Source organism: Engystomops pustulosus, chromosome 1 (assembly GCF_040894005.1).
Source record: "Engystomops pustulosus chromosome 1, aEngPut4.maternal, whole genome shotgun sequence".
Taxonomy (NCBI): Eukaryota; Metazoa; Chordata; class Amphibia; order Anura; family Leptodactylidae; genus Engystomops; species Engystomops pustulosus.
Genome location: NC_092411.1, coordinates 248,766,674 through 248,833,514, shown reverse-complemented (window position 1 = coordinate 248,833,514; position 66,841 = coordinate 248,766,674). Strand labels below are relative to the sequence as shown.

At 41.4% G+C, this 66,841-nt stretch overlaps 2 protein-coding genes and 3 non-coding genes across 5 annotated transcripts; 4 read left to right on the top strand and 1 right to left on the bottom strand.

The window, feature by feature from the left end:
* The first annotated feature begins 27,765 nt into the window (after positions 1–27,765).
* Positions 27,766–39,053, top strand: SAP30 (Sin3A associated protein 30). The gene is made up of 4 exons (XM_072123827.1): positions 27,766–28,145; positions 32,899–33,024; positions 34,227–34,325; positions 36,993–39,053. The coding sequence occupies exons 1-4, from the start codon at positions 27,918–27,920 to the stop codon at positions 37,113–37,115; spliced, it is 576 nt and encodes a 191-aa protein (XP_071979928.1). The 5' UTR covers positions 27,766–27,917; the 3' UTR covers positions 37,116–39,053.
* Positions 39,054–42,758: 3,705 nt separating this feature from the next.
* TRNAY-GUA (transfer RNA tyrosine (anticodon GUA)) lies at positions 42,759–42,830 on the top strand. Its single transcript has one exon. It is a non-coding gene; the product is annotated as a tRNA-Tyr (tRNA).
* Positions 42,831–48,077: 5,247 nt separating this feature from the next.
* Positions 48,078–48,149, top strand: TRNAC-GCA (transfer RNA cysteine (anticodon GCA)). The gene has a single exon. It is a non-coding gene; the product is annotated as a tRNA-Cys (tRNA).
* Positions 48,150–52,027: 3,878 nt separating this feature from the next.
* On the top strand, positions 52,028–52,099 carry TRNAC-GCA (transfer RNA cysteine (anticodon GCA)). Its single transcript has one exon. It is a non-coding gene; the product is annotated as a tRNA-Cys (tRNA).
* Positions 52,100–55,869: 3,770 nt separating this feature from the next.
* Positions 55,870–61,420, bottom strand: SCRG1 (stimulator of chondrogenesis 1). Its single transcript, XM_072131962.1, has 2 exons — positions 61,160–61,420; positions 55,870–56,802 (listed from the first exon to the last, which is right to left on the bottom strand). The coding sequence occupies exons 1-2, from the start codon at positions 61,399–61,401 to the stop codon at positions 56,748–56,750; spliced, it is 297 nt and encodes a 98-aa protein (XP_071988063.1). The 5' UTR covers positions 61,402–61,420; the 3' UTR covers positions 55,870–56,747.
* Between the last annotated feature and the right edge of the window lie 5,421 nt (positions 61,421–66,841).

Genomic DNA, 66,841 nt, shown 5'->3' with positions numbered 1-66,841 from the left:
ATCCATTAAAAAGAACGGCATTTAGTCCAGTCATGTCCTATCTGTTATAATACGGACGTCACTCCTTTTCCCCCTCTGTTTTTTTATTGATTAATCCACCATTTCCAGGTAATGCCTGTATTTCTTCTTCGGCCTCATTGCTCATTGTACCGAGTCTGGGCGCCATTGTCACCTAGGGGAGACGTATGTCTGGCCGTACAGATAGACCTCCCTAAAGCATTCCTGTCAATACAGGCAGTCCCCGGGTTACATACAAGATGGGATTCCTTGGGTTTGTACTTAAGTTGAATTTGTATGTAAGTTGTAACTGTATATTTTATAGACAAAATTTTTTTCTGTCCCAGTGACAATTGGATTTTTCAAATTTTTTGCTGTAATGGGACCAAGGATTATCAATAAAGCTTCATTACAGACACCTTACAGCTGATCATTGCAGTCTGGGACTATATTAAAGCGTCCAGAGATCTTCACCAGAGGTGATAGTGGCCAGAGAGGCCCGTCTGTAACTAGGGGTCGTCTGTAAGTCGGGTGTCCTTAAGTAGGGGACCACATGTATATCCTTTACTCTGTATTTGTTCTAATACCAGGTGCGACCCGTTTTTGGATCATAACAACCTACTTCTGGAAACCTGCTAGCTTTGTGTATAATCATTTTCTTTGAACTACTTAGCTGTTTTTATCAGTTTTGTAGAATTGCTTCTGTTCTCGATTTCTCATTTTTAAGAGTCTGTAATCTACACAATGAAGAATGATACAAAAAATGTATCTACCCATCTACCCTAAGGTTACCTACACAAAAACATGACCAAAAACCATATATGATTATGCAGTACAGTGGATAAATTCGTGGATTATTTTTTTCAATCAAACCTCATGGTAGAAAATGAACTATAAAAATGTACATCTGGATGTAGCCTAAAGAAAACTGTATTTCCATGTTTTACATTTTTCATTTACATTTTTCTGCCCCTGCTATGAATTAGATTTTGGCACAATCAGTTCGCTGCAGTCTGGCACAATTCCATCAGATTTTGTCTACCATGTGCTAATAAACATAGCAAATCCATATGGAGTTGTCTCCGAGAGCTTATCTCAGGGACCAAAAATGTCACAGTTCTGAAACATATGCCTGCAAATTTGAGGTTGCGGGAAACCCTTTTAGCACTGTCTAATGCTTCCTTTCCAATAGAGGATTCCGAATATACTGTGATGTTTAACTATTTATTAGTCGTAGGTTGACTTTTCATATGTTTTTAGTTCTAGGATAACTTAATGCCAATAAATGCCACATGTAAATCAAAATGAATGTTACGGTGTTACCTTATTTTTTCAGTTTTTATATTAATCAATTATCCATACACACATTTACAATTTAAATTACGCATAAGAAACATAATACAGACAGTCCCCGGGTTATGTACAAGATAAGTTCTGCAGGTTTGTTCTTAAGTTGAATTTGTATGCAAGTCTGAACTGTATACTTTATAATTGTACCCCGAGTCAAAATTTTTTGGGGTTAGCAATAAATCTTAATTGCAGACACCTTTGATAACGGTTAGAGCTGTTTAATGTAGCCCAAGGCCAAAGTACATTAAATTACGAAGACCCCTAGATCCATTTGTGACCAGGGGTCGTCTCTATCGTCGGGTGTTCCTAAGTAGGGGACCGCCTGTACCATGACCTAATCTATTCAAAGCTTAAAAAAAAAATTTGTAATGTTCTATGACTATTTTTGCATTGTGTATTTTCTGTAACCATTGTTTTATGTCCAGAAATGTAAAGGCATTTATACTTTTTCTTCCTGCTAGATCCACTTTGGGTTTGGCTTAAATAACTATGTCAAAACTGCAGCCAAGTTTCAGTAGCAACATAGTGTATGAAATTTCTACAGACTTAGGATACATGCACTAAAATTCATTTTTTTTCTGTGAATCTGTTGATTCAATATTATTCATAATCACAGCTTGTTGTGGGTCACAAAATATAGAGCAGGTCCTATTCCTGAGAGTGTTTGTGGCTCGGTCTGATCTACCATCATCAGCGTGGGAGAGCTCCTCACACACTGATGACACAGGGGCCACAAATAACAGGCCATGGATCCAATGTTTGGTCACTGTAATTGAATAGATGAAATATGGCCAATGTGTTAGACCTCAACAACAGTCCTACATTTAGCCACACCACTGATCAGCCTGCATGCTATTGCCACACTCGTCCTGCTAATAGGAAACCACGTGCCGCACCATTGTTGTACCCCCTGATGAATCCGATGGACGGGGAGGAAACAAATCGGGAAAGTAAGAAATAAGGTTCATGGTAGATGTAAGGGCAAGTTATCTAGGACTGTCCTTGTGGGACTAGGGATATGAGCTATAGGGACTTATAGGCATCAAGAGTGGCCTAAACAAGTTCCCCCGCTCTTCCCACCATATCGATCATCTGGATTGATGAAATCTTTCCGATTTTATTGAATTATGCAATTTTTGCTCCTGTGAAATGTAAATATATGTATATTTATATATGGTACATATCTGAGTACATTGATTTATTGATGGGTGTGTGTTTATACCCATACCTTCATCTACCAACCCCTTCAGGATATATACTAACACCAGTGTATTGGCACCTATAAGATTCATTAACTGATGTAAAGTGTGGTGTTTTGTGGCTTTTTTGTGGTTTTTCTGTGGTGTATTTTTCTACTTAATCCTGCACTATGGTTGCCTCTTCAAAATGAAGGATTTTAAACTATTCTAAAGTAAAAGTCGAGTTTTATGAATTTTTGTCCACCTAGCTTTAAAGAGGACCTGTCACCAATAAAAAAGGCACTAGGAGCTGCTTACTAAAGTATTAAAATCCCCCCGCCAGCGCTCAGGCACACGTATCCACTTAGAAGCTCCGGCCTCTTGGTAAATATGGGTTCAAACTCTACCAGTGGTCCAGGTCTGAACTACCGGAGTTTTATGCTATAGACTTGGTATTATCCTGGTGAGACTATATTAAATGTGGCGGACCACATGGCCACCCGGTCTTCACCCCTCCCCCTTCCTGCCTGCTCTCCGCCTTTACATGCTCAGAGTGGTGTGTGGGTCGGAGAAGCCCAAAAACTAGTGGGAGAGGGAGATTCATGTGGTTTCTATGCCAAAAAAACCAGCAGCGATGGCATAAAGAATCTCCAAATTTGGATATTTTGTATCCAAATTTGATTGGGATTGTGACTGCAGTCTAGGAGAAAATATGAATGAAAAACACTAAGGGCAGATGCACACATCAGTTAAAATTGGGACAATCGGGTTTTATTGCAACCGATCCAAAAAGCAGAGCGTGCCCTAGTCATAACCATTTTCAAGAAACACTCATAGGCTGTAGTTTATTAAGATTTGTGACAAACGGGTGCCAGACTGATGCGAATGGGCTGTAAAAATAATAATATTCTTATTTTCAGTTTCGGCTGCAGGCTGATGCTAATTAATGTACCGGTATTTGAAACTTGTGGATGACATAATTTGTCTCTTTCACTTTGCAGGGTCTATAAGAGTATTTGTGCACATTGCAAACTGTCATACAGAAAACCTGCATGCAAAACTGCATCAAATACGCATTGTTTCAGTGTATGTTTTTAATGCGGATCTGTGTTATGGAAGGTGCGTTTTTGACACAGGTTTTTCTCCATTTTTCCAACAACTTACACACGTCCACATGCACTTCTATGGGCTCATGCACAAAGACGTGGATTCCACAGCCACGCGCATGAACCGATTACCTGAGATGAAAAAGATAAAGCAGATCCTGTCTTTTTCAATTGTCATCATTGAGCTTGCGTCCTGTAGAACTGCACCACATTTGGCATTTATTACTGGCTTTCTGACAGTTTTTTGGCATTTTTTTATTTATTTTTTGTTGTCTGCGCCTTGTGCATGCTCTTTGATCTGCCTGTGATATTAGATTATTGTCGAACCCCTCATGCACATCTCCAGGACTATTCCCGAGCCACACGCCAAACGCTTAGACTGAATTTACACGAACGTACGCCTGCCAGGCCGCAGCCAGGCGGGCATGCATCCATTGCGATGGAGAGGATGTATGGCCATACATACGTACGCCATACGGTCGTGTGAATGCCTTACTGTGTGGCAAAATGTATGTTTTTAGTCTTTGCTAAAAAAAAAAAAAAAATCCCGGAATAAGACCACCGAAAAGAACACTCATATTAAGTTTCTGAAGTATAAAATTGTATTCCATGGCTTCTTACCATATAACATAAAGCCATGTATGATAACTTCAGTCCTACACAGGAAACACTGCAAGGCAGAAGTAATAAGCCCCCCTCCACCTTCCTGAGAGGGATCAGTAGAAACAAAGTGATGGATGGAAGGTTAATGATCCTTTCCCTTAAAGCCTGAGTGATGTCCCAGCCATCATTAGAGCAGCCTGCAGTGACTCAGTGCTGTAAACCAGGCGCATAGTCTACATTCCTCTGCTCGCGTCTCCACAGTCTACAAACATATACCTTACTACTGCAGAGGAGAGCACAATGCTGCCCTCTCTGAGTTTCTTTGTTCTGCCATAAGGAGACTTGACTTTTTTTTCTTACATTTTAAGTGGCCAACAATAACTAGTATATAAGGGGTTGATATCATTGTAAAGTATTAAGATTGTAGTCAGTTTTTCATGACATACATTTTTTTTTATGAATTCTAATAAATTATACTCTTTGAATAATCTGTGAAAAATGGCCACACGACCCGTAAAAAAATATCAGCCGTGGGAATTTGTTAAAAAGTCTTGCATTTAGTGCAAACGTCTGCTGGTTGTTCTATAAGCCAATGGCACACGGTCAATTTTTGACGGCACGCTGGCGAGTGCTTATTTTCTCCCAGACTGCGGCTATAATACCAATCAAATTTGGATAGAGAAAGATCAAAATTACATTCCGATCTAAGAACAAAATGCAAATAATCTCTATTCTTGCATTTTTTTGGTGTAGAAAAAGGCACATAACACGGTGTTGGGCCCTGATGCATTTAGTGCAGCCGTGCGCCGTCATGTGCATCTAGCACCAAGCTCATTCACACTTGCATCTCTATTGCGTGTCCGTAAAAACGGCAGCAGTTAGCAGGCCATGTTGTGTTAGTATTGTATATGCATCCATTTTTTTTCTCAACCGTCACATCTTCAGAAAAAAAAACACGGATGTTGGTAACAATTAGATGACATAACACCTGGTTCATCAGCATTATCTGAGAACAAATGGACCGCACACACGTCATCTGGATGCCGTCATTTTTTCCATACCAATTGACTTTACAGAAGTCTGTGGCCCACAACCACAAGAAATTTTGCAAGCTACAATTGTTTTTCAACCGGAATATAAGTCTGCCAAAAAATAACAGACATATGAATCACATCATTGCAAATAAAGGGTCAGTATGCTATCCGCACAAATCATGGATCTCATACAGACATGAAATGAATGACCCCAATGTACAGGTCTATAGACAGCAGGTGAACAATATAAATACCTCAACCTATTCATCTACCCTGTGATTGTTTAATGTTTACAACTTACTGGTAATAAAAGATACAAAAGTTACTATTATCATGCATATAAATGACATGTTATGTGGACAACAGACAGAAACTTCTACTATACTGGAGCATTGAAAGCACAAGGGGCTCCCTCTGCTGGCCAAACTACGTTTAGTGTAAATAAAGAGAGCCTAGATCTGTAAGCGTAAACTCTATACTGTAGCATCTTTTTCTAAAAATTCAATGTGTAAAATAAAAAAAGAAAAATTAAATAAAATTTATGTTTGATAGGTTAAGTGGGAAGTTGCTGAAGGAGTTATTTTTCCATTTCCCCACTTGAGGCTGCGTTGACACGCTCAGTCTGGATTGCGTTTCAAAGGCGCTTGGCTCAATCTCATATGCGTTTCAACAATGTTTATGGCAACTTTTTTTGATGCAGCATTTAAAACCAATGTCCCAAGTTTATCTAAACTATTGCAGTCCGTACCATGTGTACTTTGCCTGTGGAGTGTGCAGGGTGCGCCAGATTCATCAACTGGTGCACGGTCTTCATGCACTGCTCTGGAAGTGTCACCATTTTTTTTTTTGTGCAATTTATTCATGCAGAACTATGGCGCACGTCAGTAATAAATGTGGCGCAAAATCTGACTAAGCAGTAACACGTCCCTTTAGGTGCACTTTTTTTCTGTCTTGTCGGACACAGAGCAGCCGCGACACAAAATTGGCCAAGACAATTCATAAATACACGTGGAAGAAGTTTTCACCTTCTTTCTAGTGCAAAGTCAGACAGAAAACTGGTGCAAACTCTTTAATAAATAGGGGCTAATGTCAGTAGATCACAAATGATGTTGCCATACTTCGGTTATCCCCTATACAGAGGATAGCGGATATAAAGCTGATCAGTGAGGGGCACAAGAACTTGATCCCCAGTGAATCGGAGAATGGGTGAAGCGTCAGGTTGAGCATGCATTCCACTCCGCCATTGAATTGTGTGGTAGTCGCAGAAATTTTGGAGTACACCACCCGGCTATTTCTATTACTCCCATAGATAGTTAATGAGAGATACCCGAGAGCTGTGCTCTGAAATTTCCAACACTCCCTTACCATCCAAATGAGCGACTAGACACATGCTAATTTCCCATCGAATCCCATTCTTAAGATTAGTGGGTGTCCCAGTGTCAGACCCTCACCAATTACCTATTTATCCTCTATCTTATGAAAAGTAAAATCCCCTTAAATCCACTTCACTTAGTAGTGACTGATCTACTGAATGTAGTGTAAATATGCAATTTCTCTATTGGAATGACCCCTTTAAGATTTGAATTAAGTACATGTTTCACCTTTTATGTGAAGGCTGCATATTTAGTCATAGGTGTCGCTATCAGAATTATCTCCATTTTATCAAGACGCTTGGCACTGTGCCTCATTCATGTCTGGCCGGTTCCACAGAAGTCGTAGAAGAACTATATGCTATAATTAGAGTCAAGCACAGGATTAGATCCTGTTCTGTGACCATGATCAGGCGGCTGCAGTAAAGCGTACCTGTTCCTTCAGGTGACTTCTCAGAATGAGCTGCTTTGCATACAGGATGAATAACACGGTCTGCTTTGGAGGGATGTGATACTCAACAACCCTGCCCATCAGCTGTTTTATACTATGGACATTTCTGAAAAACACAACTCTGTCTAGATAGGAGCACCAATCCATGCACAATCCTATGTGTGCTCTTTCTGCTCCATGCCTAATGTATAGTAACCGATTACTGTGGTACTTAATCATCGTCACCGTGTCACTATATATTAAGATTGTAGAGCCCTACTATTTGGGGTACAATCGGGTTCTACTTCTGTGGAATCTGTCTATCTGCCACTATTTCAGTATATACTGTCTATCCGGCACTATTTCTGTATCTTTTCACACAAACACTGTATTGCACTGGTTGTAATGAGGCGTTTCTACTTACAGTTTTTTTTTTTTTTAATAGGTACAAGAGCTCAGATATTACGGAAGAGTTGCCAACCCCTTCCCATTGCAATTGAAGCAGATCCACCTTACTGGTAGAACCTTCTACAGCATTTTGGAGATGTTGGAAATGTTTGCCTAATAATACAGTACTTGTTGAACAGATGGCCTAGATGCCATTCTCCATTTCAGTTCATTCTATATAAACCCTATAAAGTGAGTTGGAGGCATACTATTATCCAACATGTATTAGCATTAAGATTTCCCATCTACGGAACTAAGGGGCATAGGCCCTGAGTAGTTGCTAACCAATGGCTTAAATATATATTATGTCAATATTAGAATATGGTATTTTCTGTTCTGAAGCTACTTGTCAGAAATGTTCCTCAGCAGCAGAGAGGTGGGCAGAGTCTAATAATGATTAAGGGTCTGAAACGCGTAGGTTTGTCTACTTTTCATGCCATTATTTGATTTTATCTTTGTACCAGTATGGATTAAATAAAGGAACCAAGATTTTTTTTTCCATATTTTTTGTATGCTGAGGAGCAAATTTCTTCCCTTGGATCTAACCTCTTCCCATCTTTGCCCAGAAGTTTAATAAATAATCTTCCCTCACTTCCCATAAAGCTTTGTGTTCTCTCATGAAGTAACTTCATTAAGAAGTAACTGAAGTATATAGTCGTGCATTGTAAGAACCAAGGGTTAACAACCAAGATTGATGAAGCCTTGTGAGTAATGGAGTGTTTAGGAGGAGTAAGAAGTAAGAGAGGGTGCCACCAATGGGTACGGTATGTATGGGGGCTGGGTTGAATGTGTTTTATTAATCTAGGACTACAGTATTTTTCGGACTATAAGGTGCACCGGATTATAAGGCGCACCATCAATAAATGCCTGCTAAAAGTCTGAGTTCATATATAAGGCGCACCAGATTATAAGGATGAATGACCAGCAGGTGGCAGACCTGTGCACAGTTCAAGGCAGCTGTTGTGTGTAAGTACGGTTCATATATAAGGCGCACTGAACTATAAAGCGCACCTTTGATTTCTGAGAAAATCAAAGGATTTTATGTGCGCCTTATAGTCTGAAAAATACAGTAATTTTGTCGTTTGTTTTAATTTTGTCGCCTGTTTTCTGCCTCCATTAGACATCATACCCGTAACCTTTTTTTTTAGATCACCACCCCCATAAAACAGACCTTTTTTTCTCTGTAAATCTGGGTGGCCATCTCAAAAAGGTTTCACTGATTGTACATTATATAGTTTCAAGAATATTCTGTCTGAATGTAGAGAATATAAATTCTGAGTTATAAGGTTATATTTTATCTATTAAAGGTCACAGCTAAATTGTCAGTGATGAATGAATTTGATGTAAAACTATTTGGAAGCCTGTGAAAATAGATGAATACAAATTTCAGCCACTCCTGGGGACCGGCTTCTTACAAAAATGTAATTTTATCCTTTAATCAGCTGCAGGCTTCAAAAGGTAATCCTCCTAAGTACATAGCGTTTTGCTGCTCAGTACAGATTAATTGGGCTCTGACCTCCAAGCGTCTCACTGGTGATGTAAAGAAACAGTTCGGTACCTACCAGCTCTAAAAAGAATCAAAATCACAGAAATGATGTACTTTCGGAAAGACCGTGGTAGTATTCCAGCAGACTATTATTACTGGGTAGGGAGCAGGGCTGGTGCCAGCATTAGGCATGCCTGGGCAATTGCCAGGGCCCAGAACTGCTGGGGGGGGGGGGGAGGGGCACACTGAGGGTAGCTTTATATAAAATAACCATGAGGGGGCTGATTAGCATGATGAACTAGGGAATATTTTAGGGATCAGGAGACTGTTGTAGTTTCCGAATTTTTAATGCCGCCATTTGAGTTCATTGCAAAGGAGCCTACTGAGGCTCTGTCACCCAGGGGGCTACTGAGACTTGGAGTCGACCGTGGTAGGGAGGATAGCGATGTGAAAGGCAGGCTTTGTCAATACTAGAAAATCTTCATATGCATTTTGTTTATTCTGCATATATTTCTTCTATACAATTCCACTGAAAAGTTTTTCCTAATGGGTCTAATGGGTCTGATGGCTATATTGCCATCAGATGCATTGTTTTATATTGTTTAGCCACAGTATACTCTTGAGGGGGAGATTTATCATGGCTTTTATGCTAGCTTTCTAGTGTGTGCAGGGGGTGCAGTCCACGGTGTAGTGGACCGGTGGTGGGTGTACCTGCCCCATGCCTGCACACTCACTACAGCCAGCAAACTTTTATGAGTGAGAGCTTGTAGGCTGTGGCCAAATATACACCAGGCGTTCAATGCATCTGCCCCATCAAATACATCAAGAGGTCAGAGCCTCCTGAAGTACCTGGATGCACCGGAGGGGCAGGGTCAGCGTAAAATCATCTCTCTTGTGAGCACAGAATTTTTTTTTCCCCTAACATCTGTATTATCTTGCCAAAATGTGTGCTTTATGTGTGCTTTATGTATGCCCCCGCAGGGCAGAGGCAAGGGGAAATAAATTAAAAATCTTACCTTAGTCCAGTTCCCCCGTTCCCAGACCAGATCCCAGAGCAGTCACCGAAGTAGGAACAATGAATACCAAGCATTGTAAAAAATAAGCTACTGTTGATATTGAGTAAACATGAGAATAAATTATCTCCTAGAAAACTCATGAAACCCCATTAAGCCATTTTGTAGCTCAGACTCTTTTTTTATAATCTGACATCAATAAGTTCACATGGTTATGATGATTTTTAGATTTTTTTTGAGACATGTACTTCATATTACAGTCATTCTGTGCTTGATATGTTTTGTGTTTATCTATTTTAAAAAAAATGGCAACATTTTAGAAAAATTGATCATTTTCAAAATTATTTGCTTCTGAGATGGACATTTCAGCGTGTTATGGTCACGGCTTTAGGGTCCATTGCACCCTCTATTGTCCAGATTCACTCCCCGTCCCCTGCTCCTTTACAACTTGACAAAACTGTGTTGCTGGGCCATGCGGCTCTGCCCATGTGGCACCAAAATGCTCATTTGTATATGGAGTAAAATTAAAAACATTTACCTGGATTCAGACAATATATTTTCTCAAGAAAGGGATATATGTGATGCAGAGAAATTAATCTGCAATAAGCTCATATATTTAATTCATATTACAGAGCTGAAATATTCCCTTTAGACCTTGAAATTTTAAAATTACACACCAAAGGCCAGGGTTGGCGCTAGCACTGGGCATACCCAGGCAAGTGCTGGGGCTCAGGGCTCCTGGTGGGGGCCCACATAAGGCTGTACATAAGGAATCCATGGGGGTGAGTTGGGAATATTTTAGGGAACAGGAGACTGTTTTAGTTTTTGAAACCTGGGGTCCACTGAAATCTGGAACCAACCGTGCCAAAGGCGCCCTTAAAAGTATATGACATCCAAATGGAATGGTATTAGTGTGCTCCTCCCATTGCGGTGGGTAAAGGAGGATGGATATATGAAAATTATGTTGGAGATAAAAATCTTTCTTTCTTACAATGTATAAATTACATAGTTTTGTATATAACTGTAAAATGGTAAAAGTTGATAAAATATATTAAGAAAAAAAAAAGATGCTATGGTATTTTAACCTGGAAAACAGAAACCTGGAAAAAAGAGAATCAATGAATGTGAACAGACTAAAACCGCTATGCCATAGCTATAAAAGTAAAAAGCATAGTATAGTCTACATTTTGACCGCTCCTATGTGACTTTTCCATTGTTCATTTTCAACTCTGTGTTTAGAAAATATCAATTATCTACTAGCACGCACAATACTACAGATAGACAGCAAACAGGAACAGGCTGCTTCCTCTCATTGCAAACTCCTCTGTGTACACAATCGTCATGAAGCCCTCCCACACATCAAACTGATGCAACGTCTACGAGTCACATTGCTACATCTGTGAGCATGCTATGGTTGTGTCTGGTCCTGCTGTACACAATGGGGTACATTTACTAATCCTGTTTAGGATTCAGATAGGACAAACATAGAGTTCATACCTCCCAACCGTCCCGCTTTCGGCGGGACTGTCACGATTTTTTAGCTGTGTCCCGCCGCCCCGGGAGGTTGAGAGATATTCACGGATTTCCCTGCATTGTCCCGGGCCAAGAGACTGAGTCCCGTCTCCTGGTCCCGGGACACAGATCGGCTGCAGAGACACAGCGGCAGCGCGGAGGCTGTGAAGTCTGAGCTCCCAGCACACAGCACTACCCCTCCTCCCCCCCCCTCCCCTGCCGCGGGATGTGTGAGGAGGAAACATCAGGGGGGGAAGTGTCACCTGGAGATCCTGAGCTCCCAGCACCTCAGAGCACAGCACGGCCCCTCCTCCTCCCCTCCTGTGTGAGCTGCCGTGATGTGTGAGGAGGGAGGCTGCAATGTGCCCCGGCCATGGACCCTGCACACTCCTCTGCTCCTTCTCCTGAAGCTGTGGAGGTGCAGGGGGCAGCACAGAGAGAGCAGCACCTTGTGTGATGGCTTACCCCCCTCAGGAGCTGCAGACGTCCAGTAGAAGCATCTCCCCAGCAGAGATGAGGTAGGACACAGCCTGACCCTCACAGTAACCTGTAGCTGTGTGTGCTGGGTGACAGGACACATCTATCAGGACTTGTATGTCAGCATTGTGACATACAAGCCCTGCAATAATCGCAATGTCACCGCGCTCTAACACCCACGATCGGAGCCGACTCCGATCGTGGGTGTTAACCCCTTACACGTCGCGGTCAAGCATGACCGCGGCATGTGAGGGGGTTCCCGCTATGGATCGGATCCCCCGCGCCGCTTACCGGGGGAACCGATCCTCTTCTGGCCAGCTCCGAGGACTGGCATGTGCCCCGGAGCTGCCCGATGTCCCTGCCAGTCTGCACGCTCAGACAGTTTACACTGCGCTACAATGAAAAAGTATTGTAGAGCAGTGTATCAGAGCATCGCTGGTTCAAGTTCAAGTAGGGAAAAGTAAAAACATGTAAAAACACTAAACACTACACATTAGAATAAATAAAAAATAAATACATAAAAATATAAGCCCCTAAAATGTCACTTTCCTATAAAAACACTTAATAAAGTATAAAACACACAAAAAACCGCCACATATTTGGTATTGCCACGTCCGTAACAATCTGTATAATAAAACAGAATCATTACTGGACCCGCACAGTAAACGCCAGGGAAAAAAAGGAAAAAACTTTCTGAAAAAAGATCATTTTTAATAAATACCTTTAAAAAAAATTTCCTAAAGAGTGATAAAAAAAAGTTCTGCACTCTAAAATAAGACACTAAAAAGAACAACTCTTCTCGCAAAAAATATAAAACATGTAAAAAAATTGTTTAAAAGGCCATACTGTCCTAAAAATGGTAACATTGAAAAGAATTATTGTGTTTTAGATTTTTTTTTAAAATGTAAATCTTTTGTAGAAAAAAAATTCTTAATTTTGCCATATTTTGGGGCCAATAATTTTTCTATACTTTGGTGTGCGGAGCTGTGGAAAGAGGAGCTGTCACCCTGAAAAACAGCACTAGGAGGGCGCGTTCACACGGTGCGTTATGTCCTGCGTTTTCATTGCGTTTGAAACGCATTACATCACCTGAGGAGGCGATTTGCCTAATTACATTACTGTTAACGTTTCCGTTTACAGAACGCACTCTAAACGCAATGTCAACGCATGCGTTAACAAGCGTAAACAGTAATTTAATTAGGCAAATCGCCTCTCAGCTGTTGTAATGCATTTCAAACGCAATGAAAACGCAACCAAAACGCACCGTGTGAACGCGCCCAGAGATGTTACTAAAGTAAGCTACTCCTAGTGCTAAGACAGACGCAGCGGTGCTACACTGATAGCGTTACCGGAAACCTCTGATAACACTAACAAACACCGCTGCGCTGTACCCTAGAAACGCCAGACCGCTCTCAAAGGGGTCCGACGTATTCATGAGGGGGCGGTCCCTCTTCCCCTGACCGCCCCCGCTCGTTCCATAGGCCGGCGGTGACTGCCGCGTGTCATGCCCACAATCCCACCCCCTCATGAATACGCCACTTTGAGAGCGGTCCGGCGTTTGTAGTGTACAGCGCGGCAGTGTTAATTAGCGTTATCAGAGGTTCCTGTGTAACACCGCTGCGTTTGGTTTAGCACTAGGAGCTGATTACTTTAGTAACATCTAGTGCCGAATTTCTGGGTGACAGGTCCTCTTTAAGGTGTCATTTATGCGGTATGAGATGACACTTAAATTAATACCATTTTGGGGACATCTTATTGAGCGGGTGCATGTCACAATAATTCAGTGCATCCGCCACAGTGTGTGTTATTTGTGTCTTCCAGGACCGTGCTTGCTGTGGACTACTTCGGATTCGAAGGATTACGTCGATGACTGGCATTTCTAACAAATAAAATGGTCAACGAGGGTGTGTCTGCGTTCTTTGTTCAATTAAATTTATATTTGTTACAAAACGGTGTGATTATTTATTTTTTTGCGACACTCTTCATAGTTTGCCATAGTAGTGGTGCCGGCTAGGTGACGGTGCTCATTACTAAGGGCTGGCCTTAGTGTTTGCCTTAATTTTTTTGGCAAATTCACACTAACGCCCATACCATTACCTCGGTACCCACCGCCACCAGGGGTGCCGGGAAGAGCCGGGTACAAACCAGTACCTGACCGTCTATAGATGGTCAGGTAGTGGGGCGGCCGCAGGCTGTTATTGTTGCGCTGGAATAGCCCCCTAACAGTGGGCTATCCCAGCTCAGTAATGGCAGGCTGCTGCTGCTTTTTTGTATCTGGCTGATTTGAAAAATAGGGGGCACCCCATGCCGGTTTTTTCCATTTTTTTTTAAAAATGAGGGAAACAGCCTGGGAGCCCCCTTGTAAGGGGGGACCCCATGCATATTTTTGTCAAAAATTTGAAGAAAAAATGGCATGGGGCTCCACCTATTTTTCAAATCAGCCAGATACAAAAAAGCAGCAGCAGCCTGCCATTACTGAGCTGGGATAGGCCACTGTTAGGGGGCTATTCCAGCGCAACAATAACAGCCTGCGGCCGCCCCACTACCTGACCATCTATAGACGGTCAGGTACTGGTTTGTACCCGGCTCTTCCCGGCACCCCTGGTGGCGGTGGGTACCGGGGTAATGGTATGGGCGTTAGTGTGAATTTGCCAAAAAAATTAAGGCAAACACTAAGGCCAGCCCTTAGTAATGAGCACCGTCACCTAGCCGGCACCACTACTATGGCAAACTATGAAGAGTGTCGCAAAAAAATAAATCACACCGTTTTTAACAAATATAAGTTTAATTGAACAAAGAACGCAGACACACCCTCATTGGCCATTTTATTTGTTAGAAATGTCGGTCATCGACGTAATCCTTCGAATCTGAAGTAGTCCACAGCAGGCACGGTCCTGGAAGACAAAAATAACACAAACACACAAAAAAGGGCACGCAGCCATTGGGGGGGGGGCATGCTCGTTGTCTAGGGGGGGACATGCTCGTTGTCTAGGGGGGGGCATGCTCTTTGTCTAGGGGGGGGATATGCTCGTTGTCTAGGGGAGGACATGCTCGTTGTCTAGGGGGGGGGACATACTTGTCTAGGGGGGGGGCATGCTCGTCTAGTGGGGGGCATGCTCGTTGTCTAGTGGGGGGCATGCTCGTTGTCTAGGGGGGGGCATGCTTGTTGTATAGGGGGGGGCATGCTCGTTGTCTGGGGGGGGCATGCTCGTTGTCTGGGGGGGGGATATGCTCGTTGTCTAGGGGGGACACGCTCGTTGTCTAGGGGGAGTGGAATATGCCCCCCAATTATATACATAAATATACATTGGTGCCAGTGGGGTTAATCCGTGTATATATATATATATATATATATATATATATGTATATTGCTGCTATATATACATTGGTGTCAGTGGATGCGTTGGAGGTATGAGCAGTGGCGTGGCCATGGGGGTGTGGTTAGGGGGCGGGGCTAGGGTGTGGCTTCTGTGGGTAAAAAAATCGCCGCGGCGCGCTACGCGCGCCGCAGTTTTGTCCCTCTTTCTCCTCAACAAAAGTTGGGAGGTATGATAGAGTTGCCTAAAAATGCAACAAGTTTATCACAGTGGCTGATACATCTTTAGACTGTGTAACCTAAGTTTACGCCTACAAGTTGGCTTATATACAACCAAAAAAATGTAAAACGCCCAGAGGTATTCACCTGTGACTGTAGCTGGTGATTTCTATGAGAAGATCCCTCTGACTGTAGGGTATAACAAAAGAAAAAATACAAAACATTCATAAAATTATTTATTCTTTAATAAATTATTTGTTTAAAACATCCCATAATCTTGTACTGTATTCTGCACGTTTCGAGTGAAATACTATTCCTCATGGTTAGAGTGACTGCCATCATAACAATGAGGGAGAGATAATTACATCACACAAGTCATTTGACTGCTTTCAACTACAAAGACATATTATACAAATCAGTAAAAACCACAATAAGAACAAAAAAAAGAGTATAAACTAGTCAAAAAAATTTCAATGAAAATATATATCTTTATTAGAGTATTCAAGCAAAACAGGATTAAAAATACAGGGCACAGCTCATATAGCAGAAACAGACCATGGACTCCCAATCTAAAATGTATAAGTGAATATAAAACACTTAAAAGTAATATGTGTAATGAACCAATATATTGGGGTAATATGCCATAAATGAATAGTTCATATGTTAAATCCTGATCTTTGGGATACGCAAATAATTCATAATCAATTCACACAGGAATAAAAAATAAATAAATTAGCAATGTCTGAGTCACTAGAGTAGCACAGGGATATGATAGGGGGTGCATATCCAGTGTCCAAACCTGATGCATGTTTCAGAGAAATTTCTTCGTCCCCCCTCATAAGATATGCACATGCATTTTACTTTGATAAGAAATATTACAAAGTTTCCTATATAAATTTGAACTATTCATTTACAAAACATATTTAAAGGAAACCTACCACTTGAAGTGGCAGGTTTCCGATGAAAATACCGAGCAACAGCTCAGGGAGAGCTGGTGCCGGAGCTTATTTTAGTTAGTGTTTTAAACCGCGGTATCGCGGTTTAAAACACTTTTTAAACTTTATAGCCGGGGCAGGTAGGTACGCGCTCGGCGCTTACCATGCGCGCGGCTCTCATTCACTTCCTATGTAGCCGCGCGCATGGTAAGCGCCGAGTGCGTACCTGCCTGCGCCGGCTATAAAGTTTAAAAAGTGTTTTAAACCGCGATACCGCGGTTTAAAACACTAACTAAAATAAGCTCTGGCACCAGCTCACCCTGAGCTGGTGCTCGGTATTGCCATCGGAAACCTGCCACTACAAGTGGTAGGTTTCCTTTAAAATGACAGGTACCTGTCATACCTCGGCCTGTGACCAGGACAAGGGGGCATCCTCTACGCCTAGAGGAGAGGCGATTCTACCATCACCATAGACAGGGATTCTTTACTGTAAGAGCAGTGAGACTATGGAACTCTCTGCCGCAGGAGGTTGTTATGGCGGACTCTATGTACATGTTCAAGAGAGGCCTGGATGACTTTCTGGAGAGAAAAAATATCACGGGTTATGGGGATAAAACATTTATTTAGTTCTTAAAGGTTGGACTTGATGGACTTGCGTCTCCTTCCAGCCTTATATACTATGACTATGACTAGGTACACTATAAGGGTGGCTTTTTACCTTGTGTTAGAAAACACATGGCACAATACAGGTGATGCAAACATTTAAAAAAAAAATCTATAATTTGTGCTTAAACCCAATAAGCAAACTTCTATACTATTTTTCCCCATCCAGAAATACAGAAAACCGATGGAGGGGATTAAATATATTTTCAATTAACTTAAACCCCTTGCCACATTTGTACACCCTGGTGCGGCAGTGGGTGTATGAAGAGAGCTCATATACACTGGGTGTTTGCTGCAAAATGCAGCAAACATCCCCCACTAACACCCGCGATCACGGGTGTTAACCATTTCATTGCCCTTGGCAAAGCCACTGGGGGCATTTTGATGCAGGTATTGCCCCCTGACACCATTGGGGACAACAATCCGTTCTGTGACAACCGGGGGTCTACATGAATCTCCCAGGCCATTCATTCAGCACAATCTAAAAATGTGTGCTAATAGTATTGCAGTATATGTTAGGAAGGATCAGACTCCATCAAATAAAATCATGAACACATTAGGTATGGTCACATCCCAAAATGTCCGATCAAAATATAAAAACTGTTTATTCAAGATGGTAAACCCCGTAGTAGAAAATAGTGGCAAAGTTTCCGTATTGCCACTTTTTTTGCCATTTTGCAACACATAAAAATGTTTACAAAATGATTAAAAAAGGTCATAGAGTTCCCAAAATGGTAACGATGAAAACATGATCTCATCCTCAATAAATGACACTGTACACAACTCCATACACTGAAATATGAAAACGTTTTTGGCGTCAGAATATGGCATTTTTTTTTTGTACCAAAGATTTTGATTTTTCATATCTACAAAAGCATAACAGTACCTATTGAAATTTGGTATCTCCATGACTGTAAAGACTCAAAGAAAAAAGGGAGGTGTCATTTGAAGTGCACTGTGAAAGAAATAAAAACAAGGCCTTAAAGACAATGTAACAAAATGTGCATTTTCTTAAGCAATTTCACCCGGATTTGGACGCAGCATGGAATATTAAACACCATCACTAGGAAGTACAATTTGTTACACAGAAAACAAGCCCTCATATAGGTCTGCACACGGAAAAAAAAGAAAAGTTAGGTATTTTTAAATGTGGGGGGTGAAAAATGGAAACACAAAAATATAAAGGGTTGTGTCCTTAAGGGTTAATGGTGTTTTCAGGAATAAAATATTAATAATCTTTCAATGGTCTAGGACCTAAATATAAGATTGGTGGGAATCCAACACCCATCACCCCCCCCCTTCCCCCCATCAATCAACTGTTCTCAGCAGGTGATACAGAGAGAAAGGAATAGAAAGTAGACAGTAGTGGTCCTACTACAGGTGTTGCAGCCTTTTCTTAGTTCATTTTTTGCTCCACACCTTCAAAAATGTCTAACTTTTTCATGTTTCTGTGTACAAGTTGTGTGAGGGCTTAGTTTCTGTGTAACAAATTGTACTTCTCAGTGAGGTTATTCATTATTCCATGCTGTATTGCAGTATATAGTCATTTTACTTTTGATCAAAAATGTTCCCATTCACACTGAGGCTGGGTTCACACCACTATAAGTTGGGAAAGCTCCCGACGTACTCGCTGAGTATATACATTGACATTTAGTGGCAGACAGAGGCTACATCTTTCCATCCCGCTCCCTCCTGCCGATCGATGTATATGCTCTCAGCAGAGGTAGTAGAAGCAGGCGGATTACACAAGATGGCGGCTGAATCATGAAATGGATGACAACGGATTAGATGGTGTCTGGGTAAACAAGATGGCATCTGGAGAGAAATATCACATGAACCCAGCCTTAGGCCTCTTGCACATGACCGTATGGTCTTTTCTGTTCTGTATATACGGCTCTATGGCAACGTATTGCACCGTATCCATATAAAATACAGTGGGCTGGCATGTGATGGAGGCTGGCTATTGGCTGGCTCACAGAATGAACCTCCCACTGGTTCTAGATCCTACACGTATATGGTGCACAGCCGGATGCAGCACGTATTTAGCCCGTATTTCATACGTTCCCATTGACTTCTATAGGCCATACGGAACGGAAATACGGTGGAAATTAGGACATGCTCTAAATTTTTATACGGCTCGCTAACGGTACAGTATGGTACAGTGGACAATATGGCCATGTACATGGATGGCTGTATTGCTCATTGGAATCCATGGGGCTGTATTCCAGCCGTATACACAGTCATTTTTATACAGTCGTGTGCATGGGGCCTAACACGCATCTATCCCCAGCACCCCGCTCTCATGGCCTGAGCATTTAGGTATACAACTTTCTTATTTGTACATGGTTCTGTGCTGATCCTTGAATTGTGTGTCCATCCATTATTGTGTTTCACCCCTCTTTTTCTTGTTATCCTGCATTTGTATGGACTTGTCTAAAGATTTGATTAGCTCACCATTGATAATATTTATTTCTGTACATTGTTGTATACTATATTGTGGCCAGTAGGGGGAGCTGGAGTTATGGGAACAGTGCACATTATCATGTGTTGAGCACTTTCCCGAGGATGTCATTCATTTGTGACTTCGTTCACAATTTTTAAAGGTTTTTTTAAGCATGTTTTGTGGTGTATTTTTCTATTAATAAAGATATTATTTGTTTGATCTATTTTTCATGCCTCTGTTCTTTTTGTGGCTTTTGATTATATATTTTGGCATGTTTTGATCAGTGGTTACTGTTGGGCAGTGCTGGTCCACCTCTTGTGTATGGGGCCTAACACATGTGATTTAAAGATTACTTACAATTTATTCTACTGACACCACGCCCCTGGCAGGGTTAGTGTATTTGGCAGTAAGGGTGCGGTCACACGTCGCATTTAACGCATGCGTTTAAAAACGCATTGGAATAGCTGGAGAGTGATTTGCCTAATCAAACAGCTCTTAACACTTGTGTTTACAAAACGCATGCGTTAACCGCGATGTTAACGCATGTGTTAACGATCCATTAACAAACACGTTTTGTAAACACAGGTGTTAGCAGCTGTTTAATTAGGCAAATCGCTCTCCAGCTATGGCAATGCGGTTTTAAACGCATGCGTTAAACGCGACGTGTGACCGCACCCTAAAAGTGTTTATCTGTTGGCAAGATATTATCAACAAAGACTTTTTTCCCCACTTAAGTATCCTTAGTCTAGCACCCTTACCAATTTATTGCCAGTTTCACCATGGCTCATATTTTTCAATCCAATTCATTTGGATCTAATGTAAGAGATTAAATTTCAGCTATCGCTAGACAGCCCTATAAAAAACCTTTTGAAGCATCAACCCATAAGTGACTTTTCGGTCTTCCAGACCCTCATTAGGGATATGCTGGGAGTTAGGTGACACATGAAAAATGTGATTTCCCAAAGACAAGTAAATGATGATAGCTAGCACCTTCATAGGGGACAAATATTGGGAATGACCAATGATTGTTTCTACTACCAGTAAATATATACTCGTCTGCAGGGTCTGACATCTTTACTTACCGGTATCTTCATGGGCTGCTATCAGTATGTAACTTGTTCCTTAATCTCTACCAAAATATTTACTGAGAAAATCTATTGTATAAGATTTCTTTGTTATGGACTGTTTGAAGACGTTTTTTCCACAATGGACATTTATCAGACTTTCACAGGACAGGAGATAGATTGCTAGGGCCCTCACTCATTACAGGCGGTCCCCTACTTAAGAACACTCGACTTACATACGACCCCTAGTTACAAACGGACCTCTGGATATTGGTAATTTATTGTACTTTAGCCCTAGGCTACAATAATCAGCTGTAACAGTTATCACAGGTGTCTGTAATGAAGCTTTAGTGTTAATCCTGATTCTTATGACAACCCAACATTTTTAAAATCCAATTGTCGCAGAGACCAAAAAAGTTCTGGCTGGGATTGCAATGATAAAATATACAGTTCCGACTTACATACAAATTCAACTTAAGAACAAACCTACAGACCCTATCTTGTATGTAACCCGGGGACTGCCTGTACTAGATTGATAATTCTCGCTATATGACCACAGTGAGGAGGAGGTGAAACAGAGTCACAACCATAGAATAGGTGATAAGTGTCTGAGGACTGGGGGAAAGAAGAAGAGTGAAGAAATCAGGCAATACTGAGGCTAACTGAGTATATTTGATGGTGACCTTTCCAGAATACTAGTTCTCTTCCTCAGACATGATGTTATGCATGAAACAGAAAATTCACAGCATTTTATACACATTAGGCAGTGATCATCAGAGGATATTAAAAAAAACCTTTAAAACAACAGATAAATACAGGGACATCTTATTTACGACTGGGGGGGGACACCCACTTACTATTAGAATGGGGTCCTGCACTGTTAGAGCATATAGCTTGGTGATTTTGAATTGATGATATATGGTCTGCTTGTAGAGGTTCACTATCTGTTAACCAATAAAAACTATTAAAACAGAATGGGGTTCGCAAATAACCCTTAATGCTAGCGCAAACAAGAGAAACACTCGGCTCAATAGTTATAAACAGAGATGTTTAGGCGCATTTAATAGCAGTTCTGGAGCTTTTTTCCCCCCAAAATCTGTATTGTTCCGTAACTAGAATAAAGAATCTGGAACCTTGGAGGTAGAAGCTTCACTTTTTATTCTTTTATCAAAATTTCGGGAATGTTGGACTTGCCTTTGGTTGTAGTTCCCTTAATACCACATCATTAAATATAATGGATTGGATTATGAATAAATTATTACATGTATTTATATATTTTGAGAAAGAATACCAGAGGAACAACTCAATGTAGAGTTATACACTCCATAATTGCTATTTTACGCAATCTGATGAGCGCTTTTCAGAATGACTATATTCATAGAAATGTATAAAATTGCACATGTAAGGCACGGTTCACACTACCCTTCAAACCTTACTAGAGATGAGCGAGCACTAAAATGCTCGAGTGCTCGTTATTCGAGACAAACTTTTCCTGATGCCCGAGTGCTTGTCTCGAATAACGAGCCCCATTGAAGTCAATGGGAGACTCAAGCATTTTTCAAAGGGACCATGGTTCGGGAATAAAATGTGTTATTTAATTGAAAAAGAATGTCTTCTCATAAGTTAGCAGATGTATGCAATCTATTCTTCACTGTTCTGCGCGTATATTATCTCCCGACAAGTTAGCAGATGTGAAGAACAGTGAAGAATAGAATAAAAACAGTGAACACAGGATCATTTAAGTGAAAAATGCACTCTCCGTGCTGCCCCGATGTCTCCGTGCTGCCCCGATATCTCTGTTCTGCCCGATATGTCTGTTCTGCCCGATGTCTCCGTGCTTCCCCAATGTCTCCGTTCTGCCCCGATGTCTCCGTTCTGCCCCGATGTCTCCGTTCTGCCCCGATGTCTCCGTGCTGCCCCGATGTCTCCGTGCTGCCCCGATGTCTCCGTTCTGCCCGATGTCTCCGTGCTGCTCCGATGTCTCCGTGCTGCCCCCATGTCTCCTTGCTGCCCCCATGTCTCCTTGCTGCCCCCATGTCTCCGTTCTGCCCCAGTGTCTCCGTGCTGCCCCAGTGTCTCCGTTCTGCCCGATGTCTCCGTGCTGCCCCGATGTCTCCGTGCTGCCCCGATGTCTCCGTTCTGCCCGATGTCTCCGTGCTGCCCCGGTGTCTCCGTGCTGCCCCGGTGTCTCCGTGCTGCCCCGGTGTCTCCGTGCTGCGCCGATGTCTCCCTTCTGCCCCGATGTCTCCCTTCTGCCCCGATGTCTCCTTTCTGCCCGATGTCTCCGTGCTGCCCCAGTGTCTCCGTGCTGCCCCAGTGTCTCCGTGCTGCCCCAGTGTCTCCGTTCTGCCCGATGTCTCCGTGCTGCCCCGATGTCTCCGTGCTGCCCCGATGTCTCCGTTCTGCCCGATGTCTCCGTGCTGCCCCGGTGTCTCCGTGCTGCCCCGGTGTCTCCGTGCTGCCCCGGTGTCTCCGTGCTGCCCCGGTGTCTCCGTGCTGCCCCGATGTCTCCGTGCTGCCCCGATGTCTCCGTGCTGCCCCGGTGTCTCCGTGCTGCCCCAATGTCTCCGTGCTGCACCAATGTCTCCGTGCTGCACCAATGTCTCCATGCTGCTGTTCCCCCGATGTCTTTGTGCTGCTGTTCCCCCGATGTGTCCGTGCTGCTGCTCCCCGGTGTCTCCGTGCTGCTGCTCCCCGGTGTCTCTGTGCTGCTCCCCGGTGTCTCTGTGCTGCTCCCCGGTGTCTCTGTGCTGCTGCTCCCCGGTGTCTCTGTGCTGCTCCGCGATGTCTCCATTCTGCTCACCGTGTTCTTCAATGTGTTCTTCACACATATATATATTGTTCTTCACATAGTATTTTGTTCGCACCGTTCCGCGCGTATCTTCCGACAAGTAAGCAGATGTGCCGAACATCTGTAATCTATTCTTCACTGTGTTCTTTCACTGTATTTTTCACTTAAATGATCCTGTGTTCACTGTTTTTATTCTATTCTTCATTGTTCTTCACTGTGTTTTTTTAATTAAATGCTCGATCTCGAGCAGGGGAAATACTCGTCCGAGCAACGAGCCGTTTCGAGTACCTTAATACTCGAACGAGCATCAAGCTCGGACGAGTATACTCGCTCATCTCTATTCCTTACATCTGTAAAGTAAAGAACAGACGTTTAACGTAACAAATAATAACCGCATTGACATAAATGTAAATTTGATGTCATCCGTTATGTTCCGATTAGACAGGGATACTTAATCCATGTGTTTTTTGATGGAAAAAATTAAAGGACTGCATAACTTTTCTTCCGTTTGGAAAAAAAACGTACGGATAATGAATCCCTGCCAAACTAACCATAACGGACGACATAAAATTTACATTTATGTCAATGGGGGTTCTTTACCTTTTTTAACGGAGGTCAGGAACAGAGATTTAAACGGTAGTGTGAACTCAGCCTAAGTGTGTTGAAGGTTACATGATCATTATTATGTAACAGAACTGCATGTCATAAACATAAGCTGTTCTCTAGCAGGACTAATCAGGATCTAGACCCCAATCATCTCTCTCATGTCGGACAAAGGCACCATTGTGCAGGATGAGCAATGTTATCTCCAAGACAGTGTAACAATCACTGGGAGACAAATCCAACACATTTTACATGGTTTTGTTTACACTGCTCCTAAACCTGTCGCGACAGACAAATTGCATTAAAGCTACTGTACTCCAATAGATTTTTACAATATAACAATAAATGTTATTTTACATACAGTATATTATTAACATATGTTTTAAAAAAATGGAATACAATACAATTTGTGAATGACAAATCTTGAATTAAATGAGGGTGATATTACATATACATATTTATGTCTAAAGGCAGTAACTTACAGCACAATATAGATAACTAAATTCTATGGTAATGTGAATCCTGCTTTTAATTATGCTAATGAGTCATACGATTTCTAGGGGGGGGGGGGCATTACAAAGCCCCTTCATGCTGCAAGTTCACAAGTTGTGACCCTGTAGGAGCACCCACCTCCTCCCCCCACCCTAACTGTGTGCTGAAACTTCCTCTACTGCCATTAGCTTACAGCAGGACGAGGGAGAGGGAGCACGGGGGAGAGTGAGACAGTGTAACAGCCTGTGAACCTTCAGCAGGAAGGGCTCTGGTAACACCCCTAGAGTCATTCTGGCTAATTTGCATTATCTTAAAATGTCATCTTAGAATGAAGGAGGCCATAAATAACAAATACAGGAGGTCCCCTACTTAAGGACACCCGACTTACAGACGACCCGTAGTTACAGACGGACCTCTCTGGCCACTGTGACCTCTGGTGAAGCTCTCTGGATGTTACTATAGTCCAGGACTGCAATGATCAGCTGTAAGGTGTCTGTAATGAAGTTTTATTGATAATGCTTGGTCCCAATACATAAAAAATTTTTAAAAATCCAATTGTCAATGGGACAAAATTATTTTTTGCCTGGATCTACAATTATAAAATATACGGTTTCGACTTATATACAAATTAAACTTAAGTACAAACCCAGGGACCCTATCTTGTACACAACCCGGGGACTGTCTGTATAAGATTACCACAGTCACAGTGCCTGGATCTATGAGATATACTTTAAATTACCTATATTAATAACAATGGTGGTTTACTACTCCTTTTTTCAATCCATTCCTGACTATGGCTGAGTGTGGCATCCATAAGGAAACATGGACCTACTAACTAAAATTCACTTAAATTGGGTAAGAATGCTTATGCCTTCTCCACCAGGAGAAAACAGGTGGAGTCTATGGCAAAAGATATAGGACCCTCTAGGTATATACGGGCGTCGGAGCACCGGCAGGGGAATTTTTGTGTGTAAGATGTATATCTATACATGGGAAAATATATTTATATAAATCCCAACAATGGCAATAGCAGGGTAAGTTACAATGGGTATGCAGTGCTCAGGGCATGTCACATTCTTTGTATTCTCATACCAGGGTCTATGTAAGGACCTGCATGGCATATATGTTGATTGCTCCAGTGGGATGTTGATGTCACACCCCGTAGCTGTTGTTAGTTCTTTAACATAAAGGACACTTATAATGCCACCATATATTATAGGTGTAGAGTGACCTTTTATACAGACTGTAGAACTATAATGCTATTTAATGGCTTAAATCATTAAAATACAAGTTCAAATGTACAAGTTTACTTAATAATAATAATTCTTTATATATATGGCGCTCACAGATTACACAGATCTTGCCAAATCGGTCCCTGTCCCTATGGGGCTCACAATCCAATCAACCTACCAGTATGTTTTGGAGTGTTTGTAAGTCATATTTTTGTGATATCCACATAGCATTAGTCCAATATGTGTAACCCTATGTAAAATGTTGCGTTGTAGGATATACATTTTGGATAATGACATCTTGCAGGGATATGGTGTGGCCCTTCTATTTGATTATTATGTAAACAATAGACAATATAATAGACCTCGGTTACCTGCTGTTTCCTATTTTGTGGTTCACATCTGGCAGGATGCTGAACACTGCCCCAAGCAGGCTGCAATGACAAACAGAATATCCAATAGTAAATTCAGTATAGAATCTAAAATTCTTTCTAGAATGTACGTTTTTTTGTTATGTGCATCATACTACAGCACAGCGCAAACACTTAGCAGCACTGGTTATGCTTTGTGTATCCTCTGTGTATGACAGATCTGTCATACCTGACATACTTTCAGCATTATAAGTCATAAAGGGCATTTTACATTGAGCAGTATGAAGTCACCAGGAAGTGGATAGTAGCTGTGTTCTATTTGCTCAAAGTTTGTACTGAGACCCTTGTGTTAAGAATTATTTACTACAGTAGCAGCTGCAGACATGTGGATAGATATGTATAATGTGTGAATGTGCTTTTTATAACCAGTTTTCCAGTGCATTGATATTTACAACCAATCTATAGGAAAGGACATCAATCTCAGATCAGTGAGGGGTCAGTATTTGACCTTCCTCAATCATTTGATTCCTGCGTCCTCCAGAGAACAGAGCAAGGTGGTCGAAAACCTGAGAACTGCAGCTCAGCTTCTGTTCAAATGTAAGGAAGCTGAGAATGATACCAAGTCAGGAGGTGATCAGTGAGGGTCAGACAGATGGCCCTCCCATTCACTGCCCATGAGAGTGGAACAGATAGCTGAGCACTGTGCTCAGCAATTCCCAGCATAGTACTGAATGGAGTTGCAGGAAGCATACTTGACCTGACACCCCACCCATTTGTAAGAACGGGAGCCCCATTCTATTGGTGTCTGGGGTTCCTGTTCTCATAATCAGTGGTTGTCCCATGAATCTCGCAAGTGGTGGTGGTGAGATTTCATGGACTGAACACTGTAGTAGGAGGGGACTCCAAGCATCATGATTATACATGATGCATGGAGTCCCTGCTTCCCCACTGATTTCCAGTGCTGAGCTGTCATTCTAATTAAAATTCAGTGCTGTGGTCAGTCCATGAAATCCTGCCACCTCATGGTCCAAGATTCATGGTCCGCAAACACTTAAATGTTTTAAGCCTTAGAAACAAAGCCCCCACCCCAATACACAGAGAACAGAGCTGTGCTTCCAGCTTTCTTCTTTGTGTTAGAGCTGCTGCTTGCTGATCAATCATAGTAGAGAAGTTGAAAAAAGATGTTGGAACAACAAGTCCAACCAATTAATTCTACTTTATACAGAGTTGTACAGAGTTTATCCACAAGAAGGCAAAAAAACCCGGCAATTTGCACAAAGTAGGGAAATATAAGGATCTGATCTGATATGGATTACCTCTATTATAGCTGATGCACTTTACATTAAACAACAGAACACATAATAAATGTAATCTGCTGGTGTATCCAGTGTCTATTCACACATCGGGGTCATGTTATATATTTCATTGTAATTTAGTTACAACCTCTGATGCATAGAGCTTGTGTATCCTGATACAAGCTCCTGGTGATCCTCCAGTCTAGTGCCCTGCATAAGGGCTGAGATCCCCGGCAGCTCCTGGCTGCAGTCAGTACCACTGCTTGCTGTCACACACAAGTTTGTTATTCACCCTGCGCTGTGTTGCAGTTTGTAAGGGGAGTGGCTGTGGGAAGGACTTGGTTGCATAGGGGGCGGGGCCTATACAACCTTGCAATGAATGTAATGCGCTGATTCCCAGACACTATAAACACATGCCAGGTACATAGTGAGCGCACAGCCGCCTGCGTTATTCCTCAGCACCGCATCTACGTGTGACCGCAGCTCTAACACCATGAACGGCTTCCCCTCCGACGACTCACACCGGGATAGCGGGGGAGAGGTGACCTCCCCGACAGCCGCCGCAGCCCCCCCGGTGGCTCTGGGACCCCTGAACGGGCAGCTGTGCTGTCTACGGGACGAGGGGGAGAGGTGCACCCGGCCTGCGGGCAATGCCAGCTTCAGCAAGAGGATCCAGAAGAGCATTTCCCAGAAGAAAGTCAAGATCGACCTGGACAAAACAGTAAGTGCCGCTCATTGTGTATGTTATGTGTGCCCATTGTATTACCCTGCACCTACCGTGTGCCCATTGTATTACCCTGCTGCTACTGGGTGCCCGCTGTATTACTGGGTGCCCGCTGGGTGTATGAGAAGAGTTTGGGATCAGTGCCTGACTACAGCCAGACATGAGGCCGGGAGTGGGGAGGAACAACAACAAACTAGTCATCCGCATTGCAAGAGGCTCCTCTCACTCTACATGTGTATACACAGAGTACAATACACACAGGGGGATATATGTATACACACACATAGGGGAGAAGTGACACTGCATGTATACACACACAGGAAATAAGACACTGTGTGTATACAGGAACAGAGGGGAGAAGACACTGCATGTATACACACACGGGGGACATATGTATACACACACATAGGGGAGAAGTGACACTGCATGTATACACACACATAGGAAATAAGACACTGTGTGTATACAGGAACAGAGGGGAGAAGACACTGCATGTATACACACACGGGGGACATATGTATACACACACATAGGGGAGAAGTGACACTGCATGTAAACACACACATAGGAAATAAGACACTGTGTGTATACAGGAACAGAGGGGAGAAGACACTGCATGTATACACACATAGGGGAGAAGACACTGCATGTATACACACATAGGGGAGAAGACACTGCATGTATACACACACAGGGGGGAGAAGACACTGCATGTATACAGGAACAGAGGGGAGAAGACACTGCATGTATATACGCACAGGGGGGAGAAGACACTGCATGTATATACGCACAGGGGGGAGAAGACACTGCATGTATATACGCACAGGGGGGAGAAGACACTGCATGTATATACGCACAGGGGGGAGAAGACACTGCATGTATATACGCACAGGGGGGAGAAGACACTGCATGTATATAGGCACAGGGGGGGAGAAGACACTGCGTGTATACACACGCACAGGGGGGGAGAAGACACTGCGTGTATACACGCATAGGGGGGAGAAGACACGGCGTGTATACAAGATATAGGAATGGGGTGGAGAGACAAGAGGAGACGGAGGGCTATGGTGTATTACCCTTGATAATGTGGATATCAATGTTGTGGTATTCCACTCACCTCTGAGAGTTGTGCATGAAGGGCACAACTCATTTTGATACATGTAACGATGCCATGTTGTAATTGTAAGAACTTTTTATTGTTTTATTGCCATTTATGGCTTAAATTAAAAAAAAAGTCTTTTTAAGGAAAAGTTTCCGAGTAAGTCGGCGCCTGTCTCATGTCCCAAAATTTGAGGAGAACATCAACGCACCCCATTCGGATGCTCTTGAATAATGCATGTATACAGGCACACTGCATGTTTATAGACTTGTGGAAACATATGGGAACACATACATTGCATGTATAGCCATAGAGAAATACACTGAGTATAAGCCCAATAGACGCAGTGGCTGGATACACACACTAGGACAGTGACGGCGAACCTTTTAGAGACTGAGTGCCCAAACTACAACAAAGACCCGCTTATTTATTGCAAAGTGCCATCACAGAAATTTAATTTGTGATTTATACTCCCTGCTCTGTCACAGTTTTCATTGATACTGGCACCCAGAGGAAACCAATAAAAGGAGAAAATAGTCCCAGGTAGCCCTGTCACTTTAAAATAGATCTGTGCACAGCAAGTCCTGGGATGTCTGGGACTGCAGGAAGATACCTGGAGTCATCTCTGGTGATGGCCTGGGTGCCCACAGAAAGGGCTCCGAGTGCCACCTCTGGCACCAGTGCCATAGGTTAGCCATCACTGCACTAGGACAAGCTCTCGCACTCTCCTATACGTATTTCTATGTATAAACATGCTGCATATTCCCAGTACTTGCACACCTACAGATACGGGCACCAGGCTGTCCAGACACTTGTGTTACTGCTTCCTGCCGGGGTATGTGCTATAGACGGGCGGTAGATACCAGTTGACAGGTCGGGGGGCTGCGGTACATGGTGTGTATGAGGGTTATACACGGAGTGACAGGTGACTGCAGTCTATTGTTCTCTGGGATCAGCCATCTCAGGCCGGGCTGTGCTGTGTACTGGAGGATTAGTACCAGGAAGTGTTCACTACATAATCTCTGCACTGTCACATGGGGCTGTGTGACTGCTGGGACTCCGCTACTATGGATCAGCGGGCAGCCGCACTGCATCCTGGGATTTGTAGTTCCATTGTGGAATTAGTTGTCTGACACTTTGATGCTGTTGCTCCAGATGAATACACTGTGATGTTCTCTGTATACTGGGCTAACAAATATGACATGGATCAGGACATCGGTACCGGTATTGTGTGTGGGGCTCACTGAGACTAGCACCCTACCCGAGGCATTAACCCTTTATACCTCTTTGCTAAATCACAACCTTCTATAGCGCAAAAAATAAATGCCCCCCCTTTGTTTCCCATGTCAATGATGAGCAAATAAAAGCAGCACACAGTATACTTCCAGTTTATAGTGACTGTCAGGGGGCTGGCTCAGGTTCTACATTAGGGATCCTCAGGTTACACCTCTGGGGGCCCAGAATTTCTTTGGTTGTTCTGCAGCAAGTCGTCCTGCCCTTTTGTGTATTTATAATGTGCTATTTATATAGGAAGATGATTACAGATTCTCTCTCCCAAATTATTTTGGTTCCATTGCTTTGTGTTGATTTAGGTTCTATGTTGACAAACAGCGATTCCCGCCAGGAGCTCCGGCTTTTATTTATGAACTGTTCTCCTAGTGAACGAAATACACATCCTTATGCCTGACATTATTGTTATTATTGTATTTATACCTACAATACTGCAGGATAGAAGATGGTTTTGGGGATTTGTCGTGATTGGTAAAACAGATTTTAGTGGAACATTATTATAATCTAAAACCCCAGCACTCGCAGATTGTACACATGTATAACATAATGGACTAAGAATCTATCTGCACAGTAAAACTCTCTGTGTAAGTAGTGGAATTGCTGCGTTACCCCAGCGTTAAATTTTGCAGCCAAAAACCATAGTATTAAGGCCAAATCTAGACCATTGTAACACACCCATGTTTGGAATTTATTGTATTGTAATAGTATTATGGTGCACACACAGTAATTACAGTAATTGGTGTTGGTAAGTGCTCCCCCTATGTGTTGGAAGTTCTGTAGGAGACGATACATTGTATCTAGGTAATGCTATAGGCTCATACACACAGTCTATTGCCCCCGAGGAAAAAAAAACTCAGGCCATGTCCTATTCTTGGCCGTGTTTGCAGCTCTGCCCTCCCATAGAAGTCTATCCAGCTAGGGTGCCTGGATCTGTGAGTAAGTATGATGGATTTTGATGGACAATTTCCTTTAAAGGATATCTACCACCAGGATGAAGGGTTGTAAACTAAACACACTGACATACTGGTGTGTGTCCCTCTGGCCGGATTCTCTTTTCTTTAAAGGTCATCTACCATCAGAATGAAGGACTGTATGCAAATGAGCCTGAGGGGCTCCATAGGTGTTAATGGATCCTGGAGCCCCACAGGCTCATTTGCACACAGTCTTTCATCCTAGTGGTCGATGTCCTTTAAGCTTCTTATGCCCTTGTTTTTAAGAATAAAAGGATTTAAAAATTATGGAGCTTAAACTATGGAGCCTGGAGCCCCTCAGGCTCTTTTGCATAATTTTAAAATCCTTTTTTTGTAAAAAAAATAAAATAAAATAAAAAACAGAGCATAAGAAGCTAAAAGAAGAGCAGATCCTGCCATAGGGGGCACACACTAGTACAGTGGTGGCGAACCTATGGCACGGGTGCCAGAGGTGGCACTCGGAGCCATTTCTGTGGGCACTCAGGTTCTCACCCCAGGACAGAGTTCACCAGACAGGAACTTTCCCAGGAAACTTAAGAGATGCTGCTCTCAGCGCTATTTTAAAGAAACACTCCATTGGCTGTTTGGAACTGCAAGAATAGTAAGAAGGTGTGGAAGCTGCATTATCTTTGGAGGTCATCCTGCTGGACCCTTAAATCTTCCTCTGGAGAAAAGCTACAATGAGAGTCTGAATTTTCCCTCCTTCTTTCAACTGTATTGGTGGCCTTAGGGGCTGATACGATTGAAATATGTGGAAGAACAAGTACAGGCAGTCCCCGGGTTACATACAAGATAGGGTCTGGAGGTTTGTTCTTAAGTTGAATTTGTATGTAAGTCGAAACTGTATATTTTATAATGGAAGTTCTAGACATTTTTTTTTCTTTTGCCCCAGTGACAATTGGAGTTTCAAAATTTTTGGTGTAATTGGACCAAGAATTATCAATAAAGCTTCATTACAGACACCTTACAGCTGATCATTGCTGTCTGGGACTATAGTAAAGCATCCAGAGAGCTTCACCAGAGGTCACAGTGGGCAGAGGGGTCCGTCTGTAACTATGGGTTGTCTGTAAGTCGGGTGTCCTTAAGTAGGGGACCGCCTGTAGTAATAAGTTACTGCTTAAAATTCCATGTTGGCACTTCACGATAAATAAGTGAATTTTAGTTGTTGCTTGGGCACTCGGTCTCTAAAAGGTTCGCCATCACTGCACTAGTATGTCAGTGTGCTTGGGTTACAAGTCTTTCATCCTGGTGCTAGATCTTTTAAATTAACCCAACCTGGAAAAAAAATTCTTAAAACCTCTTTACAGTAAAACCGTTTCTGATGTTGCCATTACTATTGATTTCCATTATGAAATGCCTGTATCATACATGTTGTGCTTTCTACTTGTAGGCAAGACATCTATACATTTGTGATTACCACAAGAACTTAATCCAGAGTGTGAGAAACAGACGGAAAAGAAAGGGTAGCGATGACGACGAGGCCGACTCCCCGGTTCACGACGCCGATACGCCAGAGGTACGACTTCTAACCATCGCGTAGTTACTTTGAATATGTTTTCAGTCTGTCCATTGCTTCTGGAAGGTTTCAGATGAAAGTCTTGTGTCACTTTTGTGTTGAGATCAAGTTAATGACTCTGCCCCATGGCCTTCAGCTTCTTTTTTGGACTGTGAAGAATTGGTCTTGTCTGTCTATGTAAAGACTCTGGCTGTTAGATGAAAACCTCTTTCTTGTAAGGAAAGCTTATGAAGAAAGTATCTGATAGTTTGACTTCTGAGGCTCTGCCTGTACAAAGGAGAGTCCAGAGAAGCTATTAAAATACATACGGTTTGTATGAAGACATCGGCCAGTGATAATTCTACCAGTTTTCCTTCTATATTCGGAATTATGATAAATACCTCTATTAAAGTTGACGTAGTGAAGACTTTCACAATAATTGGCTACAGGGTTTGGTGATCTTTTTATGTAGGTTACGTTTCCTAGATAACTCAATGCTTCTAGAATTGGACAAAGAATTTTATCATTTTCTATATATTTTTTTTTTCTCTTATAAGTGGACTTAGCTGCCCCCCCCCCCCCTTACCTGTTTAGGCAGAATATATAGTAGTGTAGCCCAGGGTGCGGCATGGGCTGTACAGTCTATGGGGGACATTTATCAGGCCTTGCACACCAGTTTTCTGTCATACGAGCCCTGAGATAAATGCAATGCATAGCAAACCGCCAGACATTGCAATTATTTTCTCCATGACACCGCCTCCACGCCAAGGGGGCGGGGCCAGCGCAGGTCAGCAATTCACACACAAAATAGCCCGAATGGTCGCTGGTATGAAAGACACATACATAGTTTCAGCCTCTTGGGTATCAAGGGGGGGGGGGTGTCACTGCCTCGTTAAATAGTGTTAATAATAATTAAGCTGATGATGAGACCGGAGCACATGTTGGGTCTCTAAAGCTGTATTTCAGAAAAGGAGAAAACAAAAAAGTCCAACTGGATAAATAATAAATCAAACCGCTTTGTACAAGTGTCTAGGGCAAAGGAAGCAGATTTCCTGTGTTTTGAAGGCTACTTTTAGTGTTCACTTTTAAGATAACATCCTAAGGGATAAAAACAGTCCTGATGATAACCTTGAATTTTCTGATGTTTTTTTCTTCTTTTTATTTTTTTCTTTATTGCTGGCTTTTTTCTGATAATCTCCCCCCCCCCCCCTTCTTTTTCCTAGGTGGACCTCTTTCAGTTGCAAGTAAACACATTGAGAAGATATAAGAGGCATTTCAAACTTCAAGCAAGGCCTGGTCTGAATAAAGCGCAGCTTGTTGAGGTAAGTTGTCTTAATGTAGATAACACCTCATTATGTTTTTATCAGAACTTTAAATAGGGCCTGTCACCCTCAAAAACGGCACTAGGAGCTACTTACTAGTTACTAAAACAAACGCAGCAGTGTTACAATGCTAGCATTATCGGAAACCTGCAATAATGCTAACAAACACCGCTGCGCTGTACACTGGAAGCGCCGGACTGCTCTCAAATCGGTCTGGCGTATTGATGAGAGGGCGGGTTTAGGGGTGGGGACTGCCAATTGCTGCACCTCTGGCCTATGGAGAGGGCTGGGCGGTCCGGGGAAGAGGCAGTGCCTCAGACCGTCCCCTCATGAATACGCCGGACAGCTTTGAGAGCGGTCCGGTGTATCCAGTGTACATCGCGGCATTGTTTGTTTCCGATAACACTAACATTGTAACACTGCTGCGTTTGTTTTAGCACTAGAGCTGCTTAGTTTTATGTCTACAAAGGTTGCAACTTCCTTTTATATCTAGCATTCTAATTCCACAGGAAGTAACGTTAAATCCGTAAAGGAAATCTACCATTAAAATGAAGCCTGATAAACCAGGGATCCATAGATCCAGGCACCGTGACTGTGGTAATCTTCTTAACTTTTTAAATTATGCTAATGAACCAGAAGTGCTATGGGGGCTTTACCCAGGTCCCTCCAGGCACATTAGCATAATTTAAAAAGTTGATTTTAGAAGAATGGAGACAATGAATAACAATTATAAGAAGATTACCACAGTCACGGTGCCTGAATCTGAGTAAGTGTCCCTGGTTTATCATGATGGATTTAAAATAAAATTCTGAGAAATATTAAGAGCTTAGCTGTAGAAATGATATAATAGTCACTGTTTGTTCAGCTAATATTAGTTTATTTTCCTTATGGTTAGTTCCCACAGGAGTAACTCTCAGCAGATTAGCTTCCACTGACATGTCTGCAGCAACACCTCATCCATGTGCTGCACAGAAAATAAAACCCCTATTTTTAAAGCTGCAGCAATTAATGCCATTTGGTTTTTCATGGGTACAACAAGTACCACAGAATTATATACCGTATAAGCCGACCCGAGTATAAGCCGAGACCCCTAATTTTACCACCGAAAACTGGGAAAACCTATTGACTCGAGTATAAGCCGAGGGTGTAGTAGCCAACCAGCCCCCATGTAGTATACAGCCAACCAGCCCCCATGTAGTATACAGCACAGCCCCCAGCAGTATACAGCACAGCCCCCAGCAGTATACAGCAGTCCCTGTACAGATAAAGAAATAAACTTAATACTCACCCTCCGTTGTCCCGATGTTCGTCGCGGCTCCCGGCGGCTTCTTCACTCTTCACTGGCCGGGAGATCGCGCTGGCCGTCGCACACTGTGATGCCGTGCTGTCGCCGCTGATGACGTCATCCGCGGCGACAGCGTCGCATCACAGTGTGCGACGGCCAGCGCGATCTCCCGGCCAGTGAAGAGTGAAGAAGCCGCCGGGAGCCGCGAGGAACATCGGGGACACCAGAGGGTGAGTATTAATGTATTTATTTTTATCACTGACTCGTGTATAAGGCGAGGTTTTTCAGCACATTTTTTGTGCTGAAAATCTCGGCTTATACACGAGTATATACGGTATATATAATTTTTTTTTTTTTGCTGCAGCAGAATTCAGTTAAACTTACCTAGAAATCAGACATTCAAGCTTATTATGGCTTCTAAAGTTAGATGGGTCAGGATTAGTCTCCAGATGAGGACTGCCCAGCTGATAGACAGCTGAAACTAATGGTAGTGTTATAGTAAATTCTGTACAAGAATCAGCGGCGTTACTGCTATTAAAGAAAACTAGGAATGTTATTTTTAGCTGGTGACAGGTTCCAATAACCTGTGCTATGTTGATTTTAAAAATGCCTTTTTCATTCTGAATACTGCAACTAGTTTATAAATCTAGTTCCCCTTACCTGCCTCCCTGCTACCAGCATAGGATGAGTCCCGATGGCAAGTGGGGCGGAGGTAGGAGTCTGTGTCTCAGTCTCCTCTCCTCCACACCCAAACAGCTCCCTCACCCCTCCCCACTTCCTGTCATGTGCATTGAACAGGCAGGGGAGGGAGATGGTGTGGAATAGAGGAAGAAAGCCTGAGGAGACACTAGCTGCTACCGGGGCTCACCACATTCTGCTGGCAGGGAGCCAGGTAACGTGAAATAAAGTTTTATAAAGTAGTGGCAGCATTCAGATAAACTTGCCACTGACATAGAACGTTTTGAAATGAGCATAGTATAGTATATTGGAACCTGTCACTAGTTAAAAATCACGTTCCTGGTGACCGGTTCACTTTCAATGCTGCCTATATTTGGTGTTTCAAGTTGCAAATCCTTATCTTTGTTTTATTATCTTACATTTGCTAAATATGTAATGTAGGTGACAAATATATACATATGCTTAGGAATATTCCTCAAACTAGTTATACGGATAAATTATTTCTAGCTGTGTGCAGGTTCCTTTGCTTACATATTTAATTTGCTGTGAATTTTAAAGGTTCTATCTTTTTTCATTTTACATAATCTTGAGAACCAGATACGCAGCTTGATGTTCTTCTTGTCCTTGTGAACAATTTACCTAGCAATCTGACAATATTGCAGCACACAATCTCAAAAACATATTGTTGATTGTTATCTCCGCAGATCATCGGCGGTCACTTCAGAACGCTCCCAGTGAATGAAAAGGACACTCTTACATATTTCATCTGCTCAGTCAAGAACGAAAAGAACAAATTGGATCACAAGTCTGACGGCGGTCTCCATTAGATGGAACTTATTTATGGACATTTGCAGCCTACACAAGCCTTGGGAAAGAAGGACATTTGTAAATAGTTCAATGTTATTTTAGTGATTTTTGTGGAAACGTTATTTGATGTAAATCGGAGATCTGTTTCCTGAACCTAATCTGTAGGGATATTTACTTTGTGCATGACATTGACTGACTAGTATGATCTGACAACATAATGGTTTGACACAGCAATAGTTCACAATCCTCCTTCTGGTTTCTGTCTTTCAAGTTTAAATTATAGTTAAAGTAAACCTACCACAAGGAATCTACTATCAAAAGTAAATCTGATGGTAGATTCCTCCTGTCTCTCTGCTTTAATCTGTAATTTAATAATTCTGGAGCCAAACCTAATTTGTTCATTTACATATTACTAAAATAAAGTTTTTTTATCTGAAGGGGCTACTGGGGCGTGTACTAGCCTGCCAGGGCACTGGGCGTCAAGGCTAGCACACGCCCCAGTAGCCTCTGCAGTTAATTTACATATTACTAAAGTAAAGTTTTTAACAAGTTATGTTCTAGGAGTATTAAATTACAGATTAGGGCAGAGGTAGGGAGGAGGAATCTACCATCAGATCTACTTCTGATAGTAGATCCCTCATGGTAGTTTTCCTTTAATAAAAAATATTAAATATAAGTAAATTGGAGACGTTGTAATTTAACAGATTGTTAAAGGAGTTCTATAGACTTCTATAATTATGGCTGAGATAACATGTATATTATGATCTGATCATAAACATTTGTTTCATAGGGGGCCCATTCCCCTGCTCACAGCCGGGCTCAATGTGTTTGCACTCCTATACATATTTGTATAGCTATATTTGATCTGTTCTTTAAATAAAACCTTTACAAACATATATATCCAAATAAAAGAGGGATTATAAGGAACGAAACCTCAAAGTTGGATCCTGCAGTCCTACTTCTCTCCATCCTCTACCTCATATTTTGAAGGTATTAAAGGGTTAGGAACAGATATAAAGAAGTATGACTGCAGAAACAGACTACGCAGCATGGAGACACATGGCTATGAATAGAAGCTGGGAATACACAAATGATTTTTGGGCTGAATTTACACGACCGTTGGGGGGCGTATATACGGTCGGTAATGGGCACACGGCGCGGTATAATGCTGCACACGTGCGGCACCGTACCGTTCTGTGCCCGGGAAAAGATAGGGTATGTTTTATCTTTTCCCATAATACGGCACCAAGCGCCATATATCTGTATGGATAGGGGTGGGGGCGTTAGCGCTCACCCCCTCCTCCTCTCTTGTGCGCCGCCGTATTCCCGCTGTGCTACTGTATGGCGGGCAAACGTTTGTGTAAATTTGCCCTTACACTAATATGAACAGTTGCTTCTTTTTTCTTTTTTTGATACATCCAAACAATACAAAACTTTATAAATATATTGGCAATCAATATTGTAGTCTTTTTAAAACCTGTTGTCCATGAGTGAGTTTGGTCTGGCAAATGTGTAACATCCTATTGTGGGATTTACTGGGAAACCCTAGAATTGCTACACTAATCAGACCTATAGTTTGCAGGCTATAGCACAATCCTACGCCAGGCAGGACCTTGTGTAGGACTGTACTCCGGCACAGTCACCTGCTTGGTGGCATGAGCCTCCTGTTGTATCTGAAGGATGGGGACTTCATCCATGTTCAGTTCAACATTTCTAGGTTTGGTACGTCTCACAGGTGCACAGAGCAAGTCTAACAGACCTGATTCTCCCTGGCATCAGGCTTGGGCTCGCCATCCATAGGCAAATGGTTGAACAACCATTAAATGTAGGATTGTCTGCTGAACACATTTTTTTTTTTTCTTCTTTTTGTAGATGCAGCAATTGCTCGTTTTAGTTCATATCGATCACCGATCATTCTTTGAACATTATTTCAAGTCGCATTAGTTTTTCTAGCAGTCTATTATTATGTCAACTTTTCTGTTTAGAGCACCTTTAGAGATTAGACCTAGTAATGGATTATATCCAGTAAATCTGTGCATATAATGCTATACAGAGTATGACTTGACACCGTTGTATGGAAAGCATCTCTAACCCCTGCTGTTGCTTTATTACAAAATATAACTGCAAAAAAAAAATTATAAAAATTTGTAGTTTTTGTAATTTTTTTTTTGTTAATTACAATTTATTTCTGTAGTAGGATATGGTACAGAGGTAATTGTATTACCATACACCTTCTACCAGGGAAACCAATCCCATACACACTGTTGTTGTGGAAGTTGCCCCCCCCCCCCCCTCCCAGATTGTTAGAACATGTTGTTATTAACACTATTCCAGTCATATTCCAACAAGTTGTCGGGCTCCATATGCTTTCAGTAGTGACTTTTCTTACATAGCATGCACCAATGCTATAGGTCGCACAGAGCTCTGCTATCATGATAGAACAATTTAGAAGTTGCACTTTCTTTTTCTGGGGATTTTAGTTCTTTGAAATGTCGTTGGCATGAAATGGTTAATGTTAGTGACTTTAAATCTCTGGATCACCCTGAATATAATATATTGTGACAGCTTTAATAAAACAAAAAAGAAATATGAATGAAGTTCTCTTTTTTATTGCTCTTATTTTTCACACAGTTTAATTTTTGTTTAAAAAATAAAAATGAAGAGATCTGCCATCAAGATAATCCTGGGATACTTGATACAAGCACTGTGACTCTTATATTTGTCATCCATAGCCTCCTTCCTTCCAAAATCAACTTTTAAATCATTCCAATGAGTCTAAGGATCTACCCTAGCCCACCTGTGATCTGGCTTTACAGACTGTTACACTGTCTCACTCCCCCCTGCTTCCTCAGCACTTCTTGCTCATTGTACAAGTGCTGAAGGAGCAGGGCAGAGGATGAGGCCATTTATATTGAGGCATTATTATTTTGAGATAAATATACATGTAGTATATGTGGGAATAAGAAAATTTACACAATTTGATTTGTATAGTTTTTCCATTTTGGTAAATTTGTTTTATAATGGAAGAGAAATTTGTGAGAAATTAACACCCTCCCCCTCCCACCGTCACCCAAGAACCACTATTTTATAGAACTACCTTCACAGGAATAATTTTAAGTAATTGAGCCACTTATATCAGGCCTGAAATTAAATTGGGATAAAACGGGGTAAGTGTATAGACACGCTACATCCACATTGAACATAGTAATGAATTAATTGAATGCTTGATTAATAATCAATAAAGCTTTCAATTAATTTATTACGATCTTCAATGTGGATCTAGTGCGTCTATACATTCACCCAATTTTTTCCCCTATTGATTGCACTTCACTGGATCACTATCCAGCAAGGGGGGCAGACTCTTCAACAATCCCTCCCCCACAATTTCTATTTAATTTTTTTGTGTACAGCCCTAAGCGCCTGGCTCGATAGCCTCTATCAAAGATTTTTTGTTGTTGTTCTCAAGCCTCAAATCAGGTGTACAAACTCAGAAATTGCACCTATTTTCCCCCATTATGCCACTTCCATGCCAAGTGGGTGGGGAGGGTTGTGATGGGGGCGTAGGACGTTCCTGCGCACTGCCTGTAGCCTGCGATTTTTATTACTCTCTTTCATCAGTCAGGAAGAATATTGGCCCCTTAAGAGATCAAAATGAATCAAATTAAGTAATACAATTGGGTTGAGGTGTGGACTTTACTTGGTTATTAAAGGGGTTGTCCCTTTTAAGCACATTCTAGCATATAATTTAAAGTTATTTTCCAATATACTGTCTCTATCAATTCCTTACGGTTTCCAAGATCTCTTCTTGCTGTCATGCAACAGGCTTCATTGTTTACTTCCTGTACGTAAACACTGGTCCATGGTCATGTGATGTCTCACAGGTGCACAGCTCGTCATAAGACACAATGTAATCAGAGCTGTGTGATTCTAATGAGCCGTGCACCTGTGTGACATCACGTGACTATGGACCAGTGTTTATTTGCTGTAATATGCTTAAAGTGGACAACCCCTTTTAGGCCACTTGTTGCATTTTAAAACGCAAATGCTGTGAGGGAGCGGCTTCCTCGTGGCTGCCATTCATGTTTGTCTGCATGAGGCTTAACTTTGTAACAGTGTAAACTAATAATGGTTGACCCATAACAGGCGTGTGAGAGGTGACACGCTGAGGTGTTTTTGATGACATCTGGAGGTGTTGCAGGACCCTTCCTTATCGAAGGGGTAAGATATCCGCTGTTCACATGCATGCTCTCAGCAGGAGAGTTGACCCAACCAATGTGATACACCAACCGAGTTATGCTCATATTTTTTCCAAAAAAATTTGACCCACCCAGCTCAAAAGGTTGGCCATCACTGGACTAGCATCCCATATTCACAGATCCCCATGAATTATAGTCTATTGTGGTCGTTTATCTTAGTCTCTTCTCAGGAACAACCCACTTTTTTTTTCCACAGGTCCCTTTAAGGACCTGGCCCTTCTTTGTTTTTTCATTTCTATTTTTCACTCCCCTTAATCACAAATCTATAACTTTTTATTTTTTTTACACATAAAGAGCTGTGTTTGGGCTTGTTTTCTGTGTAACAAACTGCACTTCATAGTGATGGTATTTATTATTCCATGCCATGTACTGGGAAGAAGGAAAAAAAATTTCAGTGAAATTGGTGAAAAAAACGCATTTGCACCGTTTTCTTGTGGGCTTGGATTTTACGGCTGTCACTGTACGCCCCAAATGACATGTCTACTTTATTCTTTGGGTCAGTGCCATCACGGGGGATACCAAATTTGTATAGGTTTTATAATATTTTCATACATTTACAAAAATTAAAACCTCCTGTACAAAAATTTTATTTAGATTTTGCCATCTTCTTGCACTAATAACTTTTTCATACTTTGGTGTACGGAGCTGTGGGTGGTGTCATTTTTTGTGACTTCTGATGAAGTTTTCAATGCTAGCATTTTTAAGGCTGTACGACCTTCCGTTCACTTTTTATTGAATTTTTTGTATTTTTAAAAATGGCAAAAAAGTACCATTTTCAAATTTGGGCGCTATTTTCCCTTAAAGGGTTAAACACATTTAAAAAATCATTATTTTATTTTGATATATCAGGGATTTTCGGATGCGGCAATACCTGATGTGTTTATGATTTTTAATGTTTATTTATATTTATATCAGTTCTAGGGAAAGGGGGGTGATTTGAATTTTAAGGTTTTTTTATCATAATTTTTCTTTTTACTTTTTTTATTTTATTTTTACTTTTACTATTTTTCAGACTCCCTAGGATACTTTAACCCTAGGTTGTCTGATTGATCCTATCAAATACTGCCATACTACATCCTCATACATTACAATGTGCAATTAGCACATAGTAATGAATAGGTTAAATCCACATAGCCTCGGGTCCTCGGAAGAAATGTATGGAAATGTATATGCGATCAGTCCTCGCCTCACCTCGTTTGCCTTGTGACCCTGAGGGCGCATTCACACAATGCGTTGCATCTAGTATTTTTGATGAAAGTGGGGACATTTCCAAGAGCTCCCATAGTATTGAATGGAGAGACAGGACTTAACTGAAATCAGGCTGATAATGTGCAAACATGGTGCAAATACCTTTTTGGGTCCATCACCCATGCTTTTGTGAGGCAAATTAAAGCTTTGTGTCAGTGTAGGGGTATAGCTCAGTGGTAGAGCATTTGACTGTAGCTCAAGAGGTCCTTGGTTCAAATCCGAGTGCCCCTGCTTTTAATTTTACATCAAAATTGTTTTAAACAGTTCACATACCAAATGCTAAACTTGGAAATACTTAGATAACAAAAATGATATATAGCTGCTATACTACACAATGTATTATAAACCTATAGCTGTCTCAAAATCCAGATCATATAACCTATGTAAGAGATGTCCTCCGATTCCTGACAACCCTGTCAGTTACAGTATCAGCTATTAAGCAATGCTGTATCTTATACTTTATTTATGATTTATATTGTACTGATCTTTTCATTTCCTTTTACTCTAATATTTTTATACTGAGATTCTGGACAATTACCATATATACTTATGTATAAGCCAAATTTTTTTCAGCATAAAAAATGTGAAAGAAGGGGAGGCGCGGGGAAGACAGAAGAGGAGCTGCGCTGACATCAGGGGAGCAGCACTGCGTATCGAGGCTGTCGGAGGGTGAGTATATAAGTTTAATTTTTTTAACTGCTGGGTGTGGTGGCTGTATACTGCAGAGAGCTGGCTGGGATGGTTGCATAATACAGGGGCCAGGCTGGCTATATACTACAGGCGCTGGCTGGCTGTATACTAGAGGGGCAGGCTGGCTGTATACTAGAGGGGGCTGGCTGTATACTAGCGGGGGCAGGCTGGCTGTATACTACTGGGGGCTGGCTGTATACTACTAGGGGCTGGCTGGCTGTATACTACAGGGGGCTGGCTGGCTGGCTGTATACTACAGGGGGCAGGCTGGCTGTATAGTACAGGGGGCTGGCTGTATACTACAGGGGGCTGACTGTATACTACTGGGGGCTTGCTGACTATATACTACTGGGGGCTTGCTGACTATATACTACTGGGGGCTTGCTGGCTATATACTGGGGGGGGGGGGGCTGTGACCAATGCATTTCCCAAACTCGGGTTATACTCGAGTCAATAGGTTTTCCCAGTTTTTTTCTGGTAAAATTAGGGACCACTGCTTATACTTGGGTCGGATTATACACCGTATCTCTCAGGACATGACTCCTTGTACTGTATGCTGATGTAGACCTCATTGCATCTCCCAACATCAGGGGGAAATATGTACATAGAACTTCTATAACAGGATGGGGGTATCAGCCATTTCCCCTTACATATAATGCTACTATATATGTTATAACTGATCAGCTGAATTTGAGTTCTTACTATTTGCCAGTCTATTATAAGTAAAGCAAAAAAATATGACCCACCCAGCTCAAAAGGTTGGCCATCACTGGACTAGCATCCCATATTCACAGATCCCCATGAATTATAGTCTATTGTGGTCGTTTATCTTAGTCTCTTCTCTGGAACAACCCCCTTTTTTTCCACAGGTCCCTTTAAGGACCTGGCCCTTCTTTGTTTTTTCATTTCTATTTTTCACTCCCCTTAATCACAAATCTATAACTTTTTATTTTTTTTACACAAAAAGAGCTGTGTTTGGGCTTGTTTTCTGTGTAACAAACTGCACTTCATAGTGATGGTATTTATTATTCCATGGCATGTACTGGGAAGAAGGAAAAAAAATTGCAGTGAAATTGGTGAAAAAAACGCATTTGCACCGTTTTCTTGTGGGCTTGGATTTTACGGCTGTAACTGTGAGCCCCAAATGACATGTCTATTTTATTCTTTGGGTCAGATACCAAATTTGTATAGGTTTTTTAATGTTTTCATACATTTACAAAAATTAAAACCTCCTGTACAAAAATTTTATTTAGATTTTGCCATCTTCTGGCACTAATAACTTTTTCATACTTTGGTGTAGGAGTTGTGGGCAGTGTCATTTTTTGTGACTTCTGATGAAGTTTTCAATGCTAGCATTTTTAAGGCTGTACGACCTTCCGATCACTTTTTATAGAATTTTTTGTATTTTTAAAAATGGCAAAAAAGTACCATTTTCAAATTTGGGTGCTATTTTCTCTTAAAGGGTTAAACACAGTGAAAAATCGTTATTTTATTTTGATATATCAGGGATTTTCGAATGTGGCAATGCCTGATGTGTTTATGATTTTTAATGTTTATTTATATTTACTGTATATCAGTTCTAGGGAAAGGGGGGGGGGGGTGATTTGAATTCTAAGGTTTTTTTATCATAATTTTTCTTTTTACTTTTTTTTTATTTTTACTTTTACTATTTTTCAGACTCCCTAGGGTACTTTAACCCCTTAAGGACCAGGCCCTTTTTCGTTTTTGCGTTTTTATTTTTCACTCCCCACCTTCAAAAATCTATAACTTTTTTATTTTTCCGTGTACAGAGCTATGTGATGGCTTATTTTCTGCGTAACAAATTGCACTTCGTAGTGATGGTATTAAATATTCCATGCCGTGTACTGGGAAGCGGGAAAAAAATTCTAAATGCAGTGAAAATGATGAAAAAACACATTTGCGCCATTACTTGTGGGCTTGGTTTTTACAGCTTTCACTGTGCGCCCCAAATGACAGGTCTATTTCATTCATTGGGTCAATACGATCACGGGGATATCAAATTTGTATAGGTTTTATAATGTTTTCATACATTTACAAAAATTATACCTCCTGTACAGAAAAAAAATTCTTCATTTTGCCGTGTTCTTGCGCTAATAACTTTTTCATACTTTGGTGTATGGAGCTGTGAGTGGTGTCATTTTTTGTGACTTCTGATGACGTTTTCAATGCTTCTATTTTTAGGACTGTGCAACCTTTTGATCACTTTTTATAGATTTTTTTCTGTTTTTCAAAATGGCAAAAAAATGCATTTGCGACTTCGGGCGCTATTTTCCGCTACGGGGTTAAACGGAGTGAAAAACAGTTATTATATTTTGATAGATCGGGCATTTTCGGAGGCGGCGATACCTAAAGTGTTTATGATTTTTACGGTTTATTTATATTTATATCAGTTCTAGGGAAGGGGGTGATTTGAATTTTCATGTTTTTTTAATATAATTTTTATTTTTTTACTTTTTTTTATTTATTTTTTTTACTATTTTTCAGACTCCCTAGGGTACTTTAACCCTAGGTTGTCTGATTGATCCTACCATATACTGCCATACTACAGTATGGCAGTATATGGGGATTTTGCATACCATCTATTATAATGTGCAGATCGCACATTGTAATAGATAGCCTCGATCATGACAGCCTCGGATCTTTGTGTGATCCCAGGCTGTCATGGCAACGGATCGCCGCTCCCCGGTGACGTCACGGGGAGTGACGATCGGAGCCAAGATGGCGGCGCCCACGCGCCGCCGGCTCTTTAATGCCGCCGGCAGCTTTGCCGGCGGCGATCAAAGGGTTAACACCCGCGAGCACCGATCGCGGGTGTTAGCGACGGTCGTTTGCTTCATTATGAAGCAAATGCCCGGTGAGTATGAAGAGGGCTCAGCCCGTGAGCCCTCTTCAAACTCCCCCATGCGCAGTAAGACGTAAGGGTACGTCTTATTGCGCTATGGGGTTAACCCTAGGTTGTCTGATTGATCCTATCATATACTACCATACTACATCCTCATACATTACAATGTGCAATTAGCACATAGTAATGAATAGGTTAAATCCACATAGCCTTGGGTCTTCGGAAGAAATGTATGGAAATGTATATGCGATCAGTCCTCGCCTCACCTCGTTTGCCTTGTGACCCTGAGGGCGCATTCACACAATGCGTTGCATCTAGTATTTTTGATGAAAGTGGGGACATTTCCAAGAGCTCCCATAGTATTGAATGGAGAGACAGGACTTAACTTAAATCAGGCTGATAATGTGCAAACATGGTGCAAATACCTTTTTTGGGTCCATCCCATCACCCATACTTTTGTGAGGCAAATTAAAGCTATGTGTCAGTGTGGGGGTATGCTCAATGGTAGAGCATTTGACTGTAGCTCAAGAGGTCCTTGGTTCAAATCCGAGTGCCCCTGCTTTTAATTTTACATCAAAATTGTTTTACACAGTTCACATACCAAATGCTAAACTTGGAAATACTTAGATAACAAAAATGATATATAGCTGCTATACTACACAATGTATTATAAACCTATAGCTGTCTCAAAATCCAGATCATATAACCCATGTAAGAGATGTCCTCCGATTCCTGACAACCCTGTCAGTTACAGTATCAGCTATTAAGCAATGCTGTATCTTATACTTTATTTATGATTTATATTGTACTGACCTTTTCATTTCCTTTTACTCTAATATTTTTATACTGAGATTCTGGACAATTACCATATATACTTGTGTATAAGCCAAATTTTTTTCAGCACAAAAAATGTGCTGAAAAACCTCACATCGGCTTATAGAAGAGTCACACGGCTGTTACCAAAGAAAGAAGGGGAGGCGCGGGGAAGACAGAAGAGGAGCGGCGCTGACATCGGGGGAAGAGCAGCGCTGCGTATCGAGGCTGTCGGAGGGTGAGTATATAAGCTAAATTTTTTTAACTGCTGGGTGGGGTGGCTGTATACTACAGAGGGCTGGCTGGGCTGGTTGTATAATACAGGGGCCAGGCTGGCTATATACTACAGGCACTGGCTGGCTGTATACTAGAGGGGGCAGGCTGGCTGTATACTAGAGGGGGGAGGCTGGCTGTATACTAGAGGGGGCTGGCTGTATACTAGAGGGGGGAGGCTGGCTGTATACTAGAGGGGGCTGGCTGTATACTAGTGGGGGCAGGCTGGCTGTATACTAGAGGGGGCAGGCTGGCTGTATACTACAAGGGGCAGGGTGGCTGTATACTAGAGGGGGCTGGCTGGCTATATAATACTGGGGGCTTGCTGACTATATACTACTGGGGGTTTGCTGGCTATAGTTTTTTTCTGGTAAAATTAGGGGCCTCTGCTTATACTTGGGTCGGATTATGCACGGTATCTCTCAGGACAAGACTCCTTGTACTGTATGCTGATGTAGACCTCATTGCATCTCCCAACATCAGGGGGAAATATGTACATAGAACTTCTATAACAGGATGGGGGTATCAGCCATTTTCCCTTACATATAATGCTACTATATATGTTATAACTGATCAGCTGAATCTGATTTCTTACTATTTGTCAGTGCATTTTAAGTAAAGCAAACTATGAAGTTTCTCAATATTCTCTTTAGATAAATTTTAGATACATATTACAAGTAGCATCTAAAGATACATTCTAAGTACTGACAGAAACAGTTAATGAAACAGAACAATGAGGATTATGTTGCCTTCCTAGGATGTATTGTCATGTAAATATCCTGTTTACTTAAGCGCGGAGGATTTGCAGGTAAATAACCGGTGTTTCCATCACACAGCAAGGGGGTATAGCTCAGTGGTAGAGCATTTGACTGCAGATCAAGAGGTCCTCGGTTCAAATCCGAGTGCCCCCTATTTTTCTCCTAGTATAATTATAATTCCAAGCTATCCTATCTCCTTCATGTGGTCTATATATCATTCATTGTCAATATTGCTATATGTCTGGAGTGGACGCTTTGTGGTGAAGGTGTGAGGCTTGTACTCCCTTTACCTTTGCTACATGCACATTTTATTTTGAAAGCTTTTTAACCTCATGTTTTTTATCTTAATTTTATGATATCAAACAGGCCATAGACCGTAAAAAGATTGTGGCTACAATGCCTGTACCAATCTTTCTACAGAGATACAGCAGCAGAACCAAGCTTACTACTCAAATCTATTACCAGAACAAGAACTATTACCACAACCAAGTTACTAAATGGATACCTTACCAGACTCAAGGTTATTTAATGGATACCTTACTAGCAGAAAAAAAGATTACTACATAGATACAGCACCAGAACCAATATTACTGCATAGATACAGGACCAGAACCAAGCAGAGTGAGACAACTATATACAGCACCAGAACCACTATTACTGCAAAGATACAGGACCAGGACCAAGCAGGGTGAGACAGCTGTCTACTGCACCAGATTTATCACAGTGTCTGATGCTGAATAATACATTTCGTACAGTATTAGGCTCTCTCCATGTAGGTCTCCCTTATAAGAGAAGATAAGAATGGATAGTCATGGCACAGAGGATATATATTGTATAATATTAGCCAATATAGTAACAGTACCCCACAGTAGCCAATAGAGTAAAGGTTTCCCCCCAGTAGCCAATATATTGAAACAGCTGACGGCAAAACGTGTGTCAGGGTACTGATTTGGTGTGACCTTTGTTGGGCCTTCGTCTGTTACTCCTTGGTGAGTATACTGTGTTGTCTTTATATGGTTACTAGCAGGTATACAATGATATTATTTATGTATATGTTGGATATTCCCAATAGGGTTATCAGGGTTACCATGGTCTTATATTGTTATTTATTTATTATTTTATTCTGTATTTATATATCACACACAGATTATGCAGTGCTGCACAGAGTTTGCCAAATCAGTCCTGTTCTGTATTTTTTCGATCATTTTTTACTTAATTTAGTTGAAAATATCGTGGACCATGACCACTACCATTGCTTATTTTAATTGATTTTAGATCAGGGTGACTAATTGCGATATGCATTTCTGTATTTCATAAAGATTGTTTATATTATAGTAACAATGTTCCCACAGTAGCCAATATAGTACCAGAGCCCCTCACAGCAACCAATAGTCACATAGTCAAATTGGGAAAAATAGCCAAGTCACAGGGATTATTACCTTTTTCCTCTTTGTCTTCAAGTCCTCTTTGCTCCAGGAGCTGTGGTGCAGGTGAAAAGTGATGATGCATTGTCACACATCCCCTTCACCCCATCTACCATCTTACTGGCCTAATACTTGAGGATTGTGAGTTTAATGTTGAGCAGCAGAGCAGTGAACGGAATGGGGGATGGTGACACAAAAGATACCGAACTCCTTCTCCTACCCCGATCCTGTTTCACGTGCTTCATTATTGGGTATAAGTTTTCTGTGTAGAATTTCTGTGCCGAAGATCTGCAGTATATTACAGTAGCAGTGTAGCGTACGAGATCCGCTTACTGCCCTCATGGTGCCCTCCTGCCGTGGCTAAATTGTGGCAAAAAATTAGTCAGAAAACAAACGATTTTTCAGCCGCTGCAAAATTGTGGCAAAAATTGCATCAGAAAGCAAACAATGTCTGGGGTAAATTTCTCAGCCATGAACTGAATCTGCAGATAGTCTTAAAGATATGTAGGGCTTACAGAAGCATTTGTCTCCTACAAAAGAGGTTAGGGTTGACAACAAACAAATAGTAGATACTGAAAGATTGCAAGCTCTTATGACCAGGGGCCTCATTCCTATTGTTTCATCTAAGGCCCAGTTCACATGTCTGTTAGGTCTTCAGTTATTGGTGTCAGTTAGGCCTCATGCACACGAATGTCTGAAAACTATATACATATATATACACTCACCGGCCACTTTATTAGGTACACCTGTCCAACTGCTCGTTAACACTTCATTTCTAATCAGCCAATCACATGGCGGCAACTCAGTGCATTTAGGCATGTAGACATGGTCAAGACAATCTCCTGCAGTTCAAACCGAGCATCAGTATGGGGAAGAAAGGTGATTTGATGCCTTTGAACGTGGCATGGTTGTTGGTGCCAGAAGGGCTGGTCTGAGTATTTCAGAAACTGCTGATCTACTGGGATTTTCACGCACAACCATCTCTAGGGTTTACAGAGAATGATCCGGAAAAAAAAAAACATCCAGTGAGCGGCAGTTCTGTGGGCGGAAATGCGTTGTTGATGCCAGAGGTCAGAGGAGAATGGGCAGACTGGTTCGAGCTGATAGAAAGGCAGCAGTGACTCAAATCGCCACCCGTTACAACCAAGGTAGGCAGAAGAGCATCTCTGAACGCACAATAGGTCGAACTTTGAGTCAGATGGGCTACAGCAGCAGAAGACCACACCGGGTGCCACTCCTTTCAGCTAAGAACAGGAAACTGAGGCTACAATTTGCACAAGCTCATCGAAATTGGACAGTAGAAGATTGGAAAAACGTTGCCTGGTCTGATGAGTCTCGATTTCTGCTGCGACATTCGGATGGTGGGGTCCAAATTTCGTGGATCCATTCCGCCTTGTATCAACGGTTCAGGCTGGTGGTGTCATGGTGTGGGGAATATTTTCTTGGCACTCTTTGGGCCCCTTGGTACCAATTGAGCATCGTTGCAACGCCACAGCCTACCTGAGTATTGTTGCTGACCATGTCCATCCCTTTATGACCACAATGTACCCAACATCTGATGGCTACTTTCAGCAGGATAATGCGCCATGTCATAAAGCTGGAATCATCTCAGACTGGTTTCTTGAACATGACAATGAGTTCACTGTACTCAAATGGCCTCCACAGTCACCAGATCTCAATCCAATAGAGCATCTTTGGGATGTGGTGGAACGGCAGATTCGCATCATGGATGTGCAGCCGACAAATCTGCGGCAACTGTGTGATGCCATCATGTCAATATGGACCAAAATCTCTGAGGAATGCTTCCAGCACCTTGTTGAATCTATGCCACGAAGAATTGAGGCAGTTCTGAAGGCAAAAGGGGGTCCAACCCGTTACTAGCATGGTGTACCTAATAAAGTGGCCGGTGAGTGTATATATCTGTAGCATTCGTCCACATTCATTACAATAGGCAATACAGCCATCCATTTTAATGGTCGTATTGGACATGGTATCATACCGTGAGCGAGACATAAAACATATACAGCAGGTCCTATTTTCTAAACTATTTTTGCCCCTTCACTCTCCATAGATAATAGAGCAGCACGCCCGTTCTTACGGCCAAAGATGGAGCACACTCTCTCTATCTTTTTTGCCGCCCCGACACACGTTGTGCTCAACGTACTGAGCCCGGGCGCCATAGACAACTATATGTCCCCAATACATTAATGTGCATGGACCCTTATACTGAGATTCTTGTATGCTGGTGTAGACCTCATTGCATACATCAGGGGGAAACTTCTATAACAGGATGGGGTTATCAGCCATTTCCCTATACATTTAGGTGTATTTCATAAAGGTTACTATATATATGTTATTACTGATCAGCTGAATTAGCATTTTTACTATTTGCCAGTCTATTATAAGTAAAGCAATCTATGAAGTTGCTCAATATTCTCTTTAGATTGCTTTTAGATACATAGTAAAAGTAGCATCTAAAGAAACAGTTAATGAAACAGTACAATGAGGATCATGTTTCCTTCCTAGGAGTTTTCTCATGTAAATATCCTGTTTACCTAAGCTCGGAGGATTTGCAGGTAAATAACAGGTGTTGCATTTACATGGAAAGGGGGTATAGCTCAGTGGTAGAGCATTTGACTGCAGATCAAGAGGTCCTTGGTTCAAATCCGAGTGCCCCCTATTTTCTCCTAATTTACTAATAATTCCAAGATGTCCAATCTTTTTCATGTGGCCTATATATCATTCAATACCAATATTTCTTTATGTTTGGAGTGGATGCTTTATGGTAAAGCTGTGAGGCTTGTCCTCCCTTTACCTTTCTCTTTATAGACATTTTATATTTAAAGCTTTTTATGCGTTTTTTTTTATTTTACTCTTATGGTAGAAAACAGATTGTGGCTTCCCAAAGGTCTAGAGTTTTTAAATGATCTGATATTTAGTACCCTAAAACAGTAATTTAACTCCTTAACGCTCTGTGTCCAATATGGGACACTGAACATTATAATTTAGCGTTCAGCGTCTTATATATTGGCTCTTATATATCGGCATTGGAATACACCAGTTGTCAGCTGATATCCCAGTGTAACACCCATGGTCGGAGTGAGCTCTGATCGTGGGTGTCTAAGCCGTTAAATGGCTGACAGTGGTCCCTCCCCCGCGATCGCCCGTCCCTTCCCCCCCGTGATGTCTTCAGGGGACGCCGATCGCTGTCATTGCAGCGACGAGGTCTGATCAGGACCCCAAGCTGTCTGCAGGCAGGGCCTGTAAGATGCTGTCTACAACGGAATCTTAAAGACACAGTGTTAGTCTATGTATGTGCATAGGCAGAAACTGCTAATACCCTGCAATACATTAATACTGTAGAGTATTATCTTGAACAAGAAAGCAGATGATTGCTTGTTCATGACCCATGAACTTAACTTCTAACTTAAATAAAAATAAATTCATAAAAATGCCCATAAGCCCCATAAACATGAAAAGAAACAAACCCCACATATATAGTGTCAACATGTCAGTAAAGACCTTTAGATTTAAATAAGATCATTATTGAAACCGCTTGATGAACACCATAGAAAAAAAAAACGTTAAAAACCCACCAATTATGATTTTTACCTATTTCATCCCACAAAAAATGCAATAAAAAGTGATCAAAAAAACATATGTACTCCAGAGTGATAATTTTTTTGCATAGTACAACATGTCCCGCAAAAAACAAGCCATCAACCAGCTCATAGCCAAATAAGTAAAAATGTTTAAAAAATATCTTAGTACGGTATCCTTATAATGGTATCCCCTTGCTTTGCTGAATTTCATTTATTTTAATGGGAAAGAGCAAAAATCTGCCTCCAAACTCTTTGACATCAGCTTGTGGGAACAAATAATGGTGCATAATGAAATCCAATATTTCCCTCTTTCAACTCCATGAACCCTAGATAGACAGACGCCTGCCCTTGGGTGACTCATTAGTAGGCAACACCTGGCCCCCAAATATGGGAAGTTAAGTCAGCTATGGTGTAGTGACCAAAGCTCAGGCCATCAATACCACAAAACCAGTTTAATATAACCCTTCATACTGTCTCTAAACCAAATACCCAAGCTCCAACTTCAAGTGCACAATAATGTGTGAATACATTTCACCAGCAGAGGTCATCAGTGCCCAGAAAGTGGACAGAACCTTGAACTGTAACAGATCACATGTGTAAAAGTTAACCAAATCCATTCAAGGGCTAAAAGTTTTGATGGACTTGTCCCACCCCTTGATCTCCTGCTATATCCAACTACTGAAATTATCTAGTAAATTATCTAAAAAATACACAATCAAAAAATACTGACAATATTAATAATAACTATGGACACCCCCTAGATGGTACCATATATATACATATACAACACTCTCCTCTCTGTATTGTTAATAATTATATTATTCATTATATACATAATATAATATATTATATAACATAATAATAATATACTGTCCCCATCAAATATTGTATAGAGCCACCCTTCCTCCTCTGTAGAACAAATTCTGTGTCAGGAGAGGGAAACCTAGGGGATCACTCAGCCCCTCTGACTTAGAGGCCTGTTGCAACTGCAACCCCCATAGCTACACTACTGCTTCTACTGAATATAATAAGGCCCCTTCCACACTTGCGTTGCAGATCACGTCAGAGTCTGATCAGGGTGCGATCAGGGTTTGGTCAGTGAAAAACGCACATTTTGCATCAGAGTGCAATCAGTTTTCAGTCAGAGTTTGTTCAGTGTCTCAGTTTTTCACGCGCGTTTTCAATGCAATTTCAATACGTTTTTCACACGCAGAAAATGCGCGTGAAATGGACTCAGGGCTGAGCTCTATCTTTTCTATGGCAATTGATGCGTGAAAAACACAATGCACTTGCATTGCACTTGCAAGTGTATCAGAGTGCGATGCGTTTTTGATGCGTCTCCATAGACTTGTATGGTGCGTTTTTCACACGCGTGACTTGCAAAAGTAGAGCATGCTGAGATTTAAACACGCGTTTAAAAAACCGCCTGTGTGTGCGTGAAAAAAAATGCAAGTCTGAAAAGACCCATTGGTTACAATGGGTCAGAGTGCAATGCAAGTTCTACGCGTCAAAAGCATGAGCAGAAAACGAATGTGAAAGGGGCCTCAGTCTTGCTATATAAAGGTTTATTTTGACATAAATAGGCTTAATACACAAAGTACATAAATAAGACATTCATAATACAATGACAAATTAGGGATGAAATAACCAATAAATTGTCAGCTTTGTGATGTCAATGAAGCCATTGTGGCATTTATTAACAACTTTCAAATGGAAAACTGGTGGAAATTTATATCCCACTTGCTGCGCCTCTTGTTTATATGAAGTTTTGGCGCCACAATATTGGTGCTTTTCCAAACCTCACAACTTGGTTTTTGTGGGGTGCAAAATTGTGAATCCGACACTTTTTTCCAGTGCTTCTATTTTTTTAACTATTTTTTCAAACTCAATTTTTGGCGCACAATTGGAGCAGCTAAAAGCTTGTCTAGGGAGTTCTATTTCCCCTTCTTGAATGTGGAGACAGTTCTAAACCTTTTTGTTCATGCCCCATTAATCCCTTGCGCCACAAACTTACATAACACTGAAAATTATAGCACATTTCCTGCGCCCACCCTGCACTCAAATTAATAAATGCCTGCACATGTCTCCTCTCCCCACTTTAGAAACAACAGCAAACTTACTTCCAGAGCGGGGCATTTATCGAAGCTTGTACACCACTTTTATCATGTTCAATAATAATATAATAATCTTTATTTATATAGCGCCATCATATTCCGTAGCACTTTACAAATCATAGGGGACATATACAAATAAAATAAAACATGACAGAGTACAAAGTTTCATATGGAACAAAAGGAGCGAGGTCCCTGTTGCAAGAGCTTACAGTCTATAAGCCATGAAAAAGTTGCAATTCCTTGTGCACAGGCAGGAACTCTGACTTTTTATCCCCTTACACCACTTCCATGCAAAGTGGACGGGAATAAGGTGTGAATCGGCGAGGAGTGACCTAAACCTGGCCAAGATATAAAAGAATTCTGATGTCGTCTCTGCTCAGCTAAACAGCTCCATGTATGTCTTCAGCCTAGGTGAAGATTGTTGTCTCCAGTAACACCTAGGACGCTCGGTTCCAGAAGCATGGATCCTCCCTTCACCTGAATCAGATCATATAACCATCGACAAACGATCCAGCTTATTCAGTCCAGACGTCAGGGTCAATAAAAATTGATATTTATTTAAAAGATACACATCATCCAGTTCCAACGCGTTTCGGACATGAACACGTCCCTTAATCATAGATTAACACATCCTTCCATTAGGACGTGTTCACCCCCGAAACCTGTTGGGACTGAACGATGTGTATCTTTTAAAAGATGACAAAATCAATATCAATTTTTATTGACCTGACGTCTGGACTGAATAAGCTGGATCGTTTGTCGATGGTTCTAAGTCTACAGCCTGCATTGCCCCATGTTTTCTGGACATGATGTGCACTATTGGATGACTATATTCTGTGCTGGACACTGTATATATATATGTATGCTGCCGGAGGAGTTAATACAATGTTTTCATAAACTACTGAGTGTTGTAGTTCTTCTGGTCATGAATACTAGCAGGAGCTGGGAGACTCCTTACTAGACAAAAAGGGCATGCTAACACAGGCTCATATACTATGGGATATACTAGAATTTTACAGAGATGAGAGATGCTGGAAAATAAAGGTCACATAATGGTCAGGAACATTATTACCCCTAGAGTACATTCAAAGAACTAATTAATCATGCAAAGTTTGTTCAATGGTTAGATACACTGATGGGAGGAATATGGGATTTCAAAAGAATTGCAGAATTTCTCTCTACAGATGTAAAGATTGTGCACAATGAATGTCATCTTTTTGGACATCCTGAACTTGGCCACAGTAGCTGTTTTATACCTCCTATGTATTTAATAGAATCTGATAATACATTCCAGGACTACCTTAATTTCATTACTAGGTTACTTAGGAGAATAACATTCATTGGCAGCGTTTTCCTAAACGTCACCATCACTTACTGAACAAACAAGGCTTTTTTTTTGTTTATATATCACTTCTTGATTCTAGCAGGGTTAAGCTTTTCCAAGTGCCCGCAGTGTTATACTGAACTATGTATTGTTACTGGTGCCATAGAGCAATTCTAGAGAAAGGAGACGATAACGGCCGCAATCACTGTAGGGGTCTTTCACTTCCAGATCTTCCCAGTTTCTATGTCAGTCATTGTCTTTCTCCGACATAATGCGGCTTTGTTTTATCAGTGGGTGTTACAAAGAATCACAAAGGAAATCTTCGGCCCCCAAAAAATCTCTCTACAAGACAAAAAAGTTGCAAAAAGAGTTAATCCGTTGCAATGGTTATATGGTTGTGGTTCATGTTACTGGATGTGATTTAATACAAGAAAGCTGTTGAAGTCGATGCTTGTGAAAGCAACATTGTGGCACTTCAGGACATAGTAGACAGCAAGCTAATACACGCTGGCTGCTCTCTGGGCATGTTCACCAGCTGATGCTTTAGGGGAAAGAAACAGAGGCATCATTGTGAAGACATAATAGCACTTCAGTTTTGCTCACACAGCCAAATAGCCTGACTGTAACTGCTGGTATACGGGAAGGACAGTGCCTCTACTAAACCTCTGTGCCAGTGGTATCGGAAGACACTATTCTCAAGTCTGTACATTTTATTCCTTTAAATCTTAATTTTCTATGTGTGGGTTTCCTTACATTAACAACCCTCATATTAAAAACAAGTCCAAAATGTACATAATGTTCATTCAGTTTCTAGAACTTGCTAGGTCAGTAGTGTAAATCTTCTGGTATCAATTGACTTTACTAATAAATAAGAAAGCCTTTTGCGTAGCGGGAAAGAACCAGAAACAAATATAACGGCTCCACATTTCATTCAATATTGTGGGGTTTATTGGAATTGCAGTCCCTTCTTAAAGGAAATTTAACACATGGGTACAGTGTTTGTAAACCAAGCACACTAACATGCTGGTGTGTGCCTCCTGAAACAGGATTCATACTACTTTTTGCTTCTATTAACTTAGTTTTTGAGAAAAAAAATAATATTAAAATGAGTCTCAGGGGCTACTGGCTAAGTCACAGAAGCCTCTTATGGCTCTGTTGTCTACTAATTATTCATACCTCTCTTCAGCATTTCTGCCCTCTTCCTTCCTCCCCTGCCAGAGGGCCGAGTGGAGGTGTGAATAATTAGCAGAGCCAGAAGGGGGTGCTGTGACAGAGCCAGGAGCCCCTGAGCTTTATTTGCATATTTTCTCTAAAACTAATCTATTAGAAGCAAACAGAAGAATGGATCCTGTTTCAATTGGCACATAGTAGCATGCAAGTGTGCTTGGTTTAGCACTGCATTGCATTGCATCCAAGTGGTAGATTTCCTTTAAAGTCCTAGAGTGAAAATAGGGTTCTATGCCTTTCTGGGTTAACTTGCAGATCTGTGGAGTCAGTAATCAAAACCTCCAATGCGACTCCTCAATTCCCCTGACTCTGACTCCGACATACATGGGCCATGTTTAACTGATAAATTTACAGTAATAATATATGTTTTTATCACAGTACTACAGTTATTTAGGTAGTACATAAAAATATTTATTGGAATACGACCTTAGAGCTATAACTTATAAATTGTAATTATGCAAAATGCTATGTGGAAAAGAAAAGTTTTCAAAAAAATGTAGTGAATAATATTTGTTTGGTGAGTCTACGAAATTGTTCTTAGAAACAACATCGCCTCTATCAGATCCTCCTTCGTGGTGGACCTCAAGTCTGACCTGATTATTTTAAGGCTAGAGAACAGCCTCTCTATCACTATATTTCCCGATATAGAGGAATTGCCTCATGAATGGTTGAACTTTCAATATCAGACTTTTCTCTGGGAACAGCTCACTAGGTGCTTCACATCATAATGCTGCATAGTCTAAGCAGTGCTACATAACATGAAGGCTTCTATATCTATGCAACTTTTTCATGTGCGTGTTTCTGTATTTCTAAATTTGCAATGTTAGAAAACAGTTTTCCACTCATATTCTATATTAAGTGAATAGAATCCATCAAAGCAGCTAACCTCTACAAACATGAAATCAAACTAAAACATAAAGCAGTATACAGAGAGAACATTCCCTGGACAATCATTCCTTAATGCTCTTTTCCTGATCACTCTAGCAGTTATTAGAGAAGTTCAGACATTCCTTCCCTTCTGATCTGTAGCGGAGGAGCTTCACTGCTGAGCATGAACAAAAAGTTCATCCACATTCATTGGAACTAAATGCTTACATCCTTACATTGGGTACAGGAAGTATTCAGACTCCAGCCAGGGGTCTTCTAGGGAATGATAAAAGTTGTTCACACATGGATTTGGGGATCCTCTGCCTCTTCATTGCAGATCCTCTCCAGTTCCCTCAGGTTGGATGGTGAACGTTGGGTTTAGGTCCGGGCTTGTTCTGGGCTTGTTCCGGGCTGTTCTGAAGCCTCTGCTTTGTTATTTTAGCTGTGTGCTTAGGGTCATTGGTTTGTTGGAAGGTGAACCCGTGGTCCTGTCCCTACAGCTGAAAAACACAGTTGGGATTGTATTTGCAGGTGATGAGCAGTGCCTGGTTTTCTCCAGACATACCGCTTAGTATTAACTCCAAATAGTTTAATCTTTGTCTCATCACACCAGAGAATCTGTTTTCCCATAGTCTGGGAGTCCTTCATGTGTTTTTTTTTTTGCAAACTGTATGTGGCTTCCATCGGCACACTCTGCCCTGATTGGTGGAGGCTGCAGTAATAGTTGACTTTGTGGGACTTTCTCCCATCTCCCTGCTGCATCTCTGGAGCTCAGCCACAGTGATCTTTTGGTTCTTCTTTACCTCTCTCATCAAGGCTCTTCACCCATGATTGCTTAGTTTAGCTGGACGGCCAGGTCAAAGTAGAGTTGTGGTCATCCCAAACTTTTTCCATTTAAGGATTATGAAGGATAATGAGTCTTTGTCGCTCCTCTGCCTGCGACAAAGATATTTATCACTCAACACAAGCTATACCCTATTTATGTCCAGATTCAAAATTTTTGAGGCCCATTTTGCCTGACATAGCTTTAAATTGTTTTGGCATCCTAAGGAGGCCAATACACAATAAACCATACGTGAAGGAAGATGATAACTATCCTGCTTGTCCCGGAGGAGGGAGGGTGAGCGCTCCTCACAACTCCCCTATCCATAGAAAGTCGACTGCTATAGACCTCTATGGACGCCGAGACACAGTCTCAAATTGTGCGTCCGTATCACCGCCCCCCATAGGGTCGCTAAGCATAATGCAGTTAAGAGGCACACACTCAGAATTCAGGTTGCTTCTCTGATTAATTACTTTCCACAAAAACACACTATAGCCGTATTCCATGAAGCAGGAATATGTATTCAGTATAGCAACATAGTCTATTCACTACACTGCTTGAAAAATTGTCACTAAAAATTGATCTAAAGGTTGATCTCCACCCCCTTTCCAGCAACAAAAATGGAGAAAATTTGGTTGGTTCCTGTTGCTTCTATTAGTATTCCACACAGGGGCATAACTTGAGGGGGTGCAGAGGATACGGTCGCAACTGGGTCCAAGAGGCTTTGGGGGCCCATAAGGTGTCACTTCCCCATATGAGAAGACTAGTACTATAAACCATACATTATAGTTGGGGGCCTGGACAGACTTTGCACTGGGGCCCATCAGCTTCTAGTTATGCCACTGATTCCACATCATGTTCAGATAGCTTAAAGGACCCCTATAATGGCCGGTTCAGCACTAGTGTCCTGTAACCCTCGGTTCTGCTAACTGTTGCTGCTTCCATTGTTCCTGTGTTTTTCAGCATCTTCTTCCGCCGTATTGGTTTATGAATAGATAATGCGAGAATAGATTTGTAATGACATGTTTTGACTGAAGTAAAATGATGAAGGAGCACACAGGGTACACATGGATCAGTTATTAATAGTTGAATTTATGTATCCTGCTACCTAGAGATAGATAATATACCTGAGTAATGCTTCCCTTTATGTCAGCACAGCATATATCTCACACACAGTCTCCGGTACTGTTCCGAAAATCTATACCGGCCCCAGTGTTAGTTTTCTGCTAGGTATAAAATCTAAATTGATGTAACAAATATAGAAGTCCATTGATTGATGGTGTATGACTGATGCCTCCCGCCGGCTCCAAGTCTTTATTTAATCAGGCAAAGCAGGTAATGTACAATCACTTATACTGAGCTGGTTAGGCTGCGCTCACTGTCTAAATGTGGGCCACATTTTATTTTTATGTTTAGTAACAAAACTCATCATTCATATAGATAGCAATTCCAGCATTCCTCCTATGTGTTGTTATATACAAAATGAAAAGAATGAATTTCCGCCTGTAAGTTTTCTATGAGAAACGTCTTGCGATATTTATGAGTTGATTATATAATACAAAGAAAAAGGTCATTAAAAGTGAAATGTGGAGAAGCAGATTTCGCTTTGGGCTTTGCATCAGGCTCAGTGTACATATTAGAGAAACCCGAATATGTCCTTCTGTTGTAGAAAGCAAACGCCTGAGTTTTGACTTTTAAAAATGACAAAATGTCTAGAGGTAAAAGGTAATAATCAACTAATAAGAATAATAATAGTCATAAACAAGACAGGACGATTCTTACTTTGGGCAGCAGAGCAGTTCATTAAAATTGCAGTAACAGACCATCTCACATCCTGCTCCTTCCCAAAAGTGGTCCTGGGGGTATCCATTCACAGGAGGATGATCTTCTACTCCCTCAGGAATATTATGACAGTTTCGATCTTTTAAGATCTTCTTATAACAGGAGAGGCGTCCTACAGGGGTGGCGCTGGTTTCCCACACAGCATATAACAATAATGCTACTTGCACAGCCTTCATTGTCATATTATGGATGATATGTAATATCGTTTTTCCACCTGAAATATAAGGAAAAAATGCCTCTGTTATTACTGTAAAAGACAAACCAATATTTAACCCCTTAATGACTCGGCCCATTAAAGGCTTTAATGGCCGGGATATTTTTATCGAATTTCTGTACTTGGGTTTGCATACAACCTTAAAATTTTTTGCAGCATTTTTTTGGGACTCATAGAGCTAATTAAAACGTAATAAAAGTTTAAAGATTTTTTTTCATCTTTAAGTTAATTTGGGTTAACAGTGGAAAAAAGGCTTTTTTTGTCATTCAAATTAACTCAAAATGAACATTATTAATGAATTCTATTAATCCTAATTTACTTTAGTCGTTTTGATAAATGATAAAACTATGGCGATGTTTTTTGTACTGAAGCGTGAGTTGTTGTTTTTTTTATTACTGTATATTGGGCAATGTAAATGCATTTTTCTGAATATTCATCAATATTTTTTGTGTGTGTATTTTTACTTTATTTGTCCCCCATTAGGTCATAAAAGACCGACCCCCTGGGGGACATTTTCAAAAATTTGTTTTGCAATTTTATATATTTTTTTTCTTTAACAAGTTTTCCCCTGTAATGGAGGAACCTATAAGAGCCCCAGTTACAAGGGGAGACAACCCCCTGTTGGGGCTGATGCTGATCAGAGTTGTACTGGGACTAATCAGACCCAGCAGCTCTGGTTCACAACCACTTTGGACCTGTGACACCTTTGACCTGTGACCCTCCTCTTCAGTGCGATGATGTGAGGAGTGGAGAAGGGATAAGCAGTAATAAACTGCATCTCCCTAGGTTCTCCTTAGTGCGGGAGTAGTACAAAATGGCAGCAAGTCTAAAGACCTGGGCCCGCTGACGTCTAATCATGGGGGATATGTAAAAATAAGACAATACAGAGTAATAAGATGGAAGAATGCAAGTGAGGGTCCTGCTCCCAAGAGCTTACAGTTACATGTGTGTCCATCTCCGCAATGTTTGAACTAAAGCAGGGAAATACATATTTTATTTTGTATCCCCTTTTTATAAAAGCAATTTGTTAATAAATAGGTCATATCGTTGGACACCTTCCCTGAAAGAGGTGTCAATATATACAAAAAACTGTTTTATTACTTCCCTTAAAGTTTTTTTTTTTATTAAGCTTACAAATTTAAAAAAATTTTTTTTTTTTTCAACAGATCTTTTTTGGTGAAGCCTGAAAAGTAGATCTATTTGTCTGGTGACTTTATACCATGCAAAAACAGAGGGCTCGGCAGCGCCACCTGCTGTGCAGAGAGGATAATGCACTTTAGAGACAAAACACTAGAATAAACTATCTAGCAAAGGCTGAGGACTAGGAATGCTTGCCATTTATCACTTCTTTTTGTCCCATGGAAGAAAGTGTCTGATTTTTCGGCATAATTTCCTTTTCTACCTGTTAAATAATTACAATTCTATATCATCATTAACTCCTTTTTTCCTCAGCACTGTCACTGGAAAACCACATGGACACAATATGGGGCCATTTATTACTGACTTTCCGCCAGAAAACTGGTGTTTTGTTTTTTTCCCCTTGCTGCGCCTGATGCGCTTTATGTATAAAGTGTTGACGCCTCAATATTTGTCTTTACGTCTTTTAATTATTTGGACGCAAATTTCAAAATCCAGCACTTCTAGTTTCCCAACACTGTTTTTGGTGCACACTTACAACTGCAAAAAGACGGTCTATGGAGTTCTATTTCATCTTCATGAACTTGGCGAAAGTTCTAACCCTTTTCGGTCATGTGCTAATTCATTAACCCCTTGCACCACCATCTAACATCCCAGTATAAATTATAGCACGATATGTACACAAAAACATGGACCCTGCTCCAAAATTGATAATTGCCCCCCAATATATCAAACTCTTTACCTGACACTTTTAATGCCAAAAAAGTTACTATATTCTTATAGTGAATTGATGTATAAAAATGTAATAAATAGGTTTTTTTTAAAGTTTAAAAATGTTTCCAGTCTTATCTCAGTCACACGTCACATAGAAATTGGATTGAGGATATATTGACACACAATATTTTTTAAGTGTTTTTGGCAACACAATCTCCGTGGGAAGTCAAGCAAAAAGTCCTATTGATGTTCGTAGAAAACCATTCCTTCTGTTCTAATAGTGAGGATTTAAAAAAAAAACAACACAGACACATCAAGTACCTTATGAAAAACATAGTCAAAAATTTATTACAGAAATAAAATCATCCAAAAAACCTTTTTACAACTACTGGTAATTAGATTTGGAGGAGCTTTGGAAATCCATATGAAAAAACAAGGGCATGGGCATACACTTGAGTATAAGCTGACCCGAGTATAAACCGCGGTACCTAATTTTAACACAAAAAACTGGAAAAACCTATTGACTCCAGCATAAGCCAATGGTGGGAATACATCGGTACAGACTCCAGCCAGTATAAAGCTGACCAGCCCCCTCCCCCACCAGTATATAGCTAGCCACTCTCCTTCCCCCCCAAGTATATAGCTGGCCAGCCTCATCCCCCCAAGTATATAGCCAGCCCCCTTCCCCCAATATGTAGTCTGCCAGCCCCTGCCCCCAGTATAGTCAGACCCTGCCTCCCAGTATATAGCCAGCCCCCTTCCCCCAATATGTAGTCTGCCAGCCCCTGCCCCCAGTATAGTCAGACCCTGCCCCCCAGTATATAGCCTGCCAGCCCCGGCAGTATATAGCCAGCCTCCCCAGTATAAAGCCTGTCAGCCCCTGCCCCCAGTATATAGCCTGCCATTCCCTGCAGTATATAGCCTTCCAGACCATATCCACCAGTCCCAAGCCTGCCAGCTCCTGCCCCCCAGTGTATAGCCAGCCCCTGCCCCCCCCCCCAGTATACACCCTGCCAGCCCATGGCCCCGAGTATATAGCCGGACAACCCTTGCCCCCCCAGTATATAGCCTGCTAGCCTATGGCCCCCCAGTATATAGCCTGCCAGCCCATATAGAAAAAAATATTGTTTCAATGGCTCACCTCGTGCTCAGGAGTGTGTCCAGACTTTTGTACAATTAGTACCCAAAAAGTAATTCACTCCGGCACTGAGGATCTTCCACTCCAAAACATTATTCTTTGGTAATCCACATGTTACATGGTAAAAGCAGACATCTGCTATGGCATCACTGTGTGTTTAAGTAGGAACCAAGCCTTCACATTTCAACTTTAAGGAACACTCTTTATCATGGCAAGCATGCCCCTGATGGATTTTAATGGCATATCCATGATACAAAATCTCAAGGACACTTTTCAATATATGTAGGTGGCCTCGTAGAATGTGACCGGTATCATCCACCACCATTAACTAACTGTTCTATAGCTGATCATACATCTGGCTGAGCATATGAAACCCCCTCCCCCATACAAATATTTACCTTACTGTATACACATGTTCTTAGTAGGGAGAGGAATCACCCCAAGAACAAAAGTAACGGACATGGTAAAATCCAATTATGTATATTTTTTTTTTGCATGCAATTGAGATCCAGAAGAAAAGATGAGATTTGTGTGAAGAAACATCACAGACATAATTCTATAAAATATATTGATGCCTAATGCTAATAATGTAGAGCTTTTATTTCAATAGAAAACATGAATCATTGATGTCCTATTGTATTAGCACATGGTATTTCAATAAGAGCTTGGTAGAACTAAGTGCTGGTGTCAGCCTGATCAAGATAAAATTATACACATGTTCTCGTTTTCGAAAGACAACGAACAATAAACCTTAGAATTAAATTTTACATTAGTTTTTGGCACATGGCATCTAAATTGTTTACTTGGGCAAAAAGCCTACAGAACAGCAAGAGTACTTTATATTTCTCAAGACGTACTGATCCAACCATTGTGTCTCAGTGATACAGTGATAGTGTATTTTAAACACTTCGGGGGCATTTTTTTGGCACCCGAATTATAGCAGTGTTTTGCACTGTGATATTATATAGTAGCAAAGGAAACCTACCACTACGGATCTACCTATTAACCCCTTAACGACTTGGCCTTTTTTTAGTTTTCATTGCTATAATTTTTAGGACTGTACGGCCATTTTCGACTTTGGGCGCTATTTTCTGTTAAACGCAGTGAAAAACCGTTATTATATTTTGATAGATCGGGCATTTTCGGACACGGCGATACCTAATGTGTATATGATTTTTACTGTTTATTAATATTTATATCAGTTCTAGGGAAAGGGGGGGTGATTAGAATTTTTAGGGTTTTTTATAATAATTTTTTTTTAACTTTTTTTTATTTTTACTTTTACTATTTTTCAGACACCCTAGTATATGGGGATTTTCCTACTCATTCATTACAATGTGTAATTAGCACATTGTAATGAATGGGTTAAAACGAGACAGCTTCGGGCCTTCGTGAGACCCGAAGCTGTCATGGCAACGGATCGCCGCTCCCCGTGACATCATCAGGGAGCGACGATGCACGGCAAGATGGCGGCGCCATCTTTTTGAAGCCACCGGCAGCATTGCAGGCGGCGATCGACGTAAAAACACCCATGATCGGTGTTACCGGTAAGCCTTTGCTGCTATATGCGAGCCCTCTCCGCGTGCCATCTCCATGCACCGGGACCCGGGAAGGGGTTAAGGCAGATCCGGTGGTAGGTGCATCGAACGAATGTAAGGATAGCCCTTTTTAGGGCTAATGCTTTAGTCCCCACAATCTTTTTGAAAGTTTAATGGCCTTGATGCAAATTTTCTAAAGAGGCTACTGGGGTGTGGAGTAGTACAAAGAGCTGCGTGCACTCGTCTGCGAAGCCGATGCGCAGAACACAGGCCAGGGGCGGGGTGATCTCGGCTCCAAATCTGGAGCTACTGTGTATGCCCAGAACTCCGGCTTTGCGGACGAGTGCGCGCAGCTTCTTGCAGCTGCGCGCTGAAGATGTCTGGTAGGAGGATCAAAGAGGCTACTGGGGTGTGGAGTAATCGCGCCGTGTAGCCTCAGCTCCAGCTACTTCACGTCCCAATAGCCTCTTTAGAAAATTTGCATATCTAGGCCATTAAACTTTCTAAAAGATTATGGGCACTAAAGGATTAGCCCTAAAAAGTACATGCGCAGAATATAAGTGCCCCACTTGCAGCAATCTCGGGTGTTACTTTTGGGGGTGAGGTCTGCTCAACCCTACTGATGACTCTTGCATAGTGTCTGTGTCTAGTATCTGCTGGATCAAGTGTATCCTGTTCTTTTAGCTACTTTTTCTATTTGTAAATAAACCAATATTTTAGCATAATTACTTTTAAATATACATCTGTTCTGACACTTCTCAGTTTAGAAAAGTGGTGTTAAGTAATGTTATTCCTGGAATTGTTAAAGAAAGTCAGTCACCAGGACAAGTCATTTTTAGCTTGTGACAGGTTCCAATAGCCTGTGCTATGCTGATTTTTAA

Bases quoted from the DNA above. Each gene is read 5' to 3' on its own strand.
- SAP30 (XM_072123827.1), top strand. From the start codon at position 27,918: ATGAACGGCTTCCCCTCCGACGACTCACACCGGGATAGCGGGGGAGAG. The intron at 33,025-34,226 runs GTACGACTTCTA...TCTTTTTCCTAG, and splicing joins ACGACGCCGATACGCCAGAG to GTGGACCTCTTTCAGTTGCA. The intron at 34,326-36,992 runs GTAAGTTGTCTT...TTATCTCCGCAG, and splicing joins ATAAAGCGCAGCTTGTTGAG to ATCATCGGCGGTCACTTCAG.
- SCRG1 (XM_072131962.1), bottom strand. From the start codon at position 61,401: ATGACAATGAAGGCTGTGCAAGTAGCATTATTGTTATATGCTGTGTGG. The intron at 56,803-61,159 runs GTAAGAATCGTC...TTTGTCTTGTAG, and splicing joins GAACTGCTCTGCTGCCCAAA to AGAGATTTTTTGGGGGCCGA.